Here is a 72,089-nt window from a genome sequence, read left to right on the forward strand (position 1 = left end):
GATTTTTGACTTAAACTTGTATTAAAATATAAATCTAAATGAAACTAATTATGACTAATAATTTTTAGAATTTTCATAAAAATAAGAAAAGAATGATGAATGCACATGCAATATGAATGCGACATGACCATATGAATGAAATCGGTAGGACAAAAATTGGGGTGCGACAGATGCCCCTATTTAATTATCTCAAGCCAGATACATGAAAGACTTTAGTCTTAGTGGTATCAATGGCGAAAGGTAATTAAATACAAAAGACCTCAATTTTTGTCCTTCTTATGCAAACGAAATGTAATGCATGGACTTTTTGTTTTGTTTTAATGAAATATGGTATGAAATAGATTCAGAACTCTGTGGGGAATGACAGTAGAAAGGAGTCTTTTGTTGACAACTTGAATATATGAAGGCAGATGCGTGATTTTTTTTTATATTTTTTTTCATGCAGGAATGGTGCAATGTCATATGATACGGAATGCAACATGATGCTATACAAAGACTGAATTAAAATGATAAATGTAAATGGATAAAAGAACCTACTGAGGATACCTTCTTATAATAGGATAGTTCTATATTCTTTACCCTAGAATCCCCTCACATGGTTAGCTCTAAGGTTTTTGATAGTAGAAATACCTACATCACCATAGATGGAACGGTTTCTAAAGGTCCTTGGAGTTAACGACGAAATCAGATTTTCGTCATGCGACGGGCGAACCATCTTATGACAAATTTCATGAATAAGTCTCCTCCAAGTGGGGTTTTCGTATTAGCCATTCAAGGTGTTCACCTTGGGGACTAACACTACACAACCACCTCCTAACTTATGTTTTTCTCTTGTTTTTTCAAAGCTCGGGTTGAGAGCTTCACTCAAATATCATTCCCATACCCACAATTGAGTATATACAGAAATAAAATAAAAGCGATAAAGCAAGAGTAAAGGAACATAAACAACAAAAGAGTAAACATAAAGAATACAAGAATAAACAAACGAAATCAAACACTCAAATATAAAACAAACTAAACTAGGGTTGACCCTCTTAGATAGTCCCCAGCAGAGTCGCCACTTTCAATGATGGGTTCATTTGAACCCCGGCCTCCTAATTTCCTTCACGTTATCGCTCTCTATGCTCTCACGAATTTTCACTTTCTCTGTACATCTCTCATGAAGAAGAAGAAAAAGAACAAGCTCTCCTCACGAAACGCACAACATCCTCTCTCTATTTCACAATATTTCACTCAATCAAAATCTCTCGATCTCTCTCGTTACTCTGTTTCTCTCCGTTCTCTCGGCGATGCTCTCTCGGCGCGCGTCTCTCTCGCTTCTAATCTATCGCAAAGCACAAATCGAACAACAATCCTCAAATAGAGCACATAGCAACAACATATTATTCAAGTTTAATGATAGCAAATTAATGGTGATTCTACTCAGGCTATGGGACATGTCAACACAAGCAAAAGTTCAAAATAAAAGTTACCGACTCCGAATGTTCTCGGAGGGACGAATCCACAGTGAGCTTGTATTTGATTCTCTTCTGATTTCGATAATGCTCCTCTTATATTTCATTCGGTGACGATGCTTCGTTGTTGCTATTGTGTGCGTTGGATTCTGAATGAAGGTTGCCGTGTTACGTTGCTACTTCATCGGTATTGTTGCTGAAGGTTGTGCGGTGTGAGTCAGAATGAAGTTGAATGGAATTAGTATGTGAGGTTGAGTTCTGAGCGGGTTCTGGTGGGATTTTTGTGGAGAAGGTGAGTGTGGTGAAGATATAAGGTGAAGTGTTGGGGAAGCTAGCAGGTCACGGTTCAAGCAGAGAGTTTTTTCTGATGTTTGGTCGATTTTCGTGGCCCCTGTGGTGATTGTTGAGAAACTGAGCTAAAGGTGTATGAAGGGAGTTTGGGATATGATTTTTGCAGACAGTTATGGTTGGTATTCAGATGGTTTGTGAAGGTTTAAGGTTTGATGAAGTTTGTGTGGTGTTTTGCAGCAGAGTTTCTTTGTTCGTTTCCCCCTTTCTTGCTGTGACTTTCTACTTGTTATATAGCTGAAGTGTAATGAATTTGGGGGGGAAAGTTTTGATGAATTTGAACAAATGTAGTTAACTGCTATGTTACTTTCTTGATGCAGGTTTGTGTTCCTATTTTGATGAAGATCTTGGACTATTATGCAAGGACTGTATGGAGCAGGCATGGCAGCATTGGATTTGGACTGTTATAGTTTGTAATTTTATGGACAAGGAATCTTTATGGATCGTGAATTGCAATTGATGGTCTCCAGTCACTATTTTTCTTTTCTTCTTTAGATATAAGACAAAAAACAATAGTAATAATAACAATAAAAAAAAAAGAAAATTGGAATGGTTAGTAAAAAGTTAGTAATAAATAAAATAAAGTAAAAAAAGGAATAACGAAGAAAACCATCTTATATTATAAATTAATTTTAATCTCAACAATAATTCAATTTTTAAAAGAAATATTTCAAATTTGAATTGAAGCTAAAATTAAGATCAAAGGATAATACATAATCATGGTTATTATATATATTTTTTTTAGATTTTTGACTTAAACTTGTATTAAAATATAAATCTAAATGAAACTAATTATGACTAATAATTTTTAGAATTTTCATAAAAATAAGAAAAGAATGATGAATGCACATGCAATATGAATGCGACATGACCATATGAATGAAATCGGTAGGACAAAAATTGGGGTGCGACAGATGCCCCTATTTAATTATCTCAAGCCAGATACATGAAAGACTTTAGTCTTAGTGGTATCAATGGCGAAAGGTAATTAAATACAAAAGACCTCAATTTTTGTCCTTCTTATGCAAACGAAATGTAATGCATGGACTTTTTGTTTTGTTTTAATGAAATATGGTATGAAATAGATTCAGAACTCTGTGGGGAATGACAGTAGAAAGGAGTCTTTTGTTGACAACTTGAATATATGAAGGCAGATGCGTGATTTTTTTTTATATTTTTTTTTCATGCAGGAATGGTGCAATGTCATATGATACGGAATGCAACATGATGCTATACAAAGACTGAATTAAAATGATAAATGTAAATGGATAAAAGAACCTACTGAGGATACCTTCTTATAATAGGATAGTTCTATATTCTTTACCCTAGAATCCCCTCACATGGTTAGCTCTAAGGTTTTTGATAGTAGAAATACCTACATCACCATAGATGGAACGGTTTCTAAAGGTCCTTGGAGTTAACGACGAAATCAGATTTTCGTCATGCGACGGGCGAACCATCTTATGACAAATTTCATGAATAAGTCTCCTCCAAGTGGGGTTTTCGTATTAGCCATTCAAGGTGTTCACCTTGGGGACTAACACTACACAACCACCTCCTAACTTATGTTTTTCTCTTGTTTTTTCAAAGCTCGGGTTGAGAGCTTCACTCAAATATCATTCCCATACCCACAATTGAGTATATACAGAAATAAAATAAAAGCGATAAAGCAAGAGTAAAGGAACATAAACAACAAAAGAGTAAACATAAAGAATACAAGAATAAACAAACGAAATCAAACACTCAAATATAAAACAAACTAAACTAGGGTTGACCCTCTTAGATAGTCCCCAGCAGAGTCGCCACTTTCAATGATGGGTTCATTTGAACCCCGGCCTCCTAATTTCCTTCACGTTATCGCTCTCTATGCTCTCACGAATTTTCACTTTCTCTGTACATCTCTCATGAAGAAGAAGAAAAAGAACAAGCTCTCCTCACGAAATGCACAACATCCTCTCTCTATTTCACAATATTTCACTCAATCAAAATCTCTCGATCTCTCTCGTTACTCTGTTTCTCTCCGTTCTCTCGGCGATGCTCTCTCGGCGCGCGTCTCTCTCGCTTCTAATCTATCGCAAAGCACAAATCGAACAACAATCCTCAAATAGAGCACATAGCAACAACATATTATTCAAGTTTAATGATAGCAAATTAATGGTGATTCTACTCAGGCTATGGGACATGTCAACACAAGCAAAAGTTCAAAATAAAAGTTACCGACTCCGAATGTTCTCGGAGGGACGAATCCACAGTGAGCTTGTATTTGATTCTCTTCTGATTTCGATAATGCTCCTCTTATATTTCATTCGGTGACGATGCTTCGTTGTTGCTATTGTGTGCGTTGGATTCTGAATGAAGGTTGCCGTGTTACGTTGCTACTTCATCGGTATTGTTGCTGAAGGTTGTGCGGTGTGAGTCAGAATGAAGTTGAATGGAATTAGTATGTGAGGTTGAGTTCTGAGCGGGTTCTGGTGGGATTTTTGTGGAGAAGGTGAGTGTGGTGAAGATATAAGGTGAAGTGTTGGGGAAGCTAGCAGGTCACGGTTCAAGCAGAGAGTTTTTTCTGATGTTTGGTCGATTTTCGTGGCCCCTGTGGTGATTGTTGAGAAACTGAGCTAAAGGTGTATGAAGGGAGTTTGGGATATGATTTTTGCAGACAGTTATGGTTGGTATTCAGATGGTTTGTGAAGGTTTAAGGTTTGATGAAGTTTGTGTGGTGTTTTGCAGCAGAGTTTCTTTGTTCGTTTCCCCCTTTCTTGCTGTGACTTTCTACTTGTTATATAGCTGAAGTGTAATGAATTTGGGGGGGAAAGTTTTGATGAATTTGAACAAATGTAGTTAACTGCTATGTTACTTTCTTGATGCAGGTTTGTGTTCCTATTTTGATGAAGATCTTGGACTATTATGCAAGGACTGTATGGAGCAGGCATGGCAGCATTGGATTTGGACTGTTATAGTTTGTAATTTTATGGACAAGGAATCTTTATGGATCGTGAATTGCAATTGATGGTCTCCAGTCACTATTTTTCTTTTCTTCTTTAGATATAAGACAAAAAACAATAGTAATAATAACAATAAAAAAAAAGAAAATTGGAATGGTTAGTAAAAAGTTAGTAATAAATAAAATAAAGTAAAAAAAGGAATAACGAAGAAAACCATCTTATATTATAAATTAATTTTAATCTCAACAATAATTCAATTTTTAAAAGAAATATTTCAAATTTGAATTGAAGCTAAAATTAAGATCAAAGGATAATACATAATCATGGTTATTATATATATTTTTTTTAGATTTTTGACTTAAACTTGTATTAAAATATAAATCTAAATGAAACTAATTATGACTAATAATTTTTAGAATTTTCATAAAAATAAGAAAAGAATGATGAATGCACATGCAATATGAATGCGACATGACCATATGAATGAAATCGGTAGGACAAAAATTGGGGTGCGACAGATGCCCCTATTTAATTATCTCAAGCCAGATACATGAAAGACTTTAGTCTTAGTGGTATCAATGGCGAAAGGTAATTAAATACAAAAGACCTCAATTTTTGTCCTTCTTATGCAAACGAAATGTAATGCATGGACTTTTTGTTTTGTTTTAATGAAATATGGTATGAAATAGATTCAGAACTCTGTGGGGAATGACAGTAGAAAGGAGTCTTTTGTTGACAACTTGAATATATGAAGGCAGATGCGTGATTTTTTTTTATATTTTTTTTCATGCAGGAATGGTGCAATGTCATATGATACGGAATGCAACATGATGCTATACAAAGACTGAATTAAAATGATAAATGTAAATGGATAAAAGAACCTACTGAGGATACCTTCTTATAATAGGATAGTTCTATATTCTTTACCCTAGAATCCCCTCACATGGTTAGCTCTAAGGTTTTTGATAGTAGAAATACCTACATCACCATAGATGGAACGGTTTCTAAAGGTCCTTGGAGTTAACGACGAAATCAGATTTTCGTCATGCGACGGGCGAACCATCTTATGACAAATTTCATGAATAAGTCTCCTCCAAGTGGGGTTTTCGTATTAGCCATTCAAGGTGTTCACCTTGGGGACTAACACTACACAACCACCTCCTAACTTATGTTTTTCTCTTGTTTTTTCAAAGCTCGGGTTGAGAGCTTCACTCAAATATCATTCCCATACCCACAATTGAGTATATACAGAAATAAAATAAAAGCGATAAAGCAAGAGTAAAGGAACATAAACAACAAAAGAGTAAACATAAAGAATACAAGAATAAACAAACGAAATCAAACACTCAAATATAAAACAAACTAAACTAGGGTTGACCCTCTTAGATAGTCCCCAGCAGAGTCGCCACTTTCAATGATGGGTTCATTTGAACCCCGGCCTCCTAATTTCCTTCACGTTATCGCTCTCTATGCTCTCACGAATTTTCACTTTCTCTGTACATCTCTCATGAAGAAGAAGAAAAAGAACAAGCTCTCCTCACGAAATGCACAACATCCTCTCTCTATTTCACAATATTTCACTCAATCAAAATCTCTCGATCTCTCTCGTTACTCTGTTTCTCTCCGTTCTCTCGGCGATGCTCTCTCGGCGCGCGTCTCTCTCGCTTCTAATCTATCGCAAAGCACAAATCGAACAACAATCCTCAAATAGAGCACATAGCAACAACATATTATTCAAGTTTAATGATAGCAAATTAATGGTGATTCTACTCAGGCTATGGGACATGTCAACACAAGCAAAAGTTCAAAATAAAAGTTACCGACTCCGAATGTTCTCGGAGGGACGAATCCACAGTGAGCTTGTATTTGATTCTCTTCTGATTTCGATAATGCTCCTCTTATATTTCATTCGGTGACGATGCTTCGTTGTTGCTATTGTGTGCGTTGGATTCTGAATGAAGGTTGCCGTGTTACGTTGCTACTTCATCGGTATTGTTGCTGAAGGTTGTGCGGTGTGAGTCAGAATGAAGTTGAATGGAATTAGTATGTGAGGTTGAGTTCTGAGCGGGTTCTGGTGGGATTTTTGTGGAGAAGGTGAGTGTGGTGAAGATATAAGGTGAAGTGTTGGGGAAGCTAGCAGGTCACGGTTCAAGCAGAGAGTTTTTTCTGATGTTTGGTCGATTTTCGTGGCCCCTGTGGTGATTGTTGAGAAACTGAGCTAAAGGTGTATGAAGGGAGTTTGGGATATGATTTTTGCAGACAGTTATGGTTGGTATTCAGATGGTTTGTGAAGGTTTAAGGTTTGATGAAGTTTGTGTGGTGTTTTGCAGCAGAGTTTCTTTGTTCGTTTCCCCCTTTCTTGCTGTGACTTTCTACTTGTTATATAGCTGAAGTGTAATGAATTTGGGGGGGAAAGTTTTGATGAATTTGAACAAATGTAGTTAACTGCTATGTTACTTTCTTGATGCAGGTTTGTGTTCCTATTTTGATGAAGATCTTGGACTATTATGCAAGGACTGTATGGAGCAGGCATGGCAGCATTGGATTTGGACTGTTATAGTTTGTAATTTTATGGACAAGGAATCTTTATGGATCGTGAATTGCAATTGATGGTCTCCAGTCACTATTTTTCTTTTCTTCTTTAGATATAAGACAAAAAACAATAGTAATAATAACAATAAAAAAAAAGAAAATTGGAATGGTTAGTAAAAAGTTAGTAATAAATAAAATAAAGTAAAAAAAGGAATAACGAAGAAAACCATCTTATATTATAAATTAATTTTAATCTCAACAATAATTCAATTTTTAAAAGAAATATTTCAAATTTGAATTGAAGCTAAAATTAAGATCAAAGGATAATACATAATCATGGTTATTATATATATTTTTTTTAGATTTTTGACTTAAACTTGTATTAAAATATAAATCTAAATGAAACTAATTATGACTAATAATTTTTAGAATTTTCATAAAAATAAGAAAAGAATGATGAATGCACATGCAATATGAATGCGACATGACCATATGAATGAAATCGGTAGGACAAAAATTGGGGTGCGACAGATGCCCCTATTTAATTATCTCAAGCCAGATACATGAAAGACTTTAGTCTTAGTGGTATCAATGGCGAAAGGTAATTAAATACAAAAGACCTCAATTTTTGTCCTTCTTATGCAAACGAAATGTAATGCATGGACTTTTTGTTTTGTTTTAATGAAATATGGTATGAAATAGATTCAGAACTCTGTGGGGAATGACAGTAGAAAGGAGTCTTTTGTTGACAACTTGAATATATGAAGGCAGATGCGTGATTTTTTTTTATATTTTTTTTTTCATGCAGGAATGGTGCAATGTCATATGATACGGAATGCAACATGATGCTATACAAAGACTGAATTAAAATGATAAATGTAAATGGATAAAAGAACCTACTGAGGATACCTTCTTATAATAGGATAGTTCTATATTCTTTACCCTAGAATCCCCTCACATGGTTAGCTCTAAGGTTTTTGATAGTAGAAATACCTACATCACCATAGATGGAACGGTTTCTAAAGGTCCTTGGAGTTAACGACGAAATCAGATTTTCGTCATGCGACGGGCGAACCATCTTATGACAAATTTCATGAATAAGTCTCCTCCAAGTGGGGTTTTCGTATTAGCCATTCAAGGTGTTCACCTTGGGGACTAACACTACACAACCACCTCCTAACTTATGTTTTTCTCTTGTTTTTTCAAAGCTCGGGTTGAGAGCTTCACTCAAATATCATTCCCATACCCACAATTGAGTATATACAGAAATAAAATAAAAGCGATAAAGCAAGAGTAAAGGAACATAAACAACAAAAGAGTAAACATAAAGAATACAAGAATAAACAAACGAAATCAAACACTCAAATATAAAACAAACTAAACTAGGGTTGACCCTCTTAGATAGTCCCCAGCAGAGTCGCCACTTTCAATGATGGGTTCATTTGAACCCCGGCCTCCTAATTTCCTTCACGTTATCGCTCTCTATGCTCTCACGAATTTTCACTTTCTCTGTACATCTCTCATGAAGAAGAAGAAAAAGAACAAGCTCTCCTCACGAAATGCACAACATCCTCTCTCTATTTCACAATATTTCACTCAATCAAAATCTCTCGATCTCTCTCGTTACTCTGTTTCTCTCCGTTCTCTCGGCGATGCTCTCTCGGCGCGCGTCTCTCTCGCTTCTAATCTATCGCAAAGCACAAATCGAACAACAATCCTCAAATAGAGCACATAGCAACAACATATTATTCAAGTTTAATGATAGCAAATTAATGGTGATTCTACTCAGGCTATGGGACATGTCAACACAAGCAAAAGTTCAAAATAAAAGTTACCGACTCCGAATGTTCTCGGAGGGACGAATCCACAGTGAGCTTGTATTTGATTCTCTTCTGATTTCGATAATGCTCCTCTTATATTTCATTCGGTGACGATGCTTCGTTGTTGCTATTGTGTGCGTTGGATTCTGAATGAAGGTTGCCGTGTTACGTTGCTACTTCATCGGTATTGTTGCTGAAGGTTGTGCGGTGTGAGTCAGAATGAAGTTGAATGGAATTAGTATGTGAGGTTGAGTTCTGAGCGGGTTCTGGTGGGATTTTTGTGGAGAAGGTGAGTGTGGTGAAGATATAAGGTGAAGTGTTGGGGAAGCTAGCAGGTCACGGTTCAAGCAGAGAGTTTTTTCTGATGTTTGGTCGATTTTCGTGGCCCCTGTGGTGATTGTTGAGAAACTGAGCTAAAGGTGTATGAAGGGAGTTTGGGATATGATTTTTGCAGACAGTTATGGTTGGTATTCAGATGGTTTGTGAAGGTTTAAGGTTTGATGAAGTTTGTGTGGTGTTTTGCAGCAGAGTTTCTTTGTTCGTTTCCCCCTTTCTTGCTGTGACTTTCTACTTGTTATATAGCTGAAGTGTAATGAATTTGGGGGGGAAAGTTTTGATGAATTTGAACAAATGTAGTTAACTGCTATGTTACTTTCTTGATGCAGGTTTGTGTTCCTATTTTGATGAAGATCTTGGACTATTATGCAAGGACTGTATGGAGCAGGCATGGCAGCATTGGATTTGGACTGTTATAGTTTGTAATTTTATGGACAAGGAATCTTTATGGATCGTGAATTGCAATTGATGGTCTCCAGTCACTATTTTTCTTTTCTTCTTTAGATATAAGACAAAAAACAATAGTAATAATAACAATAAAAAAAAAGAAAATTGGAATGGTTAGTAAAAAGTTAGTAATAAATAAAATAAAGTAAAAAAAGGAATAACGAAGAAAACCATCTTATATTATAAATTAATTTTAATCTCAACAATAATTCAATTTTTAAAAGAAATATTTCAAATTTGAATTGAAGCTAAAATTAAGATCAAAGGATAATACATAATCATGGTTATTATATATATTTTTTTTAGATTTTTGACTTAAACTTGTATTAAAATATAAATCTAAATGAAACTAATTATGACTAATAATTTTTAGAATTTTCATAAAAATAAGAAAAGAATGATGAATGCACATGCAATATGAATGCGACATGACCATATGAATGAAATCGGTAGGACAAAAATTGGGGTGCGACAGATGCCCCTATTTAATTATCTCAAGCCAGATACATGAAAGACTTTAGTCTTAGTGGTATCAATGGCGAAAGGTAATTAAATACAAAAGACCTCAATTTTTGTCCTTCTTATGCAAACGAAATGTAATGCATGGACTTTTTGTTTTGTTTTAATGAAATATGGTATGAAATAGATTCAGAACTCTGTGGGGAATGACAGTAGAAAGGAGTCTTTTGTTGACAACTTGAATATATGAAGGCAGATGCGTGATTTTTTTTTATATTTTTTTTCATGCAGGAATGGTGCAATGTCATATGATACGGAATGCAACATGATGCTATACAAAGACTGAATTAAAATGATAAATGTAAATGGATAAAAGAACCTACTGAGGATACCTTCTTATAATAGGATAGTTCTATATTCTTTACCCTAGAATCCCCTCACATGGTTAGCTCTAAGGTTTTTGATAGTAGAAATACCTACATCACCATAGATGGAACGGTTTCTAAAGGTCCTTGGAGTTAACGACGAAATCAGATTTTCGTCATGCGACGGGCGAACCATCTTATGACAAATTTCATGAATAAGTCTCCTCCAAGTGGGGTTTTCGTATTAGCCATTCAAGGTGTTCACCTTGGGGACTAACACTACACAACCACCTCCTAACTTATGTTTTTCTCTTGTTTTTTCAAAGCTCGGGTTGAGAGCTTCACTCAAATATCATTCCCATACCCACAATTGAGTATATACAGAAATAAAATAAAAGCGATAAAGCAAGAGTAAAGGAACATAAACAACAAAAGAGTAAACATAAAGAATACAAGAATAAACAAACGAAATCAAACACTCAAATATAAAACAAACTAAACTAGGGTTGACCCTCTTAGATAGTCCCCAGCAGAGTCGCCACTTTCAATGATGGGTTCATTTGAACCCCGGCCTCCTAATTTCCTTCACGTTATCGCTCTCTATGCTCTCACGAATTTTCACTTTCTCTGTACATCTCTCATGAAGAAGAAGAAAAAGAACAAGCTCTCCTCACGAAATGCACAACATCCTCTCTCTATTTCACAATATTTCACTCAATCAAAATCTCTCGATCTCTCTCGTTACTCTGTTTCTCTCCGTTCTCTCGGCGATGCTCTCTCGGCGCGCGTCTCTCTCGCTTCTAATCTATCGCAAAGCACAAATCGAACAACAATCCTCAAATAGAGCACATAGCAACAACATATTATTCAAGTTTAATGATAGCAAATTAATGGTGATTCTACTCAGGCTATGGGACATGTCAACACAAGCAAAAGTTCAAAATAAAAGTTACCGACTCCGAATGTTCTCGGAGGGACGAATCCACAGTGAGCTTGTATTTGATTCTCTTCTGATTTCGATAATGCTCCTCTTCTATTTCATTCGGTGACGATGCTTCGTTGTTGCTATTGTGTGCGTTGGATTCTGAATGAAGGTTGCCGTGTTACGTTGCTACTTCATCGGTATTGTTGCTGAAGGTTGTGCGGTGTGAGTCAGAATGAAGTTGAATGGAATTAGTATGTGAGGTTGAGTTCTGAGCGGGTTCTGGTGGGATTTTTGTGGAGAAGGTGAGTGTGGTGAAGATATAAGGTGAAGTGTTGGGGAAGCTAGCAGGTCACGGTTCAAGCAGAGAGTTTTTTCTGATGTTTGGTCGATTTTCGTGGCCCCTGTGGTGATTGTTGAGAAACTGAGCTAAAGGTGTATGAAGGGAGTTTGGGATATGATTTTTGCAGACAGTTATGGTTGGTATTCAGATGGTTTGTGAAGGTTTAAGGTTTGATGAAGTTTGTGTGGTGTTTTGCAGCAGAGTTTCTTTGTTCGTTTCCCCCTTTCTTGTTGTGACTTTCTACTTGTTATATAGCTGAAGTGTAATGAATTTGGGGGGGAAAGTTTTGATGAATTTGAACAAATGTAGTTAACTGCTATGTTACTTTCTTGATGCAGGTTTGTGTTCCTATTTTGATGAAGATCTTGGACTATTATGCAAGGACTGTATGGAGCAGGCATGGCAGCATTGGATTTGGACTGTTATAGTTTGTAATTTTATGGACAAGGAATCTTTATGGATCGTGAATTGCAATTGATGGTCTCCAGTCACTATTTTTCTTTTCTTCTTTAGATATAAGACAAAAAACAATAGTAATAATAACAATAAAAAAAAAGAAAATTGGAATGGTTAGTAAAAAGTTAGTAATAAATAAAATAAAGTAAAAAAAGGAATAACGAAGAAAACCATCTTATATTATAAATTAATTTTAATCTCAACAATAATTCAATTTTTAAAAGAAATATTTCAAATTTGAATTGAAGCTAAAATTAAGATCAAAGGATAATACATAATCATGGTTATTATATATTTTTTTTTAGATTTTTGACTTAAACTTGTATTAAAATATAAATCTAAATGAAACTAATTATGACTAATATTTTTTAGAATTTTCATAAAAATAAGAAAAGAATGATGAATGCACATGCAATATGAATGCGACATGACCATATGAATGAAATCGGTAGGACAAAAATTGGGGTGCGACAGATGCCCCTATTTAATTATCTCAAGCCAGATACATGAAAGACTTTAGTCTTAGTGGTATCAATGGCGAAAGGTAATTAAATACAAAAGACCTCAATTTTTGTCCTTCTTATGCAAACGAAATGTAATGCATGGACTTTTTTGTTTTGTTTTAATGAAATATGGTATGAAATAGATTCAGAACTCTGTGGGGAATGACAGTAGAAAGGAGTCTTTTGTTGACAACTTGAATATATGAAGGCAGATGCGTGATTTTTTTTTATATTTTTTTTCATGCAGGAATGGTGCAATGTCATATGATACGGAATGCAACATGATGCTATACAAAGACTGAATTAAAATGATAAATGTAAATGGATAAAAGAACCTACTGAGGATAGCTTCTTATAATAGGATAGTTCTATATTCTTTACCCTAGAATCCCCTCACATGGTTAGCTCTAAGGTTTTTGATAGTAGAAATACCTACATCACCATAGATGGAACGGTTTCTAAAGGTCCTTGGAGTTAACGACGAAATCAGATTTTCGTCATGCGACGGGCGAACCATCTTATGACAAATTTCATGAATAAGTCTCCTCCAAGTGGGGTTTTCGTATTAGCCATTCAAGGTGTTCACCTTGGGGACTAACACTACACAACCACCTCCTAACTTATGTTTTTCTCTTGTTTTTTCAAAGCTCGGGTTGAGAGCTTCACTCAAATATCATTCCCATACCCACAATTGAGTATATACAGAAATAAAATAAAAGCGATAAAGCAAGAGTAAAGGAACATAAACAACAAAAGAGTAAACATAAAGAATACAAGAATAAACAAACGAAATCAAACACTCAAATATAAAACAAACTAAACTAGGGTTGACCCTCTTAGATAGTCCCCAGCAGAGTCGCCACTTTCAATGATGGGTTCATTTGAACCCCGGCCTCCTAATTTCCTTCACGTTATCGCTCTCTATGCTCTCACGAATTTTCACTTTCTCTGTACATCTCTCATGAAGAAGAAGAAAAAGAACAAGCTCTCCTCACGAAACGCACAACATCCTCTCTCTATTTCACAATATTTCACTCAATCAAAATCTCTCGATCTCTCTCGTTACTCTGTTTCTCTCCGTTCTCTCGGCGATGCTCTCTCGGCGCGCGTCTCTCTCGCTTCTAATCTATCGCAAAGCACAAATCGAACAACAATCCTCAAATAGAGCACATAGCAACAACATATTATTCAAGTTTAATGATAGCAAATTAATGGTGATTCTACTCGGGCCATGGTACATGTCAACACAAGCAAAAGTTCAAAATAAAAGTTACCGACTCCGAATGTTCTCGGAGGGACGAATCCACAGTGAGCTTGTATTTGATTCTCTTCTGATTTCGATAATGCTCCTCTTCTATTTCAATCGGTGACGGTGCTTCGTTGTTGCTATTGTGTGCGTTGGATTTTGAATGAAGGTTGTCGTGTTACGTTGCTACTTCATCGGTATTGTTGCTGGATAAAAGAACCTACTGAGGATAGCTTCTTATAATAGGATAGTTCTATATTATTTACCCTAGAATCCCCTCACATGGTCAGCTCTAAGGTTTTTGATAGTAGAAATACCTACATCACCATAGATGGAACGAGTTCTAAAGGTCCTTGGAGTTAACGACGAAATCAGATTTTCGTCATGCGACGGGCGAACCATCTTATGACAAATTTCTTGAATAAGTCTCCTCCAAGTGGGGTTTTCGTATTAGCCATTCAAGGTGTTCACCTTGGGCACTAACACTTCACAACCACCTCCTAACTTATGTTTTTCTCTTGTTTTTTCAAAGCTCGGGTTGAGAGCTTCACTCAAATATCATTCCTATACCCAAAATTGAGTATATACAGAAATAAAATAAAAGCGATAAAGAAAGAGTAAAGGAACATAAACAACAAAAGAGTAAACATAAAGAATACAAGAATAAACAAACGAAATCAAACACTTAAATATAAAACAAACTAAACTAGGGTTGACCCTCTTAGATAGTCCCCAGCAGAGTCGCCACTTTCAATGATGGGTTCATTTGAACCTCGGCCTCTTAATTTCCTTCACGTTATCGCTCTCTATGCTCTCATGAATTTTCACTTTCTCTGTACATCTCTCAAGAAGAAGAAGAAAAAAGAACAAGCTCTCCTCACGAAATGCACAACATCCTCTCTCTATTTCACAATATTTCACTCAATAAAAATCTCTCGATCTCTCTCGTTACTCTGTTTCTCTCCGTTCTCTCGGCGATGCTCTCTCAGCGCGCGTCTCTCTCGCTTCTAATCTATCGCAAAGCACAAATCGAACAACAATCCTCAAATAGAGCACATAGCAACAACATATTATTCAAGTTTAATGATAGCAAATTAATGGTGATTCTACTCAGGCTAGTGGACATGTCAACACAAGCAAAATTTCAAAATAAAAGTTACCGACTCCGAATGCTCTCGGAGGGACGAATCCACAGTGAGCTTGTATTTGATTCTCTTCTGATTTCGATAATGCTCCTCTTATATTTCATTCGGTGACGATGCTTCGTTGTTGTTATTGTGTGTGTTGGATTCTGAATGAAGGTTGTCGTGTTACGTTGCTACTTCATCGGTATTGTTGCTGAAGGTTGTGCGGTGTGAGTCAGAATGAAGTTGAATGTAATTAGTATGTGAGGTTGAGTTCTGAGCGGGTTCTAGTGGGATTTTTGTGGAGAAGGTGAGTGTGGTGAAGATATAAGGTGAAGTGTTGGGGAAGCTAGCAGGTCACGGTTCAAGCAGAGAGTTTTTTCTGATGTTTGGTTGATTTTCGTGGCCCCTGTGGTGATTGTTGAGAAACTGAGCTAAAGGTGTATGAAGGGAGTTTGGGATATGATTTTGGCAGACAGTTATGGTTGGTATTCAGATGGTTTGTGAAGGTTTGATGTTTGATGAAGTTTGTGTGGTGTTTTGCAGCAGAGTTTCTCTGTTCGTTTCCCCCTTTCTTGTTGTGACTTTCTACTTGTTACATAGCTGAAGTGTAATAAATTTGGGGGGAAAGTTTTGATGAATTTGAACAAATGTAGTTAACTTCTATGTTACTTTCTTGATGCAGGTCTGTGTTCCTATTTTGATGAAGATCTTGGACTATTATGCAAGGACTGTATGGAGCAGGCATGGCAGCATTGGATTTGGACTGTTATAGTTTGTAATTTTATGGACAAGGAATCTTTATGGATCGTGAATTGCAATTGATGGTCTCAAATCACTATTTTTCTTTTCTTCTTTAGATATAAGACAAAAAAAACAATAGTAATAATAATAATAATAAAAAAGAAAATTGGAATGTTTAGTAAAAAGTTAGTATTAAATAAAATAAAGTAAAAAAAGGAATAACGAAGAAAACCATCTTATATTATAAATTAATTTTAATCTCAACAATAATTCAATTTTTAAAAGAAATATTTCAAATTTGAATTGAAGCTAAAATTAAGATCAAAGGATAATACATAATCATGGTGATTATATATATTTTGTTTAGATTTTTGACTAAAACTTGTATTAAAATATAAATCTAAATGAAACTAATTATGACTAATATTTTTTAGAATTTTCATAAAAATAAGAAAAGAATGATGAATGCACATGCAATATGAATGCGACATGACCATATGAATGAAATCGGTAGGACAAAAATTGGGGTGCGACACTAATAAAAATATATCAAATAAATATTATTTTTGTGATTTTTTTGGATATTCATAAAATAGGTATAATAAATGAAAATTGTGTGAAAATTGAAGTGAAAATGATTAATTTTGATAGGTGAAATGATTGAGTAAAGTTGTGAAAAAAATGAAGACAAATAGCATAAATGGTTGATTTTGTTGGTAGCATGGTTTGAACCCTCTCCCCTATTGGGGAGCCGACACAAATCAAGCCAATTGGGCTACATCCCCAGTGTGATAAAAGCATGCATGCATTTGATAATATGTGAAGAAATGAACTAAAAATGGCTTTTCAGAAAATATTGCAAACAAAAGGTCTGAGGGACTTTGGGCAAGGCAAGAGAGACTTTGGACGCGCGTTGTAACCACTGGGACACTACGATGAATTCGTAATTAACACGCCTACCATTCAATATATTATAAACTTTCTCCCTCAAAAATTTGAAAATGGCACCACCATCATCTTCGTCTTCAACCTGTCATCACTCCATTTTTTATTTTTCCAACTTTCTCAATTCTCAACCATTTGCAAAGATGTAAACATCAAACTTGCTCTAAATTCACTCACGATTCCAGATATGTAACTAACATAGATTAAAATTAACTACATCTACTGAATTAACTAAAATACTTGATGAACCCTAAAAATTGAAAATGTAATTAAATGATGATGTTGATGAATAAATGAATGATGATATAGGGGTTTAGATCCTCTGATGATGCAGAATAGACTGGTATTGAGTTTTAATGAAAGGGGTACTTGAATTACACAGATGAAGTTTGAAAACTTACCTCTGAAATTGGAGTTCGTGGCTATGGCAGATGACTCCCTGTAATGAATTGAGGATTGCAAAAGCTTCCCGGTAGCTCACTGATGCTAACTGGATGCTAATTTCCCTTTGGAAACCTCTGAATTGTTCTACCAGACTCCTCTTGCTTGAGCTTCAAGTGAAAATGGAGGATGATGATTCTGCACTTACAGAAGTTTTGCAGGCATCTGGATAGCTTCACTACACCCTAAGGAACATGTTGGAATGCTTAGATTGAATTGACACCCTCTGAATTGCTCTGCACGACTCTACTTGCTTAAGCTCCAAGTTGAAAGTAGATATGGTGATCCTCCACTTTCAGAAGTATTTTAGGTGCTTGTATCACTTCTAATGAACCTCCTTGAGATGTTAGAAGGCTTACTTTTAAAGGAAGGGCTTTGGTTTGGAGAATTCGATTCTTCTCGCCAAAGAGCCTCAGAAAAAAATAAGCAAGAGGGAGAGAAGGAGAAAGCAATAATTGTAGTTGCTTTGGTGTGATTAATACTGAGGTATGCACTTCTATTTATAGGCAAAGTGATCAGAGTAGTTGAGGGAGTGAGATAACTTAGTGAAGTAATTTTGAGTTACTTAGTCATGAAGAAATTCAAAGAATATCCAAAATGTAATGATGACAATTTTGATTCCACTTGATCAACTCACTAGTCGTCGATCTTGTATGATCTTAGGGGACAATTCTGTTGCAGAAGTGATCTCCAATTGGTTGGGAAGAGATTCCTTTGGTGATTCACTCATTTGCCATAAATTCCCAAATGTTATCATTACATAATCACATGTCTTTGTTTTTGGGAATATCCTTCAATCCTTATGCAATGATGAAAAAGAATACATGGCATCTCTACTGATGTATTAGGTGTCATGTAGAACCATTTAGTAGAAGCATTTGCATAAAATTTGTAAGATGCAAAAATTGGTCATGGCTTGAAACAACTTCAAATGCCCAACTTTGAACATGGAAAACTTTCTGCTCAAAATGAATTAGGATATGTTTGAGCAAAATTTGGAAATCCCTTGGTATATACTTCAATTCATTAGTTTGGTGTTTCTTCAGAATCACTTGGGAAATTTGTGAAAACTGACCCTGAACATAAACCTTCCTAATCCAAAATCTCTCAACATAATCATTTTTAGCCAAATGTTGTATTGTGATAAGTTGTTTATTTTGTCAAGATCTACAACTTTCATGTTGGGAGATTTTTTAGTGTGTAGGCAAAATTTTGAGTTCCCAAAATGCCCTTAAAAAACCCTAACTTTGACTTTTATTGAGTTTTTGATTCTTGATTGATTTTTCTTGATTTTCCTTGGTCAAATGACTTTAATAATCATATGTTGATGATATTGATCTTTAAAAGTCTATGGTTGACCAAAATTCTTAAAATTTAAAACCAATCTTGTAAAGTTGACTTTTTCCTAATGAAGGGTAATCTTGGATTTTTGTGATGAATCAAGCCCTCCTCTTCAAATGAATGAAGTGAATTGATTTTATTGAAGTATTAGAGGTCTTTGAATCATGGTTTGGGTTATGGGGCCATGTCCTGATTAAAAGTCAATTGTCCAGAAGAATTAGGTCAAAACCATAATTTTGTTGTTCAGATGAATCAGAGAATTGTTGATCTTGAATTGAAGTACATTTTTCTTTAGACATTGATGATAGAATAGTGTGAAGTCATTTGATATGTGTGAACCATCCTTTGAAGCTTGAAGCTCTTCCAAGATGAAATCTTGATTGTAGTCTCTGAGGATCTTAAAACCCTAATCCAGTTGCACTGATGAACTTGAGGCTCAATGCCCTGAGGTTGATGAAACATCTTGACCTCTATGATTATGTTGAGGATCATGTTGATTATTAATTGATCCTTTTCCTAAATCTCATAGACTGGAAACCCCAATAGAATACCTAGTGAATAGATGATTGCTATGGGTATCTGTATTGATCTGACTGGGAGATCTGTGACATGTCAGGTGATGTGATATCTTAGGGGGGTCAAAATTAGGGTATGACAAGTTCCCAAAAATGGTTGAGGGAATGGACACACCGTTTAGGTTGACAGAGGCATGCTTCCAAAACTCTTTCACTAAGAAGGGATATATAGGTCTATACAGCATCTCAACATACTTTGACCATCCTTGAATGATGATGCTTTGTTTGAGGAGAAGATTCTAAAAAAATTGCCCAAGAAAGTTAGACCTAAGTTCATTAAGAACTTCAAGAATTTCTTCATCTCCATGGAAGGTTAACATGATAAGAAAAAGAAGGAACTTAAAATTATATGATAAGATAAAAATGATGCAAAACAATGAAACAAATGAGAGAATACAAGGAGAAGGAAACGTGACAGACTCACTAAAAGACTTTGAAACAGACATTTTAATAAATGAAAAACTCAAGGGACACGACAAACGGCAAGTTTTAGGACAGATAATGAAATGACAAGGCTCAAGGAGGATAAAGCATGTTAAGGCCTTTTCTTTTCTAAGATAATAACTTACTAAATGGTTGAATATTATAAATGCAATGACAGTGTTTAGCAAGTTTCTTGGTCAAAAAGTAACGATAAGGGAAAACTGATTTTAATGTCAGGGAGACGGAAGAAATTCTGACTTTTAAGATATTAATTCATTTAAGATATATAATGAATGCATAAAGATAGAGTTTTAGAATTTTTGACTCGTCAAAGCTTTCCTTTAAAACAACTTGAATTCCTTTTACCTTTGATTCTGATAGCTTGATCTTTAGTCTTCCATGTTCAGAATCATGCTTGCATCTTCTTCTTCTGCAGAGTCTGATCTTGTCTTTTCTCTACTTGTTGAATCTTCCTCCTTCAGAGGCTTCAAATCTTATTCTCACAATTTCTTTGCTTGCCTCTAATGACAGCATCACTTGGGTGATTCTGAACTACATATCTTCTGATGGTTAAGTGGAGTCTGAGATCTTCATTAAAACTATCTTCCCAAGATAGCTTCTGACAATTGGGTTCAGAACTAATGTTGTCTTCAATAGTTTTATAGCAACTAGAGTTTTTCTCTTCCTGAATATCTCTACACGGTTAAGTGTTTGATTCAAAAATCAATATAGAGTTGGAGCTCTAATACCAATTGAAGGAGGAGAAAAACACAAGAAAGGGGGGGTTTGGATTGGGTTTTCAATAATTCCCTTCATTTTAAAACTCTCGCACAGAAGCTTACGAGGTTGTTATTCATCAGAAGCTATAAGCTCTCAATTGTCAGAAGCTTATCGTTTCTCAGAAGTAGTTTGCCTTCTTAGAAAGTTAAGACTTCTGAAATTCTGGTCTAATAGGCCCAGATGTCTTGAAAGATGTTGAGACATTTGATTTATCAAGAAACATTAGAAAGGTATATACACAAATTTATTTCAAACTAAAAGATAAATGACACCAATAATTGTTGACCTAGTTCAGTGACAATTAATTACTCTAGGGGCATATTAAGCCAAGAATGAAGTCCACTATCAGTAGTATTAGTTCAGAGCTAAACTATCCCCGTTTACAACCCTTCACTTAATCCCTACCCAATGACCCTTCTACCTAGATCCTCTCTAGATATGGAATATCTCTATCCCAATTTCTAACACCGTAGTGATGTTGTACAGTTCTCCAGTCCCAGGAGCTGTAGCAACAACCTAATATCCAACATTCTAATCACACAGACAAACAGTTTGGAAGACACACTTCCATGACAATCCCTAGCCAAGGCTCTTGACTATGAAAAAGAAATTGGAGTTACTTCAAAGCTTCCTCCATGAAAAATATGTACTTCTCTTGCCTACAGGCTTCGAGGATTACGGTGACCTTCCCACAACCCAGGAGGTTCACTTAACCTAGCCCTAATAATTACATCTTTTCTATTCTTAGCTAGCTTATTTATAACCTATACCCAACTAGATTTGCACCTTCAATCACAACATATTTGCTGTTACAATCTAGCAGTAACTTCTGCTATAATCAAGGTTGTAACGCCCCAATTTTCGATATTTATTTAATACGTAATTGTCGGGTGTATTTGGTGTCTTAAACTGATATTTAATTTTTATTATATTAGTTTAATAAGTAATTAGTAAATAGTAAAATGATTAATTAGTTATTTGGGCCAAGTAGTGATTAGTAATTAGGAGGGTGTGTAGTAAGCCCATTAGCAAATTAAGGATTAAGGAGAGATTAATAAAAATAAAGAAAAATTAGAAGGAATAGTTTCTTTTGGCAAAATTTAGAGGAACGTGAAAACAGAGAAAAAAGGCTAGGGCAAGAGGTAGAAGAACTCCACCATTGTTGAAGGATCAAAGCTCAATTCTAAGGTAAGGGGGGAGAATGGGTTCTCAAAATGGTGATTACAACATGAGAGGGTAGTGAGGGTTCCTTTCCCTCTTTAGGTTTCATAATTGACATGTTGATTCCTTCTTTGATGTGTGAATTGATTTGAATTGTATGTTGCCCTTCATGATTAATGAGTATTATATGATTGTGGACGAAATTCTATTCTGGATTGATGAATTTTGGTGTGGTTTTGGGTGTTGGTTGAGTTGTTGTTGTGGTCATAAAAGAACTGAATCTGAGTGTAAAATTGTCCAATTTGATGAGTAGGAATTGGGTTGTTATCATGTTAAAATTGATGTAGCATAATAGGTTAATGAATCTAGATGAAAGGTGTGAGTTAATAGGTGAAATTATGATGTTTTAGACCTGAAATCGCAGACGGGAAGTGATGAAAACGAGTGAGAACGGACTGGTGCGAATGCAGACTTGGAAAGACAATTTTCCTGTCAGTTTGCGTATGATACGCGTATGGGTTGAGGTCGTACGCGTATGAGGGACAAACCCAGGGGGCTATACGCGTATGATACGCAGTCCTGTCCCAACATAGTACAACCTACTGGTGGAATGCATATGGTACGCGTATGAGAGAGAGGTCATACGCGTATGAGAATGTGATATGCGTATGGAGGAGTTTTTAGTGCAAATCTGATTCTGGCAAAACGCGTATGGGACGCGTATGGGAGAAGAGGCGTATGCGTATGGGGTAGCTGTACGCGTATGGTTACGCTAGTGTGCAGAATTTTCCATTTTTGTGATTTTATTCTGATACTTGAGTGAGATAAATACCTTTCTGAGTTACTTAAACTGTAGGACTTAGGTAAACATAGAGAGACTGTAAGAGTTATAATTTGGACATAAATATTGTGATAAGGTGTGTTGATTGTTGTGAATGTAACTACAAGATAATGAAATTATAGTTGCATGTTGTTGAGCTGGTTGATAGCCTAAATGGCGATGAGTTGAAGGCTGAAGCCTTGTGTTGTTGAATTGTGTTGATGAGACATCCATATTGCATACATATGTCGTTGAGGGCTTATGCTCTGTTGTTGGCCTGTATTGGCATTGTTGAAGGCTTATGCCTTGTTATTGCCTCTAATATAATGGCATCTGTTGAGGGCTTATGCTCTGTTGGTACCACATGCATGTAGAGTCGATAGTTACATTTTCATTCATCTGACTGTTTGTAAATGTCATGTAATGATGTTGTTCTGTGATTGATGGTGTGAAAATTTGTTTATGATTTTGTTTGTGTGTGGTGTAGATACTACTCCTTAACCATGTGATATTTCACCGTATATTTATTGAATGTAATTCTCACCCCTTTTCTGTTGTTGTGTCTGTGCTTCTTCGGGAGTATAGATAACCAGGTACCAGAGTAGTGCTTGGATTTCTCGAGTGTTACTTGATCGAGTCTTAGGAGTCGCTCTGATACGTAACACGGGGATGTTGGGATACGCTGTGTTTTGTTTTCCTTTCAGTTAAATGTTAAATTGTTACGTATCTTGATTTTGACATTATTGTTGGACCACCTGTTTAGTGGATATGATTTATTTGTTGGGGTCGTGGTGCCATGAGAATTAATAAGCTGTTTTGAATTCCGCTGCAGTATAGGATATTCTATTTTAATGAATATTAAATAAAGTGATGTTATTGTGAATTGTTTAGAAGATGTGAGATCCTACTCGTATTACTATGATTATTTATGTATTTATAATTCGTTTATTTTTGATATGGGAAAGTGGGGTGTTACAATTGGTATCAGAGCAGTTCGGTCCGTCCGACCAAGTAGTTGAGTCGTTAACAAATCGAGTATTGTTAATCTCGTTATCTAAACTATGTTTCTGTTGCAGTGTTTAGTTGAAATGGCTGGAAGAAACGATGTTGCGATTGCTGCTGCTTTGGAGGCTATGGCTCAAGCTCTGGAACATCAACCTAATGCTGGTGAGAATGTTGGGTCTCGCAGTTTGGCTACTTTCCAGAGGGAGAACCCGCCGGTCTTCAAAGGCAAGCACGACCCCGATGGAGCCCTAGAGTGGTTGAAAGAAATCGAGAGGATCTTTCGTCTAATGGATTGTACTCAGGCTCAAAAAGTTCGCTATGGGACGCATATGCTAGCAGTCGAAGCTGACGACTGGTGGCTAGCAACACATCCTAGACTAGAAGCTGCAGGTGAAGAGATCACTTGGGACGTGTTCCGAAGAGAATTCCTGAGGAAGTATTACCCTGAGAGCGTCCGTGGCAAGAAGGAAATCGAGTTCCACAAACTGAAACAAGGGAACATGTCAGTGACTGACTATGCTGCAAAGTTCACTGAATTGGCCAAATTTTATCCATACTATGATGGAAAGGGTGCAGAGTTTTCAAAATGCGTTAAGTTTGAAAATGGGTTACGCTCTGAGATCAAGAAGGCTATAGGGTATCAGCAGATCCGCGTTTTCCCTAACTTGGTAGACAGCTGCAGAATCTTTGAGGAAGATAATGCTGCTCACTATAAGATTGTCAGTGATAGAAGAGGTAAGCAGAGTCAGCAACGTGGCAAGCCTTATGACACTCCAGCTGGAAAGCGCAAACAGAGAGCTGCTCCGGGCCAGAGAACAAGTGGGGGAGGTGCTCCTGCCCCGATTGTGTGTTTTAAATGTGGCAAGGCTGGTCACAAGAGTACTTACTGCACTGATGACGTTAAGAAGTGTTTCCGTTGTGGCAAGACTGGTCATATGATGTCTGAATGTAGACATAAAGAAGTGGTTAGTTTTAATTGCGGTGAAGAAGGACACATTCGAAGTCAATGTCAGAAACCAAAGAAGGCACAAGCTGGTGGTAAGGTGTTCGCATTGGCTGGTACTCAGACAAGCACTGAGGACAGACTCATTAGAGGTACTTGCTTCATCAATAGTATGCCTTTAATTACTATTATCGATACTGGTGCTACTCATTGTTTTATTGCTGCTGAATGTGTTGAAAAGTTGGGTCTTGTGCTATCTTCGATGAATGGCGAGATGGTAGTTGAGGTTCCAGCTAAAGGATCTGTGACTACATCTCTTGTTTGTTTGAAGTGTCCGTTGTCGATCTTCGACAGGGACTTTGCTGTTGATTTAGTATGTTTACCGTTAGCCGGGCTGGACGTAATTTTGGGAATGGACTGGTTAGAATATAACTATGCTCATATCAATTGTTATAACAAGACTGTGACATTTTCAACTGCCGAAGAAGAAGGAGCTGGTTTAGTGTCATCTAAGCAGGTACGACAATTGCTGAAGGAAGAGGTAGAGATGTTCTCGTTGATGGCAACATTGTCAATCGAGAATCAGAACATCATCGATGAGCTACCGGTAGTATGTGAATTCCCTGAAGTTTTTCCCGATGAGATTCCCGATGTGCCGCCAGAAAGAGGAATTGAGTTTACGATTGATCTTGTACCTGGTACCAGGCCTGTTTCTATGGCACCGTACAGGATGTCCGCATCTGAGTTGACAGAATTAAAGAAGCAATTAGAAGACTTACTGGAGAAGAAGTTTGTCAGACCAAGTGTATCGCCGTGGGGAGCCCCAGTGCTGTTAGTGAAGAAAAAGGACGGAAGCATGAGACTTTGCGTAGATTATAGACAGCTGAATAAAGTAACCATTAAGAATAAATACCCGTTACCGAGAATAGATGATTTGATGGACCAATTGGTGGGTGCGAGTGTTTTTAGCAAGATCGATCTGAGGTCGGGTTACCATCAGATTAAGGTTAAAGATGAAGATGTATAGAAGACAGCATTCAGAACAAGATATGGACATTATGAATATTCAGTGATGCCATTTGTTGTTACGAACGCGCCAGGAGTATTTATGGAATATATGAACCGTATCTTCCATGAGTATTTAGATCAGTTCGTCGTGGTGTTCATAGACGACATCTTGATATATTCTAAATCAGAGCCAGAGCATTCAGATCATTTGAGGACGGTATTGCAAGTGTTGAAAGAAAGGAAGTTGTATGCGAAGTTGTCCAAGTGTGAATTTTGGTTGAAAGAAGTCAGTTTTCTGGGACATGTCATATCTGGTAGTGGCATTGCTGTAGACCCATCTAAGGTAGATGCTGTGTTACAATGGGAGACTCCAAAGTCAGCTACCGAGATTAGAAGTTTCTTGGGCTTATCCGGTTACTACAGACGGTTTATTGAAGGATTTTCTAAGTTGGCACTTCCGTTAACTAAGTTGACGTGTAAGGGTAAAGTGTTCATATGGGATGCACAATGTGAAGAAAGTTTTGTGGAACTGAAGAAGAGATTGACGACAACTCCGGTTTTGACGTTACCGAACCCAAGAGAACCTTTTGTAGTTTATTGCGATGCTTTTCTGATGGGTTTAGGTGGTGTACTTATGCAGAATGGTAAGGTAATTGCTTATGCGTCGAAACAACTGAAAATTCATGAAAAGAACTACCCTACACATGATTTGGAACTCGCTGCTGTTGTTTTCATACTAAAAATTTGGAGACATCATCTCTATGGTTCTAGATTTGAAGTCTATAGTGACCATAAGAGTTTGAAATACCTGTTTGACCAGAAGGAGCTGAACATGAGACAACGAAGATGGTTAGAACTGCTGAAAGATTATGATTTCGGGTTGAATTATCACCCCGGTAAGGCAAATGTTGTGGCTGATGCCTTAAGCCGGAAGACCTTGCACATGTCCGCTATGATGGTTAAAGAATTAGAACTGATCGAACAATTCCGAGATATGAGCTTGATTTGTGAAGTGACACCGCAGAGTGTTAAGTTGGGAATGCTTAAAATTGATAATGACTTTTTGAACAGTATCAAAAGAGGCTCAGAAATTGGATGTGAAAATGGTAGACATGATAGTGGGTTGTGGCAAATCCGAGAAGAGTGATTTTAGGGTGGATGCGCAAGGAGTGTTGAGATTGCAGGATCGAATATGTATCCCTGATGACAATGATATGAAAAGGATGATTTTAGAAGAAGGTCATCGATGTAACTTGAGTATTCATCCTGGAGCTACTAAAATGTATCAAGACTTGAAGAAGATATTCTGGTGGCCGAGAATGAAAGAAGATGTGGCACGATTTGTATATGCTTGTTTAACTTGTCAAAAATCGAAGATTGAACACCAAAAGCCTGCAGGATTGATGCAACCGTTAGAAATTCCAGAATGGAAGTGGGATAGCATTTCGATGGATTTCGTAACGGGGTTGCCTAATACTGCGAGTGGACACGATTCGATATGGGTGATTGTTGATAGGCTTACCAAATCAGCCCATTTCATACCTATTAACATCACGTATCCGGTGGCAAAGTTAGCTGAGATCTATGTCCGAGTGATTGTGAAGTTGCATGGTATTCCCTTGTGCATTGTGTCGGATAGAGATCCGAGATTCACTTCAGATTTTTGGAAGAGCTTGCAAGAAAGTTTGGGTTCTAAGTTGAGGTTAAGTTCGGCGTATCATCCTCAGACGGATGGTCAAACTGAAAGGACTATTCAGTCTCTAGAGGATTTGTTGAGAGCATGTGTTCTCGAACAAGGAGGCTCGTGGAGCACTCATCTTCCATTGATCGAGTTTACTTATAATAACAGTCATCATTCTAGTATCGGGATGGCACCTTTTGAAGCGTTTTATGGTCGGAGGTGTAGAACTCTGCTATGTTGGCACGAATCTGGCGAAGGTGTAGTACTTGGACCGGAAATTGTACGAGAAACCACAGAGAAGGTAAAGATGATTCGGGAAAAGATGAAGGCTTCACAGAGTAGACAGAAGAGCTATCATGATAAGCGAAGGAAGGAGTTAGAATTTGAATCAGGTGACCATGTGTTTCTAAGAGTCACGCCTGTGACTGGTGTTGGTCGTGCCCTGAAGTCAAAGAAGCTGACTCCACGATTTATCGGTCCTTATTAGATTTCAGAGAGAGTTGGTACTGTCGATTATAGGGTGGCGTTACCGCCTAACCTGTCGAATCTGCACGATGTGTTTCATGTGTCACAGCTTCGGAAGTATGTTCCAGATCCATCTCACGTGATTCATATGGATGATGTGCAAGTGAAAGAGAACCTTACAGTAGAGACGATGCCGATTCGGATCACGGATCGTGAGATAAAGTCCCTTAGAGGTAAAGATATCCCATTGGTGAAAGTAGTCTGGACGGGGACTACCGGAGAAAGCATGACGTGGGAAATGGAGAGCAAGATGCGAGACTCCTATCCCGAGTTGTTTGAACAAGGTAAGATTTTCGAGGAAGAAAATATCGTAAGTGGGGGAGAGTTGTAACGCCCCAATTTTCGATATTTATTTATTACGTAATTGTTGGGTGTATTTGATGTCTTAAACTGATATTTAATTTTTATTATATTAGTTTAATAAGTAATTAGTAAATAGTAAAATGATTAATTAGTTATTTGGGCCAAGTAGTGATTAGTAATTGGGAGGGTGTGTAGTAAGCCCATTAGCAAATTAAGGATTAAGGAGAGATTAATAAAAATAAAGAAAAATTAGAAGGAATAGTTTCTTTTGGCAAAATTTAGAGGAACGTGAAAACAGAGAAAAAAGGCTAGGGCAAGAGGTAGAAGAACTCCACCATTGTTGAAGGATCAAAGCTCAATTCTAAGGTAAGGGGGAGAATGGGTTCTCTAAATGGTGATTACAACATGAGAGAGTAGTGAGGGTTCCTTTCCCTCTTTAGGTTTCATAATTGACATGTTGATTCCTTCTTTGATGTGTGAATTGATTTGAATTGTATGTTGCCCTTCATGATTAATGAGTATTGTATGATTGTGGACGAAATTTTATTCTGGATTGATGAATTTTGGTGTGGTTTTGGGTGTTGGTTGAGTTGTTGTTGTTGTGGTCATAAAAGAACTGAATCTGAGTGTAAAATTGTCCAATTTGATGAGTAGGAATTGGGTTGTTATCATGTTAAAATTGATGTAGCATAATAGGTTAATGAATCTAGATGAAAGGTGTGAGTTAATAGGTGAAATTATGATGTTTTAGACCTGAAATCGCAGACGGGAAGTGATGAAAACGAGTGAGAACGGACTGGTGCGAATGCAGACTTGGAAAGACAATTTTCCTGTCAGTTTGCGTATGATACGCGTATGGATTGAGCCCGTACGCGTATGAGGGACAAACCCAGGGGGCTATACGCGTATGATACGCAGTCCTGTCCCAACATAGTACAACCTACTGGTGGAATGCGTATGGTACGCGTATGAGAGAGAGGTCATATGCGTATGAGAATGTGATACGCGTATGGAGGAGTTTTTAGTGCAAATCTGATTCTGGAAAAACGCGTATGGGACGCGTATGGGAGAAGAGGCGTACGCGTATGGGGTAGCTGTACGCGTATGGTTACGCTAGTGTGCAGAATTTTCCATTTTTGTGATTTTATTCTGATACTTGAGTGAGATAAATACCTTTCTGAGTTACTTAAACTGTAGGACTTAGGTAAACATAGAGAGACTGTAAGAGTTATACTTTGGACATAAATATTGTGATAAGGTGTGTTGATTGTTGTGAATGTAACTATAAGATAATGAAATTATAGTTGCATGTTGTTGAGCTGGTTGATAGCCTAAATGGCGATGAGTTGAAGGCTGAAGCCTTGTGTTGTTAAATTGTGTTGATGAGACATCCATATTGCATACATATGTCGTTGAGGGCTTATGCTCTGTTGTTGGCCTATATTGGCATTGTTGAAGGCTTATGCCTTGTTATTGCCTCTAATATAATGGCATCTGTTGAGGGCTTATGCTCTGTTGGTACAACATGCATGTAGAGTCGATAGTTACATTTTCATTCATCTGACTGTTTGTAAATGTCATGTAATGATGTTGTTGTGTGATTGATGGTGTGAGAATCTGTTTATGATTGTGTTTGTGTCTGGTGTAGATACTACTCCTTAACCATGTGATATTTCACCGTATATTTATTGAATGTAATTCTCACCCCTTTTCTGTTGTTGTGTCTGTGCTTCTTCGGGAGTACAGATAACCAGGTACCAGAGTAGTGCTTGGATTTCTCGAGTGTTACTTGATCGAGTCTTAGGAGTCGCTCTGATACGTAACACGGGGATGATGGGATACGCTGTGTTTTGTTTTCCTTTCAGTTAAATGTTAAATTGTTACGTATCTTGATTTTGACATTATTGTTGGACCACCTGTTTAGTGGATATGATTTATTTGTTGGGGCCGTGGTGCCATGAGAATTAATAAGCTGTTTTGAATTCCGCTGCAGTATAGGATATTCTATTTTAATGAATATTAAATAAAGTGATGTTATTGTGAATTGTTTAGAAGATGTGACATCCTACTCGTATTACTCTGATTATTTATGTATTTATAATTCGTTTATTTTCGATATGGGAAAGTGGGGTGTTACAAAGGTCTTCAATCTTTTAGTTTCCATGAATATTGTAAAACCCCAATTTACCCCGCATAATATTAATAATATCAGAGCATAAAAATCTTCATTTAAAATAATTCTTTGAAACCAGGATGTCACATTTTCTTCGTAATACAAAAACAATTGCTCATAACCATAATAGATACATAACACGTATAAGTAGAGTAACCAACCAAAACAATACAGTTTTCAAAAGAAACACCTTTCAATTACGCAACGGAATTCAACATATTCAATCTTAGGAATGTCATGACATTTTAATCCAACAAATCTAGCTTTAAGCTGTAAACATACGTCAATAAGCAATTAGAATTTCAACAACAAACAAATAGCAACTAATAACGTTCACCCCCCCACCCGAGTGTTATGTATCAGAGCAACGACCCCGACTCGATATACGTGAAGGTAACTAGCCTTCATTCCTGATAACCTGCACGTTACCGACATAGGGGTAACATTCAAACATAGTGGGAGAGATATCTTACAATATAAAGGAATGCATGATAAGTAATATAAGAGATATAGATTGTAAGACCCTATTCCCAAATCGTTATCTTAATTAATAAAATAAATCAGAGTAAATAAAAACTTCAACACAAAACATCTAGAATAGGATGCTACTTCGTCATCAACATAAAAATGTAACGCCCGATTATTTAATTATTTATTTAATAAAATAGTATTATATTAATATTGTTATTTTCGTTATTATCAGCTGATAATTTTATTTGTAGTGAATTAATCTATTTTACCTGTAGAATATCGTTAGAAATAGTATTTTAATTCATTTTTGAGTTAATGAGCTTATTGGGCCTATTTTGGCTAAGTGAAGATTAGTGAAGGGGGGTGTTAACTCTTAGGCCCAATGTTATAGAAAGAATAGGTTTAGTGTTAGTGATAGATTGAGGGAAGTGTAGAGAAACCAGAAAAATAGAAAGTTATTGGAAGAAAGGAGGCTAGGTCTTGAAGAGGAGAAGCAAGCTTAGAGAGAAAACCCAATTCAAGTGCTAGGGTTTTTAGAGTTTTCTTCAATCCAAACAAGGTAAGGGTGGAGTTTGTTAGAACAAGATTTGTTCTGATCAATATTCTTAGTTTTGATGATAACAATGTGTATGAATTTTGTATAAGATAATGTGGTACTCTAATCCTTTACATTTTCCATTTCAGGAATTATATAAGGATTACGCACAACTCAGCGCTAGAAGCACTGACTCAGAAGGTTCAAGTATGCAACATCAGAACATGCTCTCGCAAGACATTAGAAGATGGTCAAGCATAATCAGAACATGGTCTATGAAGCATCAGAAGAACATGAGATCAGAAGCAGAAGCACTGAAGTTCTTATGGTATCACGCTAAAACACTTCAAAGTCAGAAGACAAGAAGATGCTCTGCACCAAGCTGTTTGACTCTGATTATTCAAACGTTGTATCTACAAAGATCAGATCAGAAGCAAGTACAAGATGAGAGGCTACTCTGACTGACAAAAGGAACGTTAGAAGCTACAAAAGGCAAAGTCAGTAGAAGCAGTAAAAGCAAGGCTCGAGGTAGTTGGCAAAAGAGTGAAACATTAAATGCAAAGCTGTACGGAACACGCAACGCATTAAATGCTCCCAACGGTCATCTTCCCAAACGCTTATAAATAGAAGTTCTGATGAGAAGCTGAATACACAACTCTTGCGCAAAATACAGAAACGCTGTCAAATTCAAAAGCTCTCAAACTTCATCTTCAGCCTCACTTCACTTGTAATATCTTAGTGAGATTTAAGCTTAGAACTTAAGAGAAATATCACTGTTGTGATTATAACTTTTTAAGAAGCATTTGAATACTCTTGTAAACTTTATTTTACGTTGTTTTGTAAAAGGTTCATAGAGTGATCAAGTTGTGATCAGTAGACTCTAGAAGACTTAGAAGTTTCTAAGTGGTGTATTCCTAGAGTGATCAAGTTGTGATCAGAATACTCTAGAAGACTTAGAGGGTATCTAAGTGGAAAACCATTGTAATCAAGACTGATTAGTGGATTAAATCCTCAGTTGAGGTAAATCACTCTAAGGGGGTGGACTGGAGTAGTTTCGTTAACAACGAACCAGGATACAAATAACTGTGTTATTTGTTTTTATCTTAAGAGTTTTTAAAGTCACACTTATTCAACCCCCCCCCCCCCCCTTTCTAAGTGTTTTTCTATCCTTCAATTGGCATCAGAGCACCGGTTCTAGGTGCAAGCACTTAACAGTGTTAGAAAAAGATCCAGGAAGAGAAAAACATATCCTTATGGCTGCTGAAAAAGATACATCTACATCTGGTTCTGTTGTTGAACAGAACAATGGAAACAATGGCTACACTAGACCACTAGTGTTTGATGGTGAAAACTTTGAATACTGGAAAGACAGATTGGAAAGTTACTTCCTTGGTCTAGATGGTGACTTATGGGATCTTCTTGTGGATGGTTACAGACATCCGGTAAATGCTAGAGGAGTAAAGATGTCAAGACAAGAAATGAGTGATGATCAAAACAAACAATTCAAAAATCATCACATATGTAGGACTATTCTGCTGAATGCTATTTCTCATGCTGAATATGAGAAGATATCAAACACAGAAACTGCCCATGACATCTATGAATCATTGAAAATGACTCATGAAAGAAATGCCCAAGTCAAGGAGACTAAAGCTCTTGCATTAATCCAGAAGTATGAAGCCTTCAAGATGGAGGATGATGAAAACATTGAAACAATGTTCTCAAGATTTCAATATCTATCAGTTGGATTAAGAGTGCTTGACACGGGATATTCAAAAGCTGATCATGTCAATAAGATCATCAGAAGCTTGCCCAGAATATGAGGCCCAATGGTGACTGCATTCAAGATAGCAAAGAATCTGAATGAATTCTCTTTGGAAGAGCTTATCAGCGCCTTGAGGAGTCATGAAATAGAGCTGGATGCTAATGAACCTCAGAAGAAAGGTAAGTCTATTGCATTAAAATCTATTAATAAAAAATGCACTAACGCTTTTTAGGCTGAAGAAGAAGATTTTGAAGAATTAGAATCAGAAGAAGAAGAAGATGAATTGTCTGTGATCTCTAGAAGGGTAAACTAACTCTGGAAGAGAAAACAAAGGAAGTTCAAGAACTTCAGAAGTTCCAAGAAGCCTGAAAGAGGAGAATCTTCTGGAATCAGAAGATCTGACAAAAAGAAGGTCATGTGCTTTGAGTGCAAGGAGCCAGGTCACTACAAGAATGAGTGTCCAAAGCTTCAGAGGGAGAAGCCCAAGAAGAAGTTCCAGAAGAAGAAAGGTCTTATGGCAACTTGGGATGATTCAGATTCATCAGAATCAGAATCAGACTCTGAAGATGAGCAGGCAAATATTGCGCTCATGGCCACTGTTGATGATGGATCAAAATCTACATCTGAATCAGATTCTGAAGAGGTATTTTCTGAACTATCTAGAGAAGAGCTAGTTTCCAGTTTAACAGAACTTCTAGAACTCAAGGCTCAGCTTAGTATCAAATATAAAAAGCTGAAAAAGCTATTTGAATCTGAAACTAAGAAGCTTGAAGTAGAAAATTCTGAACTGAAGGAAAAAGTTTTAAAATTATCCAAAGATGTTGAATCATCTTCTGGTTCAGAAAAGTCTACTCCTAGTCTGAACAATATTCTTAAAGAATATGACTTGAGCTTTAGAAAGTTCTTATCTAGAGGTATTGGAAGAAGTCAACTTGCCTCTATGATATATGCTATTAGTGGAAACAAGAGAGTTGGCATAGGCTATGAGGGTGAAACCCCATACAAACTTGAACCTGTAGATGATATGAAAATCACATACAAGCCCTTGTATGATCAGTTCAAGTATGGCCACTCCCATGATATTAAGCTCACATCACATGCGAAAAGCTTTCACTTTACACATACTAAGAAGCATGTGACACAAAATAGAAAATATCATGTAACTCAAACTAAGGAATATCATGCTGTACCTCCTGTTATTTATCATGCTAAACCCAAGTTCAATCAGAACTTGAGGAGAACTAACAAGAAAGGACCCAAGAAAATGTGGGTACCTAAGGAAAAGATTATCCCTGTTGCAGATATCCTTGGCTGCAAAGAAGACAAAGGAAAGCATGTCATGGTACCTGGACTCTGGGTGCTCGTGGCACATGACGGGAAGAAGGTCTATGTTCCAAGACCTGGTGCTTAAATCTGCTGGAGAAGTTAAGTTTGGAGGGAATCAGAAGGGAAAGATCATTGGCTCAGCAACCATAAGTATTGGTAACTCTCCTTCCATAACTAATGATCTTCTTCTAGATGGATTATCTCATAACTTATTGTCCATAAGTCAATTAAGTGACAATGGTTATGACATAATCTTTAATCAAATGTCTTGCAAGGCTGTAAGTCAGAAGGATGGCTCAATCCTATTTACAGGCAATAGAAAGAATAACATTTACAAGATTGATCTTCAAGATCTTAAGAATCAGAAGGTAACTTGTCTTATGTCTGTTAGCGAAGAGCAATGGGTCTGACACAGAAGATTAGGCCATGCTAGTTTGGGAAAGATTTCTCTGATTAACAAACTAAATCTAGTCAGAGGACTCCCTAATCTAAAATATAAATCAGATGTTCTTTGCGAAGCATGTCAGAAAGAGAAGTTTTCCAAACCTGCATTCAAATCTAAGAATGTTGTCTCTTCCTCTAGGCCGCTAGAACTTCTGCACATTAATCTGTTTGGCCCAGTCAAAACGGCATCTGTCAGAGGGAAGAAATATGGATTAGTCATCATAGATGATTATAGCCGTTGGACATGGGTAAAGTTCTTGAAACACAAGGATGAGTCTCATACAGTGTTCTTTGACTTTTGTACTTAGATTCAATCTGAGAAAGAGTGTAAAATCATAAAGGTCAGAAGTGATCATGGTGGCGAATTTGAGAATAGATTCTTTGAGATTTATTTCAAAGAAAATGGTATTGCCCATGATTTCTCTTGCCCTAGAACTCCACACCAAAATGGAGTTGTAGAGCGAAAGAATAGGACTCTACAAGAAATGGCCAAAACCATGATCAATGAAACCAATATGGCTAAGCATTTCTGGGCAGAAGCAATAAACATTGCATGTTATATTCAAAATAGAATCTCTATCAGACCTATTCTTAATAAGAATCCTTATGAATTGTGGAAGAACAAAAAGCCCAACATTTCTTATTTCCATCCATTTGGATGTATATGTTATATTCTGAACACTAAAGATCAAATGAGTAAGTTTGATTCTAAGGCACAAAAGTGTTTCCTTCTTGGATATTCTGAATGCTCAAAAGGCTACAGAGTATACAATACTGAAACATTGATTGTTGAAGAATCAATCAATATCAGATTTGATGATAAGCTTGGTCTTGAAAAGCCAAAGCAATTTGAGAATTTTGCAGATATTGAAATCTCTAACTCAGAAGCTGAAGAACCCAGAAGCAAAGTGTCAGAAGATCAAGTTGCTGCTTCACTAGAGAATCTCAAAATTTTTGAAGAGCCAACTATCTGAAGATCTTCTTGACTCAACTCTGCTCACTCAGAAGATGGTATCCTTGGAAAGAAGGATGATCCTATCAGAACAAGAGCATTCCTTAAGAACAATGCAGAATGTCAATTTGGTCTTGTATCTCTTATTGAGCCAACTTTTGTTGATGAAGCTCTAGAGGATGCTGACTGGATAATTGCTATGCAAGAAGAACTAAATCAGTTTACAAAGAATGATGTCTGGGATCTTGTTCCAAAAGGATTTAACATCATTGGTACGAAGTGGGTCTTCAGAAACAAGCTAAGCGAAAAGGAGAAGTTGTAAGAAACAAAGCCTGACTGGTTGCTCAGGGCTATAGTCAGCAAGAAGGGATTGACTATACATAAACCTTTGCACCAGTGGCCAGGTTAGAATCTATTCGCTTATTGATTTCTTTTGCCACTGAACATAACATCACTCTATATCAGACGGATGTTAAGAGTGCCTTCTTAAATGGTTATATAGATGAGGAAGTTTATGTCCACCAACCTCCTGGTTTTGAAGACTCTAAGTCTCCAGAACATGTGTTTAAACTAAAGAAGTCATTATACGGATTGAAGCAAGCTCCTAGAGCTTGGTATGAAAGATTAAGTTCTTTCCTTCTGGATAATGGTTTCACTAGAGGAAAAGTGGATACTGTTGCACCCTGATTTTTACCCTACGATTTTCATGTCATTTGCATCATTACATCTTTTATTATTACTAACCCTTATTCAAAATTACAAAAAAAAAAATATATTCATGTTCATTTTGCACATTTTTGATAGAACTCTCAGTTTAATAGTATTTTTATTCACTGTTACTAACCTTGTACGATTTTACAATTTTAATCTTAATTCGATTTAATCCTTTAAATTGAATTTTTATTAAAGTTTAAAATCAATGTTCTTTTTATTATGTTTTTGTGTGTTTTGTCATCTTATCGTATTTAGGTGCAAATAATAAAAGGTGCATGGTCCATGTTATTTAATCCAAGGTTCAAGCCACAAAGTTTCTAAAGCCCATTTTCTATTTTTGGTACAAGTTTAGAAGCAAATCAAGCAATGAAGAAAAATTGGGACTCCTCAAGAGCTGCATGTCACGTTTCACAGTGGGGATTTGCACCAAGTTTAACAATTTCACTCATTTTCTCATTTACAAAGAAACACACATTTTATTTGAATTGGACCTTCATTTCAAAACAGAATTTATTCACAAATCTCCACCCTGTCCATTCTCACCTCCTTGTACCTGAAAAAAAAACAAAAAAAAGACAAAGTTAGTACCATTGCACAACCATTACCGCCTCCGTTACTCTGCAACAGGTCCAAAATTCTGCTCCACTCCCTCTGCAAATTTCATTCCACCACTCACAATTTGTACAAAGATCAGAAAATGTTCCCCTTGATCTTATCCAAATTCCTCATATGCCCTCACTCTCCTCACTCTATATAACACTACTTAGCATACAAGCAAGGGGAGGAAGTAAATTGATAAAAAAAGCTCTGTTGAAACCGATACTACTCTTCCTCCAAGCTACCACCAATAACCTTCATATCACTCTTTCAAAAACCGATTTACATCCATCCTTCATACCATAAAACCTGCAAAACCATTCATCCGCTTTAACTTCATACTCACCTATTTGAAACCGATACGCTTTAACTTCATACTCACCTGTTTGAAACGATCCAAACTTGCAACAACATCACGTACGCATAATCATCACCAACAGAACAACAACATTATCGTGGCCAGATCACAATGCATCGAAGCAGCATGAGACAAACTTCGTGATTCTACGTCAACATTCGCAGCAACTTTCAACCACAGTGAAATAGAAGAACGGAGGCGGAATAGAAGCTGAATCGGACAAGGGAGAATCAAAAGTGATACCTGAGAAGTTCCGTAGAGAAATTCGTTTTACTGGTAATCATCACAATTTGCTCAAATTATTGCCATTGTAATACATTTTCTTCTCTACAAGTCGTGCTATACTGGTTGTTTTTATGCTTGGTGTTCCTTTGAATGTATCGATTTGATGTTTATTTTGCCAAGACTTTAGGTTTTCCTTGCTTTTAATTTCATGCTTGATTTTGAACTTTTGTTGGATTTGTATGGACTGATTGAAGAAAAGTTAGAGAGGGGATTTTGTTGTTGGTTGTTGTTCAAAGCAGAGAGAGATGAGAGAGGATTTTGGTCGTTGTTGTAAAAACGTGAAAAGAGATGAGGTGGGAGGCGGACATCACCTTCACATTTTAGGGTTTCTTTAGTTGGTATGTTGTTTCGAACTTAAGTGCCAAGCCCAAATGAATTTCATGTTCATCACCTGATGCTTAGGAATACACCCTTCATGGGGACTGACTTGATTCAATTAATATGGGCTTTCTTCTTTGAGCCCAATGGCTTTTTATTTAAATCTCTCTTTACATGATTCTTGAGTCTATGTTTGTTTAAATTGTTTAAATTTCTTGTTTTATTATTTTTTTTTATTTTTAATTGTTCAAAAATATTTATAAAAATACCAAAATATTTTATTTTCATTACATTATAGTTTATATTGTTAAAAACCCAAAAAATATTAGATTAGCTCTTAATTTTTCAATACTAGATAGAATTAAAATAATTTTTAGGATTTAGAAATTTCCCTTTCGTTTAGTTTTAGTTTCTTTTTCTTTTTAACTTTTAAAACACTTAATAATTATCAAAATGGGAGAAGGGTGAGTATCCTTGCATTGGGATTTAATTCACCACTATCCACATTTCCCTCTAAAAAATACCCAACAAAAAACACTTAATTTACTTAATAATTTTCAGACTTTAAAAAAAGTAGAAAAGGGTGAGTATCCTTGCATTGGGATTTAATTCACCATTATCTACATCAAAAAATACCAATCAATTCAAATTTCTTTTCCTTTTTAAGAACATGTTAATTCCTTTCCACGACAATTGTGTAAGTCTCCAAAGGTCGAGCAGCAGTGGAATGCGACGTTTAACATCGTTCATTTAAAAAACATAAAAACATACAAAAATTTGTAAGCCGAACTACGGCTGCTCTGATTCCTTAAAGGGATACGTAGGCATTGGGTCGCGGGGCCTGGACGAGCACATCTTTGTAAATATTTCTTTCTTTTCCCTGTGTTTATTTTCTTTTCTTGGCGCGTTTTCCTTTAACTTTTAGTTTTAGACTTTTAGATAACACCCATAGATTTAGACTAACAAGAGCGGGTCCCGTCGAGTACGACGGACGTGAGGAGTGCTAATCCCTTCTCCTTGCGTAACCGACACTCTTACCCTTTCTCTTGGTCGTAAGACCTTTGTTTTTTTTCCCTTAGGTTTTATTCGATGTTTTTCCTTTCCCGTCTCGGGATAAATAAATAATCGATGGCGACTTCATTGATCTTTAATCATCAGTTGATGTTCGATCCGGTTATCACAGATACTACTCTCTTTTGTAAAACCTTTAAAAAGGATATTTTAATTTGCCAAATATATGTTGATGATATTATCTTTGGAACATCTAATGCTACACTTGGAAAGGAGTTTGCTAAGTCTATGCAGGCTGAGTTTGAAATGAGCATGATGGGAGAACTCAAGTATTTCCTTGGGATCCAGATCAATAAAAAATCAGAAGAAACTTACGTTCATCAGACCAAGTATGTGAAAGAACTTCTGAAGAAGTTTAATCTTTCTAAAAGCAAAGAAGCAAAAACTCCTATGCATCCAACGTGTGTCCTAGGTAAGGATGAGGTAAGTAAGAAGGTAGATAAGAAGCTCTACAGAGGTATGATTGGATCTCTTCTATATCTTACTGCTTCTAGACCTGATATTCTATTCAGTGTTTGTCTGTGTGCAAGATTCCAATCAGATCCTAAAGAATCTCACTTAACAGCTGTTAAGAGAATTTTGAGGTATCTGAAAGGTACTACTAATGTTGGTTTAGTCTACAGAAGATCTGAAGAATACAACTTAGTAGGATATTGTGATGCTGATTGCGCTGGAGATAGAGTTGAAAGGAAAAGTACTTCTGGAAGTTATCAATTTCTTGGAAGTCACCTGATCTCTTGGTACAGCAAGAAGCAAGCTACATTGCCCTTTCTACAACAGAAGTTGAATATGTTGCTGCTGCTGGGTGTAGTACACAGATGCTCTGGATGAAGAGTCATCTAGAAGATTATCAGATATATGAGAGTAACATTCCTATATTTTGTGATAAAACTTCTGCTATCTGTTTATCTAAGAATCCAGTCTTACATTCCAAAGCTAAACATATTAAGATTAAACATCATTTCATTAGGGACTATGTTCAAAAGGGTGTTCTATCTTTAAACTTCGTTGATACAGACCAATGGGCTGATATCTTTACAAAACCCCTTGCTGAAGATTGGTTTAAGTTCATTCTGAAGAATATCAGTATGGATTTATGCCCAGAATGAAAGGATGAGAAGTTCTGGTATATGGATTAGATTTGAAATGATCTATTTTGTTTTTCTTATAAGAAGTTCTGATGTTGATCAGTTAGATATTCTGATTCTGTTGTTACTAACGTTCCATATGTCTAAGTTGATTCAGAATCTCTTTTAAAGCAAAACAGCTGTCACCAGCTTTTCCAGAAGTTGAACATGTGTTCACTCTATTTTGACAAGCACGCGTGCAGTTGAGGAGACGCCGCCCTAGGTAACTGTGCAAATCATTTCAAATATTACGTTATCTCTCCTAACGTCACTTTTCATTAAATGCATTTGATTGTTTGTTTTTTCTGGAATCCTGTTCATTCAGAAACATATTGCATTTCATTTCAAATCCGTGCCTATATAAACTCATCCCCATAACATTTCATCTCTTTACATTCTCTCTCTTTGTTCGTTGTTATTTTTGTGTTCATCTCTCTTGTATTTGCATAAACCCTAGTTTCTTAAACCGAATCTCAGTGTGAATCCATGGCTTCATCCTCGAATGTTCAACGTAAGGTATCATCGCAATAACAAGTTCAACAAAAGAGATCTTCATTTACTCTTTTGAAGACTTGTTCTATTCCTATAACTGAACTGGAGGTTCTCTGCGAAACCATGGTGGATTTTGAAAGTCTTATGGCACATGATTTCAAAACCAAAACTGCAATGTTGGTACAAAAATGGTCGAACTACTTTGAGAGGTTGATTGGACCAGTTTATCCTTTTTTTGGTTAAGGATTTCTGGACGCATGCTATAGTTACTCCAACTGCTATCATCTCTTTCGTGCTAGGGCATGAAGTGGTTATAACTGATAAATTGATAAGGAAGTTGTATGGTCTTGAGGGAATAGATGGCATTACTTGTGCTCTTCCTGGAAGAATTGACTGGGCTAAAGTTGATAAAGAACTGTTTACTTCTAGTATTGCATCTCCATTCAACACTGCCTTGAAGCCTTCCTACAGAATATGGGCTGAGATCATTCTGGGATCTCTCTATCATAGGAAGCAATCAAGCGCTGCTACTAATGTCAATCAGGATCAGAAGTACATCATATTCTGTATTGAAAAAGGAATGAGAGTCAATTTAGCACACATTCTTTTTCAACATCTGAAGACTAACATTGAAGAATCAAGAGATGAAGAACGTCAGAAGAATCCCAACCTCAAAAGGAATAATATCCCTCTTGGGAGGATGGTTTGAGATATTCTGATTGAAAGTGGATTGATAGAACTTTTGAGAGCAGCTGGCTCACCTAAGTTCTTAACAGTTATCCAAGGAGTCATTCTGAATGCTCATTCTCTAAAAAGGATGCAGCTGATTGAAGAAGTGACTACTCTTCCAACAATGTTTCCAGATATTATGACGAGAATGACTCCTGTTGAGAGCTTCTCTCACATGTTCAAAGAGGAGCTAGACAAATCTGTCAAACGCTATCTGAAGTCATGCGTTAAAGCTCAAACTTCTGTTGATCCTGCGTGGATTCGAGGAAAAACTCTTCCATCTCTGGATGAGTTACGAAAGAAAGAAAAGAAGAAGAAAGAAAAGAAACTGAAGAGAAAGGCCACAGAAGCAGGACCTGATGCTAAGCCAACAAAGAAGCAGAAGAACCCTTTTGATTCTCTCAAGGTACAATCTGATGAATACCTTGAAAAACGCATTCATAAAGCTTTTCTTGCAGATTCTTCTATCTGCCCCCCTTAGAAAAAGCCTTCTCCTTCTGTCATTCCATCTTCTTCCATAACCTTAAACAGAAATCAACCACTCCCTTCTACACAAATTCTGAACCCTTAACCACTAAATGCTATTCCCCAAACTCCTTCTAAAATTTTTCTCTCATCCACCTCCACACCAGAATCCTCATCTTCTCTAACCTCTTCCATCACCCCTGCTTTACCATCCAGAGAATCTAAATCGTACTGTCTTCTGTACCCTGATTATCGTTTCACTTTCAATCCTCCTGAACCATCGATTGGTGTTAGCTACTACATGCTAATGGATAAAGTAAGAATAGGGTTAGATACTATGAAAGCTTCTTATGACTCCAATTTGGATCATGCTGCTTCTAGAGCTTTGTGGAGAATCTTTGAGAAGGACATTCTGAATGATATTCTGAACATCCAGAAGAGATGCTTGGCTGCTGCACATGAATCTTCTAGTTACTTTTTGGATCTAGATAATGGTAAGTACTATCATCCCATCAAAAGCTGGATATCTCTTGAGGAGAAGAAGTTTGTTGATGAGCTTGAAGATGAACCATGCCTTGCTATGGTTGTGTGGAAGCCCCAGTATAGTGTTCTGACTGGAGACTTTCAATCAATATTTAACTGGTTAAGGGAGAATCCCTCTTCTAAGGCACCAGATATGGTATATCCAGAAGTTGAATACCCTTCAGAACCTTCTGCTCCTACACCTCCAAGGAACTTGACTGAAATTCTTAAGGCTCTTGAGACATCAGAAGCTGAACTTCCTGCTCCTGATTATGCTGAGGCTGAGAATCAAGTTGCTGAGACTCATTTTGCTGAGAATCAAGATGATGTTCTCATGATTGATGCTGCTGTTGAGAATCCTACTCCTCTTCTGGACAATAGCGATGACGCCTCTTCTACTGGTCCTTCTGTTCTGATGAACACCATGAAGGTTCTTCAACAGAATCAAGCTGATCTTGCTTCTCGTCTAGATAAGCATGAGGATACTCACAATGAGTTCAGATCGTTTATGAAGACGCAGACAAAAAGCACTGCTGAGATTCACAACCTTCTGGCCAAGATAGTTTCTAAGTTAGGCTAGTCGTAGTCTGTTCGGTCTTAGTTGTTTTCTTGTTTCTTGCATCTGCCTTCTATGTAAGTATCAGATATGCCTAAGAGGGAGGGTGAATTAGGTTTTCAAAAATTAATCGGTTTTATGAGAATGTCTCTACTAATTTTTTGGTTAAGTGTTTGAAGGCTTTTGATGGTGTTTATCTTTTTCTTAGTAATGGTAATGAAAACGGTAAAAGCGGAAAGATAAAGAACACAACGATATATACTGGTTCCCCTCACAATCCGAGAGTACTCCAGTCCCCTTTCAAACACGAAAGAGATTTCACTATAGTTAGAATGATTGTACAAGCCTATGCCTACTATCTAACCTATAGGGTGATCAAAGGTTCTTAACACCTTTAAGATCAATCAACACTAATGTGGATGAAGAACAATCCTCTTCAAACACACCACTTACTTCCAACAATCCTGGATAGTAAGGAAACAATATCTTTTACAAGAGTTTTTGGATGAAGTTTGTATAGCAATATCAATCTTGGATTGATCTTCTTCTTCAAATAAACAATTCTCAAAATGGATATAAGTGTTCACAATGTATGCATGAAACTTTGAATGAATTTTCAATGAAAATGTGTATAGAAAGTTTCACTTGAAAAAGAGTATTTGATGAACACTTGGAAATATTGAAAGATGAAGAATATATAGTTTATGAATTGTTAATGAAGAAGGTGATTAATGATTATGAAAGATGTAGTATTTATAATGTGTTAAACACCTCTTTGAATGGTTATTTTTCCATGAAGCAATGCAATGATTAAGTGGTATGAAAACAAATTCGTTTGAATGAAATCATGCAATGGAAAAACACACTGGTTCAGTAGGAACCGGTTCCTACCTGGGACAACCCGGTTCCTGCTGAACGTTACAGCAGAAATATTTGAAATCTGAACTGAGGAACCGGTTCCCACCTAGGGACAACCCGGTTCCTAGTAGTAAAACACAGAGATGATGAAACTGAGAATGCTGGGAACCGGTTACCCCATATGGACAACCCGGTTCCTAAAACCTTTATTTTGAATTTTACATATGAAAAAGGTTTTAAATGAACTCTTTAAAATATGAAACTTGTAGATGATTATGATATGCATGAAAATATATTTTGTGAACAATTATATGTCAAAGTGAGTATTGTTTATACCTTTGACGTTTTAGCTCGATTCTTGAATCTTCACAATTTCTTCAAGACTTTGAAATGATGTATTTTTGCTTAATACTTGAAATTCTTTTTGCACATCCTTTATGAAAGCTTGATGTCCATATTGTCTTCATCAAAACCAATTATGCTTGAGAAGCTTGCAATTACATTCTCCCCCTTTTTGATGATGACAACCAAGTCTTGAAAAAGTGTTGAAAAATAAGTTGTTTTGTGTTTTGAATATATGTTGAATAATGCAAGGCTCCCCCTATGTTAGTGACTCCCCCTAAATCCATGATTTCTTTGATTTATGGTGATGAATTCATTTGATGTTATGGCCTGCATTTCTCTTTTAAAAACAAAACAACAAAACACATGCATATTTCTTCTCCCCCTTTGTTATTATCAAAAAGGATGGGGAAAAAGAGAGAATATATATGAAATATAACACAATTTTGAAACAACATAAACATAACACAATGTTGAAACAACATAAACATAACATAATTAAACGATACGAAACGTAGTTTTGACGTTTACAACACAAACATAAATAATCCTAAACATCACGAAACATAAATGGAACAATGTCTAGAAAAACATAAATAAAAACCAACAATGAAATAGAACATAGTAATAAAGAGCACATAATTTAATCACTTTCATTCATTTGCTCTTCATCATCATCCTCTTGTTCATCTTCTTCTTCACTTCCTTTATCTTCCTCATAATGAGCCAAGATCCGCCTTTGAGTCCTTTGAATTTCACGCATTTGTCTCCTCATAAGATTATGCTCATAGTTGTTCTCCCGCCTGTTGTCATCAATGGAGGTTTGAAGGGAGCAAAGCTTGTCGAACATCATCTCCATTGTATAGCCACCTTCGGGAGGTTGAGGAACTTGTGGCACGGTTGGCTCAAAGTCAACTTTGTAGAAAAATCTACCTTCACGATCCGTAACAATTCCTGTATTTTTAAGAGCGGTAGCGGTGGTGATAGCACACTCTTGTTCATCCATATTTTTCTTCGGTTCCCTTTGGAGGAGAACACTGACATTCCGAACAATGTGAGAAATGGCCCTTGCATATGGTAAGCCTCCTTTAAGGGAAGCCATAAGTTGCATGTGGCGCATAATTGAAAGAGCCCAATTAACTTCAATGCCACGTCTTAGAGCAACCAAGACCATCAACTCAAACTCATTGACCCTGGAATGGTTAGAATTCTTTGGAAATAAAACATAAGCAATGATAAGATGGAGCATCCTATCACTCACCGATAAACTTGAACCGAACATGTTAAACTTGGTAGCAAGTTGTTGGCGAACCGTATCTCGTTGAGTAGGTCGGCACATATCAACAAAAGTATCAATCTTACTATATGGTTGCCAATCTTCCGGAATGTTACCTTGAAGGAGCACTAAACCTTGAGATGGAATTCCTAACACTCTTCCAAATTCCTCAACATCTAAACATATTTCATTATTTGAAACTTCAGACAACAAAGTGAAATCATCAAACTCATCGGTCACTATCTTAAGATTATGATAAAATTCTCTAACCAAATCCGGGTAATAATCACCATGGTTAAGTACAGAGTTAGCTACTCCTGCATTAGCTAATCTAGCCGGAAAATTGAAGCTGTGATTAGGAAAGTCAGGGAGATTACCGTACTTTGCCGGAAGGAGTTTCCGACTACGAATGTTGAATGTGAGTCTCCGACTCTTGACAGTTGGATGGATCTCTTGAGGTTCTTCACTTGTCTCACCAACTTTGTTCTTCCCCTTAGCATTTCTTGTAGCTCTTGGTGGCATGGTTGAGAGTTAGGGTTTTGGTTTAGGATATTTGGATTTGTAGAGTGGAAGATGATTTGAGTGAGATATGTGAAAGAGTGGAGGATTATATAGAGTTTTGAGGTAGTGGGTAATTTAATTTTGAGAGTTATGGTGAGATAATGGAGTTTTAATTTGGTTTGACAATGGAGGTGGAAGGGTTGAAGAAGATGAAGATGAATGTTGAATGAGAGTGAATGTGAGTAAATGAGTGTCAATGTGTGATGTTAAGAGATATACTATGTATTGAAGTGAAATAAATAAATAAAAGAAAATGGGCAAAATAATACTAGCCACATATATAACCACGTACAGCCAAACAAGATAAGCAAAAATCTGGAAAATCTACATGGGAACCGGATCGTCCCACATGGGAACCGGTTCCTGAGACACACAAAAACTTCGCTTATGGTTTTTACTATGGGGAACCGGTTCCTCCCTACATGGGAACCGGTTCCTGGACATAAAAAAGTCCAAAAACTTTAATTTTATGAAATGGAAGGGATATATATCATACATAAACATCAAGACATAATATATGAACATTCATAAAGCATATTTTGACACATAAAATGTTAAAAAAATGTGTACCTTTGATTTATGATAATGAAGAACACATTTAAACATCACCTTCATCTAAAATTCCAAGCTCTCGTCGAATTTTATAAAACGATTCTTTTGGAAGAGGCTTGGTGAAGATATCTGCAAGTTGATTATGAGTATCTACAAAAGTGACTTCAACATCTCCTTTAAGCACATGATCGCGAAGAAAATGATGTTGAATGTCTATGTGTTTGGTTCTTGAATGCATGACCGAATTCTTTGTAATATTTATAGCACTTGTATTGTCGCATCGAAGAGGAATGCATCCGAGATCAAGTCCGTAGTCACGAAGTTGTTGCTTAAGCCAAAGAATTTGTGCACAACAAATACCCGCTGCTATGTATTCCGCTTCGGCCGTGCTAAGAGCAACACATGCTTGCTTTTTATAAGCCCATGATACCAATGCATTTCCAAGAATGTGACAAGTACCACTTGTGCTTTTACGATCAGTTTTACATCCTACATAATCCGCGTTAGAATAACCAATTAAATTGCAAACACTACCTTTAGGATACCATAAGCCAACGTTGGTTGTTCCTTTGAGATACTTCATGATCCTTTTAACCGCCATAAAATGTGATTCCTTTGGATTTGCTTGAAAGCGAGCACAAAGACAAACACTAAACATTTTGTCAGGACGGCTTGCCGTCAAATACAATAAAGAACCAATCATACCTCGATACTTAGTGATATCAATTGGAGTACCGGATTCATCTTGATCAACATATGTACCGGAGCCCATTGGAGTATTCATTGCTTTACAATTGTCCATATCAAACTTCTTCAATAGTTCTTTACAATATTTGGATTGATTGATAAAGATTCCATCTTTGAGTTGCTTAATTTGTAGTCCAAGAAAGTAGTTCATCTTTCCCATCATAGACATCTCGAATTCTCCTTGCATCATCAATGAGAATTCCTCACACATTTCTTTGTTAGTCGATCCAAAAATGATATCATCAACATAGACTTGAACCAATAAAGTGTTACTCTTGATTTTCTTAATGAACAAAGTTTTATCAACCTTACCCTTTTCGAAACCCTTTTCACACAAAAAATTGCTAAGTCTATCATACCATGCTCTTGGTGCTTGCTTTAAACCATAAAGAGCCTTTCTCAACTTGAAGACATGTGTAGGATTCTTGAAGTCTTCAAATCCTGGGGGTTGTTTGACATAGACTTCTTCATTGATGTAGCCATTTAAGAATGCGCTCTTACCGTCCATTTGATAAAGCTGAAAATTTAATGAACATGCATAAGCAAGTAAAAGACGAATAGCTTATAACCTTGCAACGGGAGCAAATGTTTCTTCAAAGTCAATTCCTTCTTCTTGATTGTAACCTTGGGCCACCAATCTTGCTTTGTTTCGAACAATTATACCATTCTCATCAAGTTTGTTCTTAAACACCCATCGAGTACCTATGATGTGTTTATTACTTGGTCTAGGAACAAGTTCCCAAACTTGATTTCTCTCGAATTGATTTAATTCTTCTTGCATTGTATTTATCCATTGAACGTCTCCTAAGGCTTCATCAACTTTTGAAGGTTCAATTTGAGAAACAAAAGCCATGTGTAAGCAAGCATATTTGAGATTTAATCTTGTTGCAACTCCTTGGCTAATATCACCAATAACTTTATCAATAGGATGATCTCTATGAGTTCTCCATTCTTTTGGTAGATCATTGGTGTTTGATTCTTGTTGTACACTTTCTTGTTGAACACTTTCTTGTTAAACACTTTCTTGTTGAACTTCCGGTGCCTTCACAATTGTATCATTTGAAAGTTCTTCCGGGGGTAAATCTAAAGGATCATCATCATTACAAACAACTATTTCCTCCTTGGAGGTGTTAGTCTCATCAAAAGATACATGCATGGATTCTTCAATAGTTTAAGTTCTTTTATTATAGATTCTATATGCTTTACTAGAGAGAGAATAACCAAGAAATATACCTTCGTCGGATTTCTCATCAAACTTACCAAGATTGTCTTTGTCATTGTTGAGAACAAAGCACTTGCATCCAAAAATGTGAAAGTGAGCAATGTTTGGCTTTCTTCCTTTGAAGAGTTCATATGGAGTCTTCTTTAAGATAGGTCTAATGATTACTCGATTTCCAACGTAGCATGCCGTACTAACCGCATCCGCCCAAAAGTATTTAGGAATATTTGCATCACTAAGCATTGTTCTTGCAAGTTCCACTAGAAACCTATTTTTCCTTTCAACTACTCCATTTTGTTGTGGAGTTCTTGGTGCTGAAAAATTATGAGAGATACCATGTTCTTCACAAAATTCTTCAAATGATGCATTTTGAAATTCTCCACCATGATCACTTCTTATGAATACAATCTTTAATGACTTCTCGTTTTGGATTTGTTTTGCATACTTCTTAAAGGCTTTAAAAGCATCACTTTTCTGCACAAGAAACAAAGTCCAAGAATATCTAGAATAATCATCAACAATAACTAAAGCGTATACATTACCTCCGAAGCTTCTTGTCCTTGATGGACCGAATAAATCCATATGCAACAATTGAAGTGGTCTTGTTGTAGTCACCATATTCTTTGATTTGAAGGATGATTTGGTTTGCTTTCCCTTTTGACATGCGTCACATAATTTATCTTTGACAAACTTTATCTTAGGTAAGCCAATAACAAGATCATGTTTGGTTAACTTATTTAAATGATCCATATTAATATGGGATGCTCTTTTATGCCATAACCATGAATCATTATTATTGTTTACCAAAAGACATTTTACTTTCAAAGATAAACCATTTAAAGAAATCATAAAAATGTTATTAATTCTTGTACCTTTGAGTTTAACCTCATTGGTGACTTCATCGATGATCAAGCATTCTTCCTTAGTGAATTTGATCTTGAAGCCTTTGTCACAAAGTTGGCTAATGCTTAGAAGATTATGCTTTAGTCCTTCAACATAAAGAACATCTTCTATGGATGTGAAAGGTGGTGCACCAACTTTGCCTTTGCCAAGAATCCTTCCCTTATTGTTGTCTCCATAAGTGACAAAACCCTTGGCCTTTAACCTTAGATCTGAAAATTGGTTTAAGTCACCCGTCATATGCTTTGAACAACCACTATCTAGATACCATAGGTTTGAAGTGGTCTTCAAGCATGCCTACAAAACAAATTAAGTTTTGTTAGGTACCCAAGTGGCTTTGGGTCCATCATAGTTAGTTCCTTTCTTCACCCATACATAATGTCCACTAGGAACACTAAAGTTCCTTACATAACAAGCATTGGGTGTGTGACCAATAATACCACAATAAAAACAAGTAGGTTCAAAGTTACTTCTATATCTAGGAGGATAAGATTTCTTCTTAACAAAGTTCTTCCTTTTAGGATAATGTTGCATTACTTTAGGCTTGATCACTTTCTCTTGAATTGGTTGGTTACTAGCCTTGACAAAGATAGTCTTGTTGGATCTTGGTTTATCAAATTTAGAGAAACCAAGTCCGCTCTTATAATTGGAGTATCTTTGTGTGCTAAGAACATTTTCCAATCCAATTTGCCCTTTTTCATATCTTTCTAAAACACGTTTTAATTGGACAATTTGGAAGGAAAGTGATTCACAATTCTTGCATGCAACATTATCTTCTTGAACACTAATCAAAAAGATTACAATGGTTATTCACTTAGAACTCTCTCTAAGTCTTCTTGAGTATACAGATCACAACTTGATCACTCAAGGAACAATTCTTTTACAATGATTTTAATCAAATAAACAAGAGATGAATTTGCTTCTAATAAGCTGTAATCAACCAATGATTTTTATCTTAAGTTCTAGTTCTTAATATCACTAATTATACAACAGTATGTGAGGTTGACGATGAATATCTTTGTTGTTTGTGTGATTAACATGTAGAAGTATTTTGGTAGCGTAAGATTACTTTGCGTAAGTTCTAGTTCTTCAGCGTCCAGAGCTTCTCTTATATAGACCATGATAAAAGTGACCGTTGAGGAGCATTTAATGCTTTACGTAAATAGTACACTACTGCATTTAATGTTACACTCTTTTGTCAACTGGCTCGAGCCTTGTTTCAACTGCTCTTGCTGACATTGTAGCTTTTTCACCTTGTACTTGCTTCTGGACTCAGACTATTAGAATGACGTTTGAATATCAGAGTCTTCAGCATTGGTGCAGATGCAACTTCAGTCATCAGACTTTGGAAGTGTTGTGTAGCGTGATACCATCAGATCTTCAGAGCCCATCTTCTGATTTCCATCTTTTGATGCCTTCCATATCATGTTCTGATTTTCTCAAGACCATCTTCTGATGTCTTCCAGACCATGTTCTGATTAAGTCATCCAGATCTTCTAGGTCAGAGCTTCTGAATGCTGATTTTGTGTATACTCTTTTAGACTTTTCCTGAAATGGAAAACGTAAATAATTAGAGTACCCATTGTCTTATACAAAATTCATATATAATGTTATCATCAAAACTAGAAATATTGATCAAAACATTTCATGTTCTAACACTCCACTCTAGGGGCACTTGGTTATCTGATTGAAGGTTGTCAGACATTCAAAGACAAGGTTCAAGACTTGATTTACACGAGACTATCACATTCGCACTTGAGGTCCAGAATTGAAGTTCTCATTTGACTCAGCGGATCTTTTGAATAAATAAGTCCATACGGAGAGAATATCCTCAACGTTGGCAATTCTTAATTCATCATGCATGTTCATGTCTAAGTTTTCTTGTTTTGTTTAATACTATTTGCATGTAAAACTTATTTGTTTTTGAACTATAATAATAATGCATTGGATATGTTTGTCTTGAAAAAATCCATTCGCCTTTGCTCTTATATGTTTTTCCTACGCTTTTTGTGGTACTTAACGCTTGTAACAAAGCATGATAACTCTGTAGGGAGGATGATGAACATAATACCCATAACCTCAAATGGTATGCTTTTGAGTAGAATCCTGTTGTTGATGTACAGGCATTGTTTCAAATCCCCAAACACTGGAGATATAAGGGAGTGAAACCCTCGTTACCCCTCTAAGCCTTCGAAGTAGAAGTTTCTTTTCTATTCAGAAAAACCCTTATTTTTAACCCAGGGTAGGGTACTGTTCGGTTAATCTGATCGAGTATTCAAAATTCATCAGGAGCACACATCTAAGGATACAACAATGGCTATCCTTCAGAAGGTTGGGAAAGTCAAATCCATAACGGTTATCCCTCACCTCAGGAGGTCGAGACATCATGATTATCCTTCACATCAGGAGGTCTAAACCAACATCAAGGCCGCGGTGGTTATCCCTCACATCAGGAGGTCAAAGGATGATAATGCCATAATGGTAATTCTTCATCAATTATGGAGTGAGGCATCACAATCACTTCAAACAAATTAGAGGCAGTGCAGGATTATACGACTTGGTCAAATAAAAAAAGGAAAAGAAAAAAAAAAGAAAAAAAAAAGAAAGAAAAGAAATAAAGAGAAAAAAAGGAAAAAAAAAGAAAAGTAAAGAAAAATAGGAAATGTTAATGAAATTGTTGAGCAAGGACAAAGTCGTGTGATGTTAACTCAACTTAGTGGCTGTCGTATCCAAATACATCATTGATTCCTCAACCATCTCAAGTTCCTCTTGAAAGATGAATGCTCGTGTCAAGTTAACTGAACTTAGGACTGGATAACATCATGAAGTGGGTGGGCACCAAATAATTTGAGCCTAAAAATCCTTTTTTCTCAAACCGTGAACCTGTCCACGTTACAACCCTTAAAAGTCCTAACTGAAGCATGGGTTAATTCGAAAGCGGACTATACATGAGAATACGGTAAACTGACTCCTAGGAAATCCGCTAATTGCTTGGGTTGGTATCACACCATCTTTTCATTCATAAAAAAATCGATGTTACGATGTCCTTTCATAAAGTTTCTTTAAACTTCGAGACAAACATACTCTTTGCATTAGAATTATATTTCTCATAATAAACATTCTTTGCATATGAACAAGTTCTTAACATCGGGAAAGTTTCCATCATGAACTTTAGATGAAAAGTTGTATCCTCCTGAAGGACGAGTTGTCTTCAAAACTCCGTTGAGAAGAGGCAGCAATATTTCAAAGTGTGATCACCCTCAGGGGCACAAAAGCGTTTGAATACTCTATCTAGTAAGTTTTCAGACAATCTGAGGCAATCGGGTCAAGATTCGAAGAATCTCTCAAAGTGCTAAACAATCAGGGGTATTCACCCAAGTGCATTTGAAGCTACCTCCAACACAGGCCATGCAGGGGCACGGTTTCACAGTTCATGATACTGGGGAAAATTGGCTATGGTAGCATAAATCTCAAGAAGTCCTTACGAGATGAATTTCTTCAAAGTCCATATAGGCTGGGGCAAGACACTGTGCATTGGTATTTTTCCCTCATCAGGAGGTGATCAGGTTAAGTTCAGGTGTGAGCTAAACAACTTATGAACTTGAGAATCGTCAGGGTCGTCATCCTTAGCAGTCAGAAGTTGAAAGTCCAATCTTCATTGATATTTATATTCATAGTTCAGTATGATTTGCAATTCTCAGGTTGCAACCCAGGGTGATTGATCAAACAGATAGTTATCCCCGACAGTAAAGTCTGAGCTCCGTTGGCATCTCTCTTCAGTTCCGTGTGATTTGCAAGTCCTTCACCAGAATTTGACCCCGACGGTAATTGGAAAATCAGTCGATTATTCTCCACAGGAATCAGAATCCTCAAGTAAAGATCAATTGTTTATCCTGAGAATTCCTAGTTGACTCCCAACTTTGTGTCAACATGCATCGAAGCATAATACCGTTGAAGCTTGTTCCAAAAGCCCAAAGAAGAGGATACATCCCCATAAATGATCTTACCATACATGTTTAGTGTCTTGAACCATTACCTCTTGGAACGTCCTCGATTGGTCTGTAAGCCCATTACTTGTTGGTGTCCTTACAATCAAGGCGAATATTCAGAACACTATGAAAGCCAATCCTTGTTTGACCTCTTTGAAGTCAAATACTTGCTTAACCCATTAAGCCTACTTGCTGGTGTTATTCTTTCGGAAAATCAATGCCTGTTTGACAATCCGGCCGATACTCGTTTGGCATTCTAATCACTGCTTGCCCGACAACTCGTGAATCCATTGCTTGTTTGGAAAGTTTAAAGCCCAGATGTCTGACAATCTGTTTGCTCTTGCATTTGCATGTTGAGGGTGAGCATTACCATCCTCTTCCATGTAAGGAAATCCTGTGGACGTCATGCTATATCCTGGGGCATTTTCATCTGTATATCTCGCAGGTACATCCTTTCGAGTACACCATGTCAGCACATTGACGGATCTAGTCAAATGATTGTTCCTCATTCCCCAGCTGAGTGCATCCAGACGAGGTTTTCATTGTTCCAAGATTCTCATCTCCTCAGCAAAGCACATTTCAATGAGATCTTCGTGCTTTTAAATTCTTGTTCTCTAGTAGAATGTTTTCTCCCCAGTTGAATCATGATGGAATGGTATCTGATTCCCCAACAAGATCTTAATGAGGTTCCTTGCCCGAGTTCCTCATTTTCCCCAGTAAAGTGTTTCTCTCCCCAACAGATTGACATGTCTTCTTCAGGAGAGTAATCTTATTCCCCAGTGGAGTGATCTTAGCAAAAGATTCTTATGCCAGATTCCTTATCCCTAGCGGATTCCTCATCTCATCAGTGGATCTTTGTGCAGAAGTATTCATCTTCGCCACTGAGTCTTTCCTCGGCAGAGATTCACATGCATTCTCTGCAAAATCTGTTTCCGTCAAGGATTTTCCCTAGCGGAATGCGTTCTACACGAGCAAGTTGGTCACTCCCCATCAGAGTTGTCTTCATGACTTGCCCTTATCTCTGCATCCCCAGAGTGTCGAGAATTTTCTTCTCCAGTGAAGTTGCTAGGGTATTCCCTAAGCAGTTATTTGGGATGTTCATATCCCCAAGCAGGATTTATTCCCCAGCCAGAGCTCGCGTCTAGATTTGATCGTCTCCAGCAGATTTTTTATCCATCTTTGCCAGCTCACAGTTTGTGACTCTTAGTCACTCATTTTTTCCTCCCCGTAGAGTTCCATACTCTCTTTAGGACTTCTTCAGCAATTCAATGCTCCTCAGTTGTTCCCCAAGTAGCGTCCGAATCATGCATCATTTGCATAACATTCTCAAAAGCGTATAGCGTCTTCCTTCTCGGGAACGTTATTCCACAAACATTCATACATGCATCATGCATAACTCATATCATATATGTTTCTTTCTACAGGAAAGTTATCAAGTTTCAAAATGCCTCACAGAGAGTAACTCGCCTAATCATTACAGGCACTTATCCTGATGTCTAGATCAGAAGAAGTTTGTCTCCCTCTCCCTGACATTGTCAGACCAGATGAAAGCCATGCTTATTCCCGATGTCCCCAAATCGGTTGAAGATATTTGTTCCTATCCTAATATCCAGATTAGTTAAAGGAATTGCCTCTGGATCTCCCAAGATCTTCCAAAGGAGCTAGCCCACTGATGCCTCAGATCAGTCGGAGATATCTCCTGATGATTTATTTCATCAGAAGAGGACTGTCTATTATTCCTGATATCGCCGAGTCAGTTGAAGACACTTCTATTCCCGATGTACCCATATCGGTTGAGGATATTTGTTCTTATCCTGGAATTTAGTTCAGTTGAAAGAACCGCCTCCGGATCTCTAAGATCTTCCGAAGGAGCAAGCCCCCTGATGTCTGCAGATCAGTTGAAGATAATCCTGATTCCCGATGACCAGATCGGTTGAGGAAGTCCATTTTCTTCTTGATGTCCCCAGATCAGTAGAAGGCACAATCTTGATGTTTCCGAGCAGGTGAGAACTTCCACCCACCTGACGATTTATTTTCGTCGGAAGAAAACTTGCTTGCTTAGCCCTAATGTCCCTAGATCACTTGAAAGCATTCTTTAAAATTCCCGATTCCCCCAGATCGGTTAAGGATATCCATTTCCTTCATGATGCCCCCAGATCAGTAGAAGTGTACAATCCTGATGGTTCCAATCAGTTGAGGATGTCCACCCACCTGACAATTTATTTTCGTCAGAAGAAGACATGTTTGCTCAGTTGAAGACATGTTTGAAGACATTCTTATTTTCGATATTCAGATCGGCCAAAGACGTCTATTTCGTTGTGATATACAGATCAACCGAAGAGGTCGACCTTCTCTTGGTGCCCAGATCAATTGAAGTTTTTTCCCTACCAATGGGGTTGCCTGGTCTTTCTTGTTGCAAGCAGGATCAATTAATTATCAAGAGCACAAATTTTCGAGTTCATTCGGGTATTCAATATCCTTCCACCTTAACGGTTCGAAACCTTCGTTTCTCGCTCGTGAGGTTCAAAAAGTTTGAATAGGGGCAGCTGTTGCACCCCAAAATTTGCCCTCTTTAGTTGAGTTTTAAGTTATGGAAGATGTTTATTTCGTCATTCAAAAATGGAGGAAAAATGATAAAGAGTTCTCATGATTTTAAGGAGATATGGCGTGAAACAAAATTAACACAACACAATGACTAATCTATACCCAAAACTCACATACAATCCATCACATTCTCATTTAGGTAGTAAGAATCCCCCCTTACCTTGGATTGAGTGAAGCTCCAAGGAATTTCAATGAAAAATTGGGGAAAAATGACACTTGAGAGCAACAATTTGGGTCTCCTTCTTCTCCTCTTCACAATCCGTCCCCTTTATATTATCTTTTTCTTTGTCTTCCTCGGGTTCCTCCTTTCTCCATGCTACTACTATGTTTCTATTTTACCAAAGGGACAAAAGAGACCACCACCACTTAGTCACTATTCATATTGGGCCTAATAAAGAATACACCCTTAATACTTAATGATACTATAATGAAAGCCCAAATTAATTTCTACACTTAATGTAAAAATAATTCTTCCACTTATATTCCATTAAAATAAAAATCCGGTTATTTTAATATACCGACTCATTACTCAATGTCTCATATTTTCGGTCTAATCTTAATTACTCAGAAAAATCCCAAAACGTTAAATATTAGCTCATTAATATTTCTAATACTAAAATTATTATAATTTTCGATTAAATATCGATCCGCTGTCCCGAACTAATACCGACTAAATCGTCCCAAAACACGAAAATTTCAATAAACATCACAAATGTCTAAATTAAGCCAATAATTATCTTTTCTGGGCGTTACAACTAGCACCTTAAGTATCCATAGTACTCTACGGGAACCTTCTTATGTTGTGTTTGAATTTGGTTTGCTTGTTGCTTAATTATTGGGAAAGTTTCTACTTTGTGTTAGGAGAGGGGATGAACTGAAGAATGAAAGATGAACTTACTGTTTTTGGTGTTTTTGTTTGCTTGCAAAGATTCCATGTGAACCTCATGCCTACATATCCCTAATGGAAGTCAAAGCTTTTTTAGTTCGGGGAACTAATAGGGAAATGAATTGAATTTGTGTGCCTTGTTCAATGCTCAAGGTTGAAGCTTGAATGATCTCTATTTACAAAAAAGAGACAAGTCGTCATCTTTAAAGAGAGATATCTCTACTATTCCACCATAAACATTTTGAAGTGACAGAAAGGAGATTCATTTCATATGAGAGGTGACCTTACTTGGATGAAGCAAGTATGCCAGTCACATTCTCTTGAATGAAGGAACAATTTTTCAACCATTTAGAGAAAGACAACAGTCTAGATGTGAAGTCAACACAGCAGTGCATCTTGTGTCAATCTAAATGGGAAAATGTTTTGAAAGTGATTGATAATTTTTGTATGTTTGAATGTGGTTGATAACACGAATTTATATAGTATATTTGACTTCATTATCATAAATAATTTCATTATTTTATCTTAATTATTCTATTTTATTTTAGTATTACGCCAGTATTCTTCTTTGTTTCAGGTATTATGCCCGTAAAGGAAATATTCGACAAAAGAAGAGGAATCGATAAAATAAACGATCGAAAATCACTCTGTCAGGGATGGACTGGAGTAGTTTGATTAACAACGAACTAGGATAAAAATATCTGTGTGTTTAATTTTTATCTACTATTTTTAGAAACAACCCTTATTCAACCCCCCCCCCCCTTTCTAAGTGTTTTTCACCCATTCAATTGGCATCAGAGCGCCGGTTCTAGGTGCAAACGCTTAACCGTGTTAGACAAAAGATTCAGGAGAAAAACACAAAATGGTTGATCCAGTTCCTCCTCCTACTGAGCAAAACAACAATGGTAACAATGGAAATTCTAGATTTAATGGATTCAATAGACCACCAGTCTTTGATGGTGAGAACTTTGAATATTGGAAAGATAGACTTGAAAGTTACTTTCTATGCCAAGATGGTGACTTATGGGATCTAGTGTTGGATGGTTACAAACATCAAGTATCTGCTTAAGGAGTCAAGCTCATCAGAAAGGGTATGAGTGATGACTAGAAGAAAGAGTTCAAGAATCACCACAAATCAAGAACTATACTGTTAAATGCTATCTCACACGCTGAGTATGAGAAGATCACAAACAGAGAAACTGCTCATGACATCTTTGAATCTCTGAAGATGACTCGTGAAGGAAATGCACAAGTCAAGGAGACAAAAGCTCTGGCTCTCATCCAGAAGTATGAAGCATTCAAGATGGAAAATGAAGAAAACATTGAAGCAATGTTCTCCAGATTCTAGACTCTGACTGCTGGATTGAGAGTGCTTGACAATGGATACACAAAAGCTGGTCATGTTAAGAAGATAATCAGAAGTTTACCCAGAAGATGGGGACCGATGGTTCAAGCATTCAAGATTGCAAAGATTTTGAATGAAGTATCTCTTGAGGAGCTTTTAGTGCACTGAGGATTCATGAGATTGAGCTTGATGCAAATGAGCCTCAGAAGAAAGGTAAGTCTATTCTTTAAAACCTAAAAATAAACATTGTGCTAACGCTTTTCAGGCAGAAGAAGAATGATCTGAAGAATCAGAGTCAGAAGAAGAAGATGAATTATCTCTCATATCCAGAAGGGTGAATCCACTCTGGAAAAGCAAACAGAGAAGATTCAAGAACTTCAAGAAACCTGAAAAGGGAGAATCTTCTGAACACAAAAGATCTGGCAAGAAAAAGGTAGTGTGCTATGAATGCAAAGAACTTGGACACTACAAAAATGAATGTCCTAAGCTTCAGAGGGAAAAGCCCAGAAAGAAGTTTGAAAAGAAGAAAGGCATGATTGCTACATGGGATTACTGTGATTCATCTGATCAAGAGTCAGACTCTGAAGATGAGCAAGCCAACATAGCATTCATGGCAACAATTGATACAGAAGAAGAAGCTACTTCTAATTCAGACTCTAAAGAGGTATTTTCTGAACTTACTAGAGAAGATTTAGTTTCTAGTTTATCAGAACTTCTGGAAGTCGAGAGTCAACTTAGTCTCAAATACAAAAAGCTCAAAAAGTCTTTTGCATCTGAAACTAAGAGACTTGAAATAGAAAACTCTGAACTGAAACAAAAAGTTTTAAAATTAACTAAAGATGTTTCATCTTTGGAAACATCTTCAAGTTTAGACACGTCTATCCCAAGCACTAACAATATTCTGAAAGAATATGACTTGAGGTAGATAAGAATTTACTAATGATCCCTCATAAATGGGTCGAAAATTGACTTACTTTGATACCAACTGTAACACCCCAAATGGTATTCATTTAGAATAACAATGTTCAAAGTGTTACATTGGTATTAAGTACAATTATGGTGCGTAGAAGACATCTGAGTATGTGTACAATATAATATCCAAATTTAGTACATAATTAATCCTAGAATTCGGTACAAAACTAAACAAAATATTCAATATTGAATAGATCCAAATACCACGGAAACATAAAACAGACAATCAAGACTTCATATTCTTCAAGCCATCATTCCTTTACCTTCACCTTGGCTAGAGCTATCTTAAAATAATCAACATAATTACGGTGAGATTCTACATCTCACTGGATTTCTAAAATATACCACAAGTTTGCTCGACTCTTAGGGTTTTCCATAAATATCATGACAATGAAGCCCTAGTCCTTACGGGAGGGATAAAACCAAATAGAAGGGTTTAAGGTCTCTTAACCTCCAACTATGCGAGAATGTTAATGTACAAAACTTTACGGCGAATGTTTAAAAACAAGAGGATATGGTTTACAAAAGGAACATCTACTACCTAGTGCTTACTTTGTCAAGCCCGACTCACGGGTTATATTTTATCCAATCAACCTCTCTCTCTCTCACGCTTACAAATTTACATTTACGGGCTAGCCGTGTGGTTAACCATTCTTTACTCGTATAGCACAATGCATCACATTCGAATTATGCTCCATGTAGGAAAGCAAAGGGATGCATAAACGAATCCATCTCACTCGCATTACGCTCCGTTTAGGAATGTGATCATTTCATTATGCCCCATTAATGAGTGAGATCACCATATTATTCCTCTAATAGGAGTGTGAATGGATGCATTCAAACCATCTAACCGTATTACGCCACACTTAGGAGTGTGAGGGGATGCACACATTCATCTTATTCATAATATGCTCCATATATGAGTACGAATGGATGTGAACACGAGTATGAATATACATACACATAATATGAAGATCCATAGCTAGGTGTTCCAAAAATCTATGAGGGTTCCTGACCTAGTTCATATATTTCTTTTTAAGTCACAACACAATCCACACGCTCGTTCATGATTCCACATTTCTCTCATGTGGATTGCATGCTAATTTATTTTCGATATGTTGAAACATAGCTTATGTATTGTTAGGAGTAAATTAATGGTAAATTCATGTGTTAATATAAGTGATTTCTTCTCTAAACCAATGCAAAAATGTGATGAATCCATAGGTTTTTATTAAGAATTGAACTGAATAAGTTTAGTTCGTGCGTAAAGCAAATCGAATCACTTGTGGGTGTTATTGTTGCAGGTTTTGAGCTGAATAAGAACTTAAGAAGAACATGAGGAGGAAAGAAAGCTGGAAGTCTCAAAGGCTGAAGAAAAAGATGAAAGTACAAAGGGCGCGCCGCGAGAGTTCCTAGGCGCGCCGCGAAAATACTTCTGTTTGAGGGGCGCGCCGCGCCAGCCCGTTGCCGCGCCGCGGCCTCGGCGTTAAAAGCCCAAAAGTTCTGTTTTAAAGCCCTAGTTTTCCAAGTGGTGAGAGATACTTTTGTGGGAGCGAAATTAGGAGAGCTATCTGATTCTGAAGCTGAGAACAACAATTGAAGGTGGATTCTTTACCAATCGAAGACATTCTATTGATGAAGATGAATTCCTCCATTGATTCTTGTATGTTCTTCATGTCTATGGAGAGCTAAATCCCTCTTGTTGAGTCTAAGGTAGTAGTTAACCTATGAATATACATTACCATTGATTAATTCCTGTGAACAATTGTTTGAATTTATTATCAATAAGAAACCTTGCTTTTAATTTACATCATTGTTGAATCTTTGATCGAAAGAAAGGATTTAACTTTTGCCCTAGGTTACTATATTGATTCAATTGCAATTTGCAGAGATGGAATTGTAATTGGGTTTTCATAATTATCGTTCTTAATTACTATTATCGTTATTGTGATTTGGAGAGATCGAATCTCATACCGGTAAAAGTTATCTAATTTGATTTGCAGACATGGAATCTTATTTGAGGATAAGTGAAGATAATGATTCAAAGGATTGTTCTATTGAGAATTAATTGATAATTGTATAGGATTAGGTTGATGAACCCTAAAGACTCAACATCTTTCTTTAATTGTTAACACAAAGTCCTTTACTTGCTTTTATTTTATTATTTGCTTTTGATATTATTATTAGTATAAAAAAACCAAACCAAATTTCTTAACTCAAAATAAACAACTATAGAACGGCAGTGATATTAACCAATCCCTGTGGATACGATATATTACCGAAAATATTTACCCACAAATACTTTCAACAAATTGGCGCCGTTGCCGGGGATTGGTGTCAATATTGCATGCATTGCAATAGTTCTTATTTTGAGTTTTAATTTTTATTTTCTCTATTTGGTTGTTTCACGTGTTTGCTAGTTTTGCAGAAGATTGTGTATGCGCAGCAAAGTTTCTAGCGATCAACTTCTTTTTGATCCCGAGATCGAAAGGACCGCTAGGAGGTTAAATAGCAAAGCACGAAAAAGAGCGAACATAGCAAAAGCAAGAGACAACGCAACCGCGACATCGTCACAACAACTTGAAACCATTGACGAGTCGCAAGAAGGATTCTTCTTTCACGAACTATTCATGGAGGAAGAACCGGAAGTTTTTATACAACCTACTGTTGGCAACATGGCTGCTAATGGTCCATGTGCTAATAGTCCAAGACTCAATCCTCAGTTCGCGAGAACTGCCGCCAACGGGCGACCGACAGAACTGAAGACCGGTATCATACAATTGATTTGTGCAAGTCCTTTCGCCGGATTGGACCATGAAGACCCGTACACGCATCTTACTCGATTCTATGAGTTAGCGGGTACTACGGGTGTCGCTCAAGCTGATGAGGAAGCATTATTTAAGAGGTTGTTCCCACACTCTTTGCTATCTAAGGCAAAGGATTGGTATCTGGATCAACCCGAGGTAGTGATGACAAATTGGAACACATTGGAAGAAAAATTTCTGGAAAGGTTTTACTCTCAAAACCGATTCTTCGAAGCAAAAACAGCAATAGCAGTATTTTCTCAAGGTAGTAATGAATCTTTGAATGAAGCATGGGAAAGGTATAAAGCTATGTTGAGAAAGTGCAAAGGACACGGTTTTTCAGACGTTGACCAAACCCATATGTTCCGTAACGGTCTCACAGCTACAAACAAGACACTTTTGGACGCCACAGCTGGTGGTTCTCTCATGTCCAAAACACCTGAAGAAGCTACTCAGATAATAGAGCGAATGGCTCTAAATGATCGTCAAGGCAATCATGATCGAACAGTAAGAGATAAGAAACCCGGAATGTTAGAGTTGAACAACAGTGATGCTCTACTTGCTCAGAACAAATTGCTAACTTCACAAGTGGAACTTTTGACACAACAAATGTCTAAATTACCACAACAGATCAAGGAGCTGAACTGGGTATCTAATTCATATCAAGTTGCTAAGTGCGAATTGTGCAAGGGAGATCATCAAACAGGATTTTGTCCACCAGTGCAAGAAGAAGAAGTGAATTACATGAACAATAACCAAGGACAAAGGCAGAATCAATATCAGAATCAGCCATACCAACAAGGTTATCCCCCAAGATACAACAACCAAGGGTACCAACAAAGGCCACCGAATCAAGGGTATCAACAACAAGCATTCCAACCATACACTCAACCACCACAACAACAGCAAGGAGGACAATCCAAGTTAGAGGAGACAGTGAATCAGTTCATTCAAACATCAGTAATAAATCAGAAGAATCAAGAAGCGGCTATAAAGAGTTTAGAAACTCAAGTGGGCCAACTTGCTAAGCAGATTGCAACTCATCAATCAAATGCAACTTTCTCGGCCAACACTCAAGAGAACCCAAGAGAACATTGCAAAGCAGTGGTAACAAGGTCTGGACAAAAAGGTGGCAAGGATGAAACGAAAACTAATGAGGTTGAAGACAATAAAGAAAAAGAAGATGAAAAACATGATGGAGAAGATGAAGAATATGAAATTATTAGAAAGGGGGATGAAGAGGAAGATTTGAGTAGAGAAGTCAAGAAGGAGAAATTAAAAAGAAGGAGTGCTAAAGATAAGATGGTGAACAACACGATTCCGAGTCAACATTTGCCATACCCGCATGCACCATCAAAGAAAGATAATGCTAGGCAACATGCAAGGTTTATGGACATATTTAAACAACTTCATATAAATATTCCATTTGCCGAAGCATTAGAGCAAATGCCCAAATATGCTAAATTTATGAAGAAATTGCTCACAAAGAAAAAGGGATGCATAGATGAAGAAACTGTGTTGCTTGATGCCCAGTGTAGTGCCATAATCCAAAGAACTACTCCAAGAAAGGAATCTGATCCGGGACGAGTCACTTTGCCATTAAATATTGGAGGTAACTTCACTGGTGACGGGTTGATTGATCTGGGGTCTAGCATCAACTTAATCCCTTTATCCATTGTCAAGAAATTAGGGAATATTTTGATGAAGCCTACTAGGATGACATTGCAATTAGCCGACAAGTCTATCACCTCACCATATGGAGTGGTTCAAGATTTGCTAGTAAAAGTAGACAAATTCTTTTTCCCGGTGGATTTTGTGGTAGTTGACATGGAGGAAGATCATGAGGTACCATTAATTCTTGGAAGACCATTCATGAAAACCGCCCGAATGATGATTGATATGGATGCGGGGATCATGAAAGTAAGGGTGCAAGATGAAGAGGTAAAGTTTAATCTTTTCGAAGCCAAGAAGCATCCTAAGAACAAGAAGGATAGTTTCCAAATCGATGCCACCGAAGAAGAACTCAAAGATGCTGAAAATCAAGTTAAAAAAGACAAAATGAAAGCATCTCATGATACAAACATCAGCCACAAAGAAATTCAAGTTGGAAAAAGGGTGCTCTTGTGCAAACCAAGACTCAAGTTATTTCCGAATAAAGGGAAGTCAAAATGGTCGGGACCATTTGTAGTAAAAGAGGTATGCAATTATGGAGCCATTGTGGTAGAGAATCCTAAGACAAAAGAGAGGAGAACCGTTAATGGAACACGGTTAAAAGATTTCTTCGGGGAAGTGGAGCAACATGCACAATTTTTAGTCCCTTGAAAGCATGAACCGTCGAGCCATGCGACGTTAAACGAAGCACTTTGTGGGAGGTAACCCACACTTCTAATGTTTTATTTTTGTCTATTTTTATTTCAGGAAATAATAAGGGAACCTTTCTGGTGAAAGCTAGGAAGAGGCAAGTAATATTGTAATACCCCCTGTGAGTCAACCCTCTCGGGCTTGTTACGAAACATTGAGGTCAATGTTTAGTTTAAGTTTGGGGGTGGATTTACTCTTTGCATTTTTTATGTTCAATTTTATGTTTTTATGTCTGTTATGTACTCCCAGTTAGAGTAAGTAGTCCCGTAACAAAGCGAGAACCTCAAGCGAAGTATCAACAATGAAGCAACATGTATGAAAAGTGGTAGGAAGTGAATGTTCAAAAAATTTTTCACTTTCACTTTCTTTTTCAATAAGTAACAAAGCAGGTATGAATTTTTGAACTCAAACTCTTAATGTGTGCAATGAAACTTAAGGTGTTAGTAAATACTGTCAGAAGTTCTTTATGGTACATTGTTTGTTGGATCGGCTTAGCCTTAACCATTGTGAGGAAAGCTTTCCATTGTTTACTATATGCAGGAGACCATCAATTATTTTGACGTGTTTGTATCATGCTAAACCGTTTGTTGCATCGTTTGTGGAAATCTGTGAAAGTGATTGAGGCACTTGTTTGAATCTGAGAGTTCTTTTAGCCTATTCCAATGAAAAAACTTATTTGCTTCTGTGAGAGTGTGATCCTTTGCTAACCATTCTTTGAGCCTGAGGTCAAGGTAAGTATCATAATATGCACCAAGGAAATACCTGGTGAGTTTGATCTCAATAAAAAGTTTTGTTTTGGACCATCAACCATAAAATTTGGTGATGTGTTTTCTCTTTGACCTTTTTAGAAAGTAGGGGAGCATTCATATAATCTGAATACAGGTTGATCTCCAAGTTGGGGAGAGTCACATTCAAAAGAAGAGTAAGTACTTATGGTAATCGGTGAAAGATAAAAGAAGTCGTAGCTTGAAAAAAAAAGAGAAGTAACAACGTTAGAATATAACGGTTGCTGAAAAAAAAAAGTGAAAAAGAAAAACCAAGCTACGAATGAAAAAAGATGGACAGGTAAAGGAAGTAGAGTTTTAGAGAAAAAGAAATAAGTTATGAATTGGATGCTTCCCTATATTAGGAACAACCCTTGATTATCTTCTTTTCTTTGAATCTAAACCTCATTACAACCATAGAAAGACCTTCTGATTCTCAGATTCCACAAGACTTGATGCGAGCAATTTGGTGAACGTATGATATGGATCTTTGTTGATTTAATTGTTTGGATGAGTGTTTAACCCCTCTTTTATTCATCATACTTTTTGATGAGAGTGATTAGTGCTGATTCAATTACAATTGTGTAGTGTTTTGAACTTCTGAAGGTAATTTGCTTTCAACGTTTGTTTCATGTGTATATTCTGAGTTTGCAGGTAGAAGAGGAGTATTTGACTTAGTTACTGGATTGAACCACTTGAGAAAAACTTTTTGAAAAACTTGTTGCTTGATTGTCGGTAAACTTTGCTGGAGGTAAGTAATTTTGTTTAGGGACAAACAAAACTCTAAGTTGGGGAGAGTTTGTTAGGAGTAAATTAATGGTAAATTCATGTGTTAATATAAGTGATTTCTTCTCTAAACCAATGCAAAAATGTGATGAATCCATAGGTTTTTATTAAGAATTGAACTGAATAAGTTTAGTTCGTGCGTAAAGCAAATCGAATCACTTGTGGGTGTTATTGTTGCAGGTTTTGAGCTGAATAAGAACTTAAGAAGAACATGAGGAGGAAAGAAAGCTGGAAGTCTCAAAGGCTGAAGAAAAAGATGAAAGTACAAAGGGCGCGCCGCGAGAGTTCCTAGGCGCGCCGCGAAAATACTTCTGTTTGAGGGGCGCGCCGCGCCAGCCCGTTGCCGCGCCGCGGCCTCGGCGTTAAAAGCCCAAAAGTTCTGTTTTAAAGCCCTAGTTTTCCAAGTGGTGAGAGATACTTTTGTGGGAGCGAAATTAGGAGAGCTATCTGATTCTGAAGCTGAGAACAACAATTGAAGGTGGATTCTTTACCAATCGAAGACATTCTATTGATGAAGATGAATTCCTCCATTGATTCTTGTATGTTCTTCATGTCTATGGAGAGCTAAATCCCTCTTGTTGAGTCTAAGGTAGTAGTTAACCTATGAATATACATTACCATTGATTAATTCCTGTGAACAATTGTTTGAATTTATTATCAATAAGAAACCTTGCTTTTAATTTACATCATTGTTGAATCTTTGATCGAAAGAAAGGATTTAACTTTTGCCCTAGGTTACTATATTGATTCAATTGCAATTTGCAGAGATGGAATTGTAATTGGGTTTTCATAATTATCGTTCTTAATTACTATTATCGTTAATGTGATTTGGAGAGATCGAATCTCATACCGGTAAAAGTTATCTAATTTGATTTGCAGACATGGAATCTTATTTGAGGATAAGTGAAGATAATGATTCAAAGGATTGTTCTATTGAGAATTAATTGATAATTGTATAGGATTAGGTTGATGAACCCTAAAGACTCAACATCTTTCTTTAATTGTTAACACAAAGTCCTTTACTTGCTTTTATTTTATTATTTGCTTTTGATATTATTATTAGTATAAAACAAACCAAACCAAATTTCTTAACTCAAAATAAACAACTATAGAACGGCAGTGATATTAACCAATCCCTGTGGATACGATATATTACCGAAAATATTTACCCACAAATACTTTCAACATGTATAGGACAAGAGGATATACCAATCAATAAGGTTCATTTTTCCCTTGAAATGTGACTCGGGATAGAAGAAATGATGGTATGGTCGTCATAAGACTGAAGGCCGTTAGTTTGCCCGTCCCATCAAATTACGATTGTCATTTCGACCTGGGCATCAAAGGTGCCCGTCATGGGGGAATGAGGCCCATCATCTTTGCCTTGGGACATGACAGGTTTTCTATCACTAGGGATGACACACGATATCACTAGGTCATAAACACGCTTCTCATGTATTCATGTTAAACAAACATCAACCAACAATAACACACACAATGTCATGAAAGTTGATCAATCAAAGCTCGATTTAATTTTCCCTTTCCCAATATGTATATCCTAAGTGGTGCTATCCAACTCAAGCCTAAGGGAAGAACCCCTCCTTATATTAAAACGTGAATTTCAAAGGATGAAAGTGAGATGATGATCAATAAAATGCTATACTCCTTTCCCGAGTTGATTTGCACACTTCCTTCAAAAAATCTTAAACAGAAAACTAGGAATCACTTAATCAATATTTTCCTCCTTGACCTTCTCTCTCTTTCCTCTCCAATCTCTCTATCACTATAACTTTTATTTTGCTAACACGCCGAAATTGGCTAGAATAAGCTTTTCTTCATCAACTTTTTGTCTTAAATATTTTGCCAATGAAATGAAAAATTTCGCTTGCCAATGCTTATTTACAAAACATATCATTATTCTAACTTAGTCTAAATTAAAAATTGAAATTACACTTCTAATTTCTCATCAAGTAGCTACTTCACCATGCTAAACACACTTAGACAAAATAGGGATATTACATTTTGCCTACTTCTAAAAGGCTATTAGCCCCATAATAGTTATTTATATTGTGGATAAACTTTATCAAAAATAATAATAAACAAAATAGTAGCAAGATACTATATTTATATAAAATACTATATTTTAAAATGTGAATCAAAATATATTCTTTTGATTAATATTTTATATACTAAAAAGTCAACTTAACAAGCTTATATGTCTTTTTAGTGAGTATAAGTTCGATCTATTGTAATAAATATGTTTTGTAAAATATTTGTGCCTATCATTTTTACCAAACCGGTCATGCCGAGTCCGACTTTAACTATGTCACACCATAAGCTCCTCTCAACGACCTCCCACAGTAGCAAGATACTATATTTATATAAAAATACTATATTTTAAAATGTGAAACAAAATATATTCTTTTGATTAATATTTTATATACTAAAAAGTCAACTTAACAAGCTTATATGTCTTTTTAGAGAGTTTAAGTTCGATCTATTGTAATAAATATGTTTTGTAAAATATTTGTGCCTATCATTTTTACCAAACCGGTCATGCCGAGTCCGACTTTAACTATGTCACACCATAAGCTCCTCTCAACGACCTCCCATATTTCTACCTTACATTTGATATTGGTGTTGTAGTACAAATGATAAGTTACAACAATAGTACTTGTGACGCCTATACTTGATGCCTTACTGTTTTTTGTTAATATGCAACATCATTCTCTCTAGTCCAAGGGCATTGGTCTTGTTGATTCTCTCACACACCCTTATCTTCCCAACAAGTGGAATTATAGCCTAGTTCTATTTGCTGGAGGATTATGTGGTAGATCCTATTATAGAAGGTGAAGACTCGTATTTGCAAGGGAGAATATTATCGCTGAAATTTGAGTGTATTAAGAAAATCTCAAGTACAACAATTGTTTGACATAGAGTCTCTAAGATTTTAATATAGAATGACACCCGTCACCTTACAATCTCATTTTACAATTCTTAAGATGATATCAAAGCTTATCCAAGATCCATTGGGCCATCTGTTCAATCATGGTCGTGAAGGGGTTTGTTGATCAAGAGTCCCACGCTGAAAATTATATGATCTTAATACACTTAGAGTGTGCTTGAATGAGGTAATTAGAAATTTTAAACGAATTTAAAATTCAAAGTAATTCAAATGATTCAATTTAAATCCATTCTTTTTAAATTATTTTGTTCGGATTGAGTATTAAGATAATTCTTTATTAGATTTCTGGGGTCATTTTTTATAAAATTTAATTTTTTTGGACAAAATTAAAAAATTAAAAGTAGCGACCAATTTGAAATTTTTAAAAAATTGAAGAACCAAATTGTAAATTTTAAAAATTATTAAGGTCAAATTTACAATTTTTTGAAAATTTTTAGGCCAATTTTGTAATTTTAGAAAATACGATGGCCAATTTGTAGATTTGAAGAAATATTATTTACAAATACATTCTATGGAGTATGAGAGGAATTTCAAATTCTTTGGTTTTTGGTGTCATTTTTTAAAATGATTAAATTTAACTTAGATAAAATACTCCATAAATTTCCATCATTTTAACAATTTTTCATTTTTGTATCCAAACAATAAATTTTGTGCAAATGATTTTAAATTCTCTCAAAACATTACATTACCTCATGAAAAAACTTCATCCAAACACAATCTTTTGTTAATAGGACAATCTTCACCTTACAAATCGATTTGTTGGGATGAGGTACATCCAACTCAAGATTTAATATGGCATGAGAGTGATAATGTCTCACATCACCTATGAATGAGTGATGTGATTTATAAGAGACATGCAAAATTATAAGCTTATAAGATCCAATAAAAATTTTTAATATAAAAGTCACACCTAAAATTCAAAATTACAAACAATCCAAATAAAAGTAAATCCAATTATGAAATAATCCCTGCATTGATAAAAGTCCAAAATAACAGTTAGCCAAATAACGAAGGACAAAATATCATTAAGATCAACTTTGAAACACATAGTTAGTCTTGTTTTCAATTGAAGCTCTTTGCAAGGAACATAATCGTGACACATCATCACTTGCCATGGTTGGATCCCAGCTACTTTGAAAATAAATAGTGGTTCTCTTTAGAACACTTCCACTCTCAAGAATGTAACTTATAAGTTCAAACTCATCAGTTGTTCCTTCATAATCCTTGAATATAAAAGTAGTAAGGTGAGATGAAAGACAAGTAGGGACTACAATATTAGGTTGTGTCCATTTAATATCAGTATCAGTTAACTCATTAACCTGTTAAGAATGGTCACAACTATTAGTGTCTTAACATAAATAGTAAATATAAAAATTTAAAATATCCAGAATCAACGAACCTTAATAATCTCAAGACATTTAAGATTGGGGCATTTTTCTAGTAATAGTTCAACTAGAAAATATGAATCAAGGCTGTTTAAATACAATTGTAGATGTCCCAGATTGTGAAATGTTGGGAATTCTATACAAGCATTAATGAGAACCTGCAAATAGATAAAAATAATCAACAACTATTAAAAGTAAGACATAATTCATATAAATTAAAAACATATCATAAATAGTTTATGAATTATATTGATAGAGTCGTGTTTTAAAATTTGGGTATGTAGCTGCAATTTTGCTAATACATCTATAGCATTCTCATTTGCATATTGCCATAATTACGACTTGATTTAAAATCACCCATGCAATCGTATCAAATAACATGGATCTGTTTTGTTCATTTTGGTCAAATTTTCTAGTAAAACTTAAAATTTCAAAACCCAAAATTGTAATTTTCGTCCAACGCAATGAAAATCTTAATTTTAATCGCCGCTTATAGGTGCATTCTAAGTATCATCCAATTAATGTACACATTTGAACAACCGCAATGTGCTTTGCATAAAATCTAATGACGACCATTAAAACACTTGTAACTGTATTCGCGACATCGACGACAGTTTAAAATCATGGATAACATGTGGAAAATTTAAATTTTCAGGGGTCATGTGCCGATTAGTCATATTTGAAGTGTAGCAAATAAAAAATGATATCTATTTTAACAAGGTTTAATTATGAAAAATATCTTATGAGGCCCTATTTTAAAAACATTTTAATTATGTCAGATGACAATCCTTGTGCAAAAGACCACTTTTCATGCCCTAAAATACTGTCTTGATATATATATATATATATATATATATATATATATATATATATATATATATATATATATATATATATATATATATATATATATATATATATATATATATATATATATATATATGTATGCTAATTCATGGGATAAGGAAATAATATTTGAGTAAAGAATTGTACCTCCGTTGAAATAACATCAAAGCTAAGAAATTGGGTTTTCTGAATCCCGATGAAAAGATTTGGTATATTTTCTTGTTCTTCTCCCTCTTCAGATTCAAAATAGATGTTGGTATATGCCTCTTTCAAGTTGTTCATGTTCCTAATTGCATAATCAGTAGCCTTAGTATGATCTAATAGAAGGTACTGGAGAAGAGGAGTGTTGATATTAAGTGTTTTATCAGAATTTCTAACAGTTAGCCTCTTCAATGTGGGCACACTTATTTCAAATGAAGATGCATGTTTAAATATAACGTCCTCATAGATAAGTTCTTCTAGAACAGGACAACCAGAGAAAAGCTTCATAAGAGTTGCATCTTCAACAAAACACAACAAATTGATATGTAAAATCTTCAAAGAAGGAAGATGAACATAAGAAATCTGAAGATACTCAAAACTCCCAACCAACTCCAACACAGTTAGAGTTTTGCAAGTGAAAAGGTGAGAAGGCAAATTAACTTTAAAAGGCTTTAAGATAAGGTTTACCTCCTTAACCTTTTGGTTAATAGCCATGGAAATCACTTCAACAACAAGGTTTGGATTATAGCAGGCTTCAAAACAAAGGGAAAGTCTTTTAATGCAGTTTGATTTCCTTTCAGCTAAAATACTATTGAAAATTTCAACAAAATTATTTTTTGTGATGGAAGGAGAATTGTTTGGGAAATCAAGAACATTAGCAAAGGTCCACAGTGAAATCCACTTAGAGGACAAAACACTTGTTGTGATTGCATCCTTGGTTGGAAGTAATGTAAGAATGTCAGTAAGTATCTCATGAGGTAAGCCACTCAACCTATCAACTTTATCTAGAGTATTTTTTCCCTTGGCAGATTTGCTTCGTTTTCTTGTGGATCT

The 72,089-nt window shown here is 36.3% G+C and overlaps 2 protein-coding genes across 2 annotated transcripts in view; one reads left to right on the forward strand and one right to left on the reverse strand.

The window, feature by feature from the left end:
* The first annotated feature begins 23,588 nt into the window (after positions 1 to 23,588).
* On the forward strand, positions 23,589 to 25,502 carry LOC131618800 (uncharacterized). Its single transcript, XM_058889957.1, has one exon. It carries the CDS (start codon positions 23,589 to 23,591, stop codon positions 25,500 to 25,502), a length of 1,914 nt encoding a protein of 637 aa, XP_058745940.1.
* A 44,237-nt stretch (positions 25,503 to 69,739) lies between these two features.
* Positions 69,740 to 72,089, reverse strand: part of LOC131617066 (F-box/LRR-repeat protein At4g14103-like) — a 2,366-nt gene continuing 16 nt past the window's right edge. The window contains exons 1-3 of the mRNA XM_058888447.1: positions 71,202 to 72,089; positions 70,223 to 70,366; positions 69,740 to 70,142 (exon numbers count right to left, since the gene is read on the reverse strand). The exon at positions 71,202 to 72,089 is cut by the window's right edge and continues 16 nt beyond it. Of these exons, the coding sequence (XP_058744430.1) occupies positions 69,855 to 70,142; positions 70,223 to 70,366; positions 71,202 to 72,089 (1,320 nt within the window). The 3' untranslated portion in view covers positions 69,740 to 69,854. The remainder of the gene's footprint in view (positions 70,143 to 70,222; positions 70,367 to 71,201) is intronic.

Source organism: Vicia villosa, linkage group LG7, assembly GCF_029867415.1.
Source record: "Vicia villosa cultivar HV-30 ecotype Madison, WI linkage group LG7, Vvil1.0, whole genome shotgun sequence".
Taxonomy (NCBI): domain Eukaryota; kingdom Viridiplantae; phylum Streptophyta; class Magnoliopsida; order Fabales; family Fabaceae; genus Vicia; species Vicia villosa.

Bases quoted from the DNA above. Each gene is read 5' to 3' on its own strand.
- LOC131618800 (XM_058889957.1), top strand. From the start codon at position 23,589: ATGTTTCTGTTGCAGTGTTTAGTTGAAATGGCTGGAAGAAACGATGTT.